Source organism: Peromyscus maniculatus, chromosome 20 (assembly GCF_049852395.1).
Source record: "Peromyscus maniculatus bairdii isolate BWxNUB_F1_BW_parent chromosome 20, HU_Pman_BW_mat_3.1, whole genome shotgun sequence".
Taxonomy (NCBI): Eukaryota; Metazoa; Chordata; class Mammalia; order Rodentia; family Cricetidae; genus Peromyscus; species Peromyscus maniculatus.
The window spans coordinates 48,219,286-48,278,964 of record NC_134871.1 but is presented as its reverse complement, the minus strand read 5'-3'; the positions used below and the strand labels follow the sequence as shown (position 1 = coordinate 48,278,964).

At 53.8% G+C, this 59,679-nt stretch overlaps 3 protein-coding genes across 6 annotated transcripts; all 3 read right to left on the bottom strand.

The window, feature by feature from the left end:
- Window positions 1-6,291: 6,291 nt before the first annotated feature.
- LOC121824460 (TRIO and F-actin-binding protein-like) lies at window positions 6,292-24,780 on the bottom strand. The gene is made up of 8 exons (XM_076555686.1): window positions 24,658-24,780; window positions 24,402-24,545; window positions 23,465-23,727; window positions 21,766-21,961; window positions 20,720-20,876; window positions 12,851-15,113; window positions 8,114-8,225; window positions 6,292-7,500 (listed from the first exon to the last, which is right to left on the bottom strand). Exons 1-8 carry the CDS (start codon window positions 24,778-24,780, stop codon window positions 6,292-6,294), a joined length of 4,467 nt encoding a protein of 1,488 aa, XP_076411801.1.
- A 17,305-nt stretch (window positions 24,781-42,085) lies between these two features.
- On the bottom strand, window positions 42,086-47,865 carry Nol12 (nucleolar protein 12). Of its 4 annotated transcripts, none has more exons than XM_006979124.4 (6): window positions 47,702-47,865; window positions 46,333-46,438; window positions 45,586-45,634; window positions 44,925-45,067; window positions 42,770-42,867; window positions 42,086-42,506 (listed from the first exon to the last, which is right to left on the bottom strand). In XM_006979124.4, exons 1-6 carry the CDS (start codon window positions 47,785-47,787, stop codon window positions 42,338-42,340), a joined length of 651 nt encoding a protein of 216 aa, XP_006979186.2. In that variant the 5' UTR covers window positions 47,788-47,865; the 3' UTR covers window positions 42,086-42,337. The 4 variants fall into 4 exon arrangements, with proteins under 4 accessions (XP_006979186.2, XP_076412382.1, XP_042121414.1 ...); XM_076556267.1 differs by lacking the exon at window positions 47,702-47,865 and adding an exon at window positions 47,334-47,527; XM_042265480.2 differs by lacking the exon at window positions 47,702-47,865 and adding an exon at window positions 46,711-47,336.
- A 6,761-nt stretch (window positions 47,866-54,626) lies between these two features.
- On the bottom strand, window positions 54,627-57,968 carry Lgals1 (galectin 1). Its single transcript, XM_076556265.1, has 4 exons — window positions 57,845-57,968; window positions 56,536-56,615; window positions 55,114-55,285; window positions 54,627-54,831 (listed from the first exon to the last, which is right to left on the bottom strand). The coding sequence occupies exons 1-4, from the start codon at window positions 57,851-57,853 to the stop codon at window positions 54,685-54,687; spliced, it is 408 nt and encodes a 135-aa protein (XP_076412380.1). The 5' UTR covers window positions 57,854-57,968; the 3' UTR covers window positions 54,627-54,684.
- Window positions 57,969-59,679: the final 1,711 nt, after the last annotated feature.

The window sequence follows — 59,679 nt, the reverse complement described above, 5'->3', positions numbered from 1 at the left end:
GGTTCAGGGAAGAAGCCACACAGCCTGGTACGGGCAGAGATAGAATTCTGGCTGGTTTTCTGGCTCTTCGGCAATCCTCAGAGAGGCCCCAGGCGGTTCGGTCTCCGGTACTTACAATTCTAGTCCCCAGATAAAAAGAGCGTTGCCCCAGACTCTGCCAAGCCTCAGCTGCCACACGTCTGGTAGGGAACTAAGGGCTGCCAGAAAGCTCTGGGAGATCAGCAACCCCAGGGTGCGTTTGTAAGTATACAATGCTCAGACCAGCCAGAGCAGGGTTTGCATCTCAGACGCACCCATGTGTGACATGGGACAAGAGACTGTACTTCCTCATTAGCATGTGGAAAACATGAATCTAATCGTCCCTGAGAAGAGGACCAAACACAGTCAGGCGTGTCTTTTGTGGGGCGTGGGGTGGAGAGTACGATAGCTACACTAACTACACTTGCGGTGATGTAGAGGAGACACAGACATGGTAGTCTAGAGTACAAAGGTCTGCCCTGTCCAGAGCACATCTATTATCATACCCCCCACTTCTCTCACCCTCTCTCCGCCAAGGCCTTCCCTGCTACACCTCGCAGCCCTGCGTGTGTTGGTGACCTTTAGTTAGGTTGATAAGGCAAATCCTGCCCGTGGCTCGAAGGACCACAGCACCCAGATAGCCATGTTCGCTTGGCTGCCTTGGGTGCCCCTGCCTGCAGGGAGGGGCAGGGAGGAATCCTTGACACAGATGGAAAGCAGTACTCGGGCAGTCCCCTCCCCCAGCCTCTGGGCATCCCAAGCTTCTGGTACCCTCCCCTCAGCCCTGGACAGCTCCATCAATCACCCCAGCGGACAGACGTGACAGACAGACATGCTATCCAGGGCCCTGACTTCCTCTGGAACTCTCTCACTTGGGACCGAGTTAAAAACCAGCCCTGCGATATCCTGGCTGTCAGCTCATTTCTGTGAGCCTCAGTGCCCACCTCTGTCAAATGGGCATGTGCCTCCGAGGGCCCTGCAGTGTCAGGGCCCAGCACCAACAGGAAAGTACAGGCGTCCCCCAGTGCCTGACACAGTTAACCCCCAAACCAGCCCTTGGTTGCTTCTTGCCTGCTGGGAGGGGACAAGTCATAGCTACCTCCTCTCCCTGCCCTGGAGGAAGCCCCGACCAGAGGCCCCAGTGTTTACAGGCCTCTCTGGGCAGGAGATGGGTTACGTAAGGCCAGATGTTTGTGAAACTGGCCTGGGCCCAGGTCTGAGACACACTCTGTAATCCAGAGCCCCTTGGGGCCCTCCTCCTTCATCCCTCCCACCACCTGGCTCCCTGGCCCAGGCCAGCAGTTGCTGATTGGAGATTACCCAAAAGTCCTTCATCCTAAAAGCTTTCAGGATCCGTGCCCTGCAGGAGAGGCAGAAAAGCCCACCTTCCAGAGCCTGACAGAGGTTTGTAGCATCCTCTCCACCCATGGGGTTCCCCGACTCCTCCCTTTCAGCCCCCACTCTTTCTTGGCTCACCCCAGCCTCCTCCCCACTTCCCTTCTCTATCCACCCTCTCCCCTCCAATCCCTCAGGAGCCAGCCTACCCTTTGCCACCTGAGGACCCCCAGAGACAGCAGGTATGGATTGAACAGCGCGGGCCGGTCCCCGGGCATCCGCCATGATGTCACCAGTCGGCCCTTGAGTGGGCTCCCAGCCTTGCCCTCTGCTGGCCTCTTGTCTGCCTGTCAAACAGGGTCCAGTGTTGGCTGTAGGTCCCTTTGGTGGGATGGGGCATCTCTGGCTACAGCCTCCCCTGACCATTCTGCCACTACAAAGGCCCAGGGCTCCCACCTACCTCCCCCATCAGAGCCACAAAGGAAAAAAAAAAACTGGTTGTCTTGCTCACACTACATAGTGTTTGAGCAACAAGGTCTCTAGGACTCCACACACCATTGGAATCTGTGTCCAAAAGCCTAGGTCAAACTACCAAGCAGAAGGGTACAGGTCACAGATATTTGGCTCACACGGTGCACGTCCATCATCTTGCATCTGGTTCTAACATTAATAACCAAGAAGTTTGGGCCAAGTGTGGTAGTGCACACTTGTAATCCCAGCTCTTCAGAGGTGGAGCCAGGAGGACCAGAGCTCAAGACTAGTTTCAGCAGCATGGCAAGTTTGAGGCCAGCCTGGTCTACAGAGTGAGTTCCAGGACAGCCAGGGCTACACAGAGAAACTGTCTTGAAAAAATGGAAAGCTGTGGAGACTCTAAGTCCATTTTATGCTCAGCAGCAAACCCCTGGGGACATGGGGGGTCACACATATGACCCCCAACTCCTGTTCTTAGCACCTTTGTTACCTGCCTGGATCTTGGGGCATTAACATGAAAGGAATGAGTCACGGACTTAATACAGATGTCTATCACATAGCCCTAGAGCTTCCATTTTGAAGTCATCTTTGTTGGGGCAACTGAGTCACCAGCAAAGCGGAGGGACCGGCCCAAAGCCACACGGCAAGTTGAGGAGTGGGGGGTGGAACTTCCCTGTTCTCTGGCTAGAATCTACAAGTCTCTGGAAGTGGAGTTTGAAGCATCAGAGCACACACAGTACCCGAGAGCATTTAGGAAAGGAGTGCTCCCCATGATCACATCCCATCACAGCCCACAGCCCTGACCACCACACTGGCACCGCTCTGGCTCACCTCAACTCATACCACCACACAGAAGGTGTTCGCTAAGTGTTCTGAGTAGGAATGAGTGAGTGAGTGAATGGATGAGGTATTAACACTTCTGTTCGGTAGAGGTGGCCTGTGGCGGTGGGAGAGAGGCTTTCCATATTGCTAATTTCCTCTTTGCTCACAAAGGCCAGGCCCCAGGAAGCATGAAGAAATCAGCCCCAAAGAGGAAGAGTGAGTTGTCAGTGATGGGAGTCTTCTGTCCCCTCCCCATGTCACAGAAGGGGAGACTGGCCACCCAGCAGATAGAGGCACATAGAGAGGACAGAGCCAGGAAGCAACTTGGACAGAGGCGGGGATGGGGAGCAGAGGGAGCCCTGTTGTGGAATATTAGTTTAGCTGGGCAAAGATGTGTTACATTTGTTCATGCTGCATTTGTTTAATTATGTAAAGATGTGCTACATTTGTTCATGCTGCATTTGTTTAATTATGTAAAGACGTGTTGCATTTGTTTATGCTGCAGAACATTACTTGAACTGTGTGAAGGTGGGTTACTTTTGCTTATGCTGCCTTTGTCTAACGATGTAAGGATGTGTGTGTGTGATTATGTAAAGATGTGTTACATTTGTTTCACCTTGCCTGCCTCAGGCGCCTGATTGGTCTAATAAAGAGCTGAACGGCCGCCAATAGCTAGGGAGGAGAGGGATAGGTGAGGCTGGTGGGCAGAGAGGATAAATAGGAGGAGAAATCTAGGTTTGAGAGAGGGAAGAACAAGAGAAGGAGGAGGAGAGACTGAGGGACACACCCATCCGGGCAAGAAGCCAGCCAGAAGCAGTGAAAGTGAGAGACACAGAAGGAAGACCGGTAATAATCCTGGAGGCAAAGGTAGATAAAGAGAAACGGGTCAGTTTGAAAGAGCTAGGCAGAAACGTGCTAGGCTGAGCATTCAAAACTAATGATAAGTCTCTGTGTCGTGATGTGGGAGCTGGTTGGTGACCCTAAAAGAAAAGGCCTGGTACAGAGCCCCAGCTAGGGGACCAGAGTCCTGGGTTCTCTTTGGGTCCAGCCACACAATGGCTGTTTTCTTGTCTGCACAAATGGGTTGGACAGTATACACCTGTCCCCAGCTATGACCAGTGGCCGGGCCAGACTCAGGTGGCCCGTCACCTCTGGCTTTTCAGGAGGCAGCTCAGGAGACCGTGGGGAAGAGAAAAGCGTAGCCACCGTCTCCTGGCTTGTGCCGCCCGCCTGCTGTCTGCCTCTGCCTCTGCCTCCGCCCTCCAGAGGTTTCTGGCGAGAAAGGTCTGTTTGCAAGTTGCAGAGAGGAGCAGGGCACAGCTATGCGGCAACAGCCGGGCCCCAGGAAGCCCCCCTGGTCCAGCCCTTGCATACAGCTCCAGTCTCCAGGCCCCTGGAGAGCCTCCACGGCCTTCAGGGCTGCCGCTGCACCTCCTTCGACCCACTTTTCTAATCTTGACCCCAGCTCCAGGAAGCATGGCCCAGCCCCACCCAGGAAGCCTGGCCCAGCCCTCTAGACCCAAAAGAACATTGCCCTCAAGATCTATTGGGGCCAAGTTGCCATTTGCTCAGGGAAAGACAGTGTGCCAGTAAGTCCGAAGCAGAACTCTGACCCCAGGACTATCTATCCCCACCGAGGTCCCCATGCCATGGGTGTCTGCTCACCACCTCCTAAGTTTCTCTTCTCAAAGCCCCATAGCAGAGGCAGCCTGGGTCTGGATGGCTCCAGAGCTCTTTGGAAGGAGCTCCTCCCACCTCCAGCCTGATTTCCTTTCCTTTCCCCTCCCCATGTGCCCAAGCCTAGGACCCAACTACCGAGTCAGCCTGCTTCTGGTCATCCAGCGAGTCTTCGACTCTGCTCGGCTCTGCTGCCTCAGGTTCCTCTGGCTGGAACTGAAGATAAGAAAGAATACAGCTTAGCCTAGCTCATCCCGCATGATTCACCCATCCATCCACCTTCTAAATTCTCCGGTTATTTTCTGTACATCCATCATCACTGGATCCATGCTGCCAGCCCAACCAGCCCACATCTACGCTATACTGTCCTCACGTCACCCGCTGCACATCACTACCCATCACCCAGTCTACACCCACCCTTCATTTAGTCATTATCTAGCCATCAATCTACCATCATGTATCCTCCTATGCATCCGCCCATCTCTCTATCCTTCCAGCTGTCACTCACCATCGATGGAACATGTATTCATCCACGTTATATCCATCCATCATCTTCCACTTAATGTTTACCCACCCAACCATATACTCAAACATCACCGAATAACCACCACTACCCACCCCCGCCCCCACCCACCCACCCCCGTCTACCTAACACCCACCATCATTCATTCAGCCATCATTCATTCATTGCCCACCCACCACCCAGCTACTGTCCCATCCAATTGCTCTTGTGTACAATGAAGCATTCGTGGATTCACTGATTTGCCATCCACCCAGTCGAACACCTCCTCTCTATCAGGCCTTGGGCTGAGAGGCAGAGGTACAGAGATAAAGTGATCACAGCCCCTCCCTCCGTGGAGCTCATGTTGGCTTGCTTTATGGTGCTGGTGGTTGAACCCAGGGCTTTGGGCATGCTGTGCAAGGGTTCTACCACTGAGCCACATCCCTAGTCAGTGCCCATGATTCTAAGGGGAAGTGAACATCCGACGTGACTGACGGATGGAAGCAAAACTGTGAGGCCCAGAAGGGGACCGTCAGCAGCCCTGGGGTGGAGTCAGTACTGGAGGACAGAACATTAGACCTCAGACTTAGACAATGGCCAGACGTTTGGTAGGTGACAAGGGGAGATAGCGTCAACCTCAGCAACAGGAACAGTATGTGCAAAAACATACACAGAGTCCTCCATCCAGCTCCGCACAGTGAGAGGAAAGTATGGGGAGGAAGGGAGAGGAAGGGGCCTTGAATGAGGTGGCAAGGATCTTCACTAGAGAAGTACCGGGAGCCCCAGCAGGACCTGTGAGCTCTCTGCTCTGTCATCCATGAGATGTCCTTCATGCTGGATTGACACAGGTGTGACACATGGTGTTTCTACAGAGCTGCAGCCAGAGTGCGGCCACCCCTGTCCCCCATCAATGCTCTGGGTTTGGAGGCATCACCGAGGACAGCCCTGGATCCATCCTGGATACTACGCTTACCCAGTGAGCACTTTTGCAGTCTTCTCCCTGCCTGAGCTACTGAAGTAGCCAGAGGTCCTCCATCCTTCCGGTCATCCCTCCATCCCTCCATCCCCCCTAGTCTCCATGGGATCCTGAGCCTCAAGTAGAGGAACCCCAGTCTTTCTGACTTCCCACCTCCCTTGTGACAAGTCAGACTGTAGCAAGCCAGCGGCCACTGGAGGCCAGCATTGCACCCCAACCCCCACCCCTCTGCTGAGCATCGGGCAATCGCCCTGCCTCCCCATAGCCTGATGGCAACTTAAGGGTAGGGCCACGTCACCTGACCCTGCACCCCTGGTGTCCTGGTGCTGAATTAGATAGTTAACTGAGAACAGCCACAGGGTGGTAGGGGGGAGGGGGGGCTCCACAGGGGCTCAAGGGGAGCAGCACAGGCTCCGGAGCGGGTACTTCAATAGCATCCATCAAAACGCCCACAGGTATGGCCCCTGAGTACGGGTCTTAGTTTCATCATCTATAAACTGGGGACAGCGGCAGCTGTCTCTTCACCGTGAATGGCACATGTGTGGCCTAGCACACTGCCTGTGACCTGGTGACACCACTGCCAGATGCTGTCAGGGGGCGGGGTGCACATAATTTGGAACAGTGGACACCCTTTGCTGGACACCCTTGAGATATGGGACAGACTTACCCCCAGGTCTGGTGGGCTGTGGCTCCCTAGGTGAGCTGTCTGCTCCGGAGCAGCCAGAGTTGACGTTTCTGGTCCACTTGTCACTTGGGCTGTTGGCCACTGGGTGGAGGTACAGACAGGGCTGGGTGGCTGTGCTGGGCTCTCGGACTGCTGCTCAAGGCTGTGTCCATTGGCTTGGGTGGCCTTGGCCCATCCTTCAGGCTGGGTCTGCGGCTCTGTCTTCAGGGTGTCCTCTGTTCCCGGGGAGCCCAGCTCTGGTCCTGAAGCCCTGGCTGGGTCACGCCAGTGCCCAGCCGGGTCCTTTTGGGGCAGCCGAGTCTGCAGGAGCTCCAGCAGGCCTTCCCAGTCCAGCCTTGGGAGCCGGGTCCAGGCCCCATCCTCAGGCGCCCGGAGAAGGCCCAGCAGGTCCCTCCAGTCAAGGTCGGGTGCCTTCTCAGGACTATACTGATGTGAGGATGCTCCCTCAGCCCTCCAGCCCATAGCAGCGGTACCCTCAGGCTGCCGGGCACACACGCATTCTGCTGGGCCTGCCCAGGAGTTGTCTGGGGGGGTTGTAGGCTGGTGAGGCCTGGACAACTCCTGAAGGCCCCTTGGGGGGCCCCCCTGTAGCCCATTACTGGGAGGCTGCTCCCAGGCCTCTGACTGTCCCCACCTTTCCCTGTGCTCCTGGGGAGGGCCCCTCCATATCCCCTCCAGGCTGGGACTCCCAAGTTCTGGCCAGCCCCCCAGTCCTGGACCCTCTTCCTGGCTTCCCCAGCTCTTCTCTGGGTGTCCGCTGGGACTCTGGGGTCCTGACAGCTCCTCCTGACTCTGCCACCCTCCCAGAGGCTGCCTCAGGCCAGTGCAACCACTCTCTAGAGGTCTCTCTATCTGAGCCTTCCTCTCCGGGGGCCGGGCTGATGTCTTGGCAGGTGCTGAGGGCCTCTGGAGACGCCGGTCTCCCTCAGGCCGCTTCTCGGGACTCTTCGGATGTGGGGGTTCTGTTCGGCTCCGCCGGGCTGGCTCTACCTGTTTGGCAGAGGGCTTGGTCACCTGTGGATGAAGTGAAGGGGTGGGTGAGGCTCCGGACTGCACTGGGTAGCGGCTGTCTGCTTTAGCCAAGCCCCAGAAGGAGGGAGGCTGTGAGGTGAGGCTGTGTCTTCCTAGAAGCCTCGGCCAAAGCAGGTGGAAAGCTGCGGCTCCCTCTACGCTGCACCCTCTCTCTTCTCACCCAGTTTTCTCGGTTCCAGAAAGAGATCTGCAGAGAGCTGCTCACTTTCTGGGCTCCCCTCCCTAAGATAGTCTTTCCAACCTGAGCTATCGGGTGCCCGAATTTCCACCATGGCTAACTGTGCCATTGGGGTGTGCCTGGTCCTCTAAGTTTCATTTGAGATCCAATCCCTATGCTGGACGAGGCGGGCCCCGATGCACCTGAGGCTCTCTGAGATCTCAAGATAGCAGATGCCTCCATGGGAACAGCTCAGAGGGGCTGTCTTCAAAGGATCTGTAGGGAGTCCTTCACATCTTGTCAAGGGCCTCTGGCCCTTGGAGAGAGTGCAGTATGGTCCCATGCTGGGGCCCTGCCCTTCTCACAGAGGACCTCCCTGCCCAGGACACCTGCCTCGAACCCAGGGTATGGGGAGGGCTGGTGGCTAGCAGAGCTCACCTGCCTGCTGGGGGCGGGGCTGGACTGTCTTCGAAGTTGGCTCTGACCTTGGCTGGGCCGCTGTGACCGTCCCTCATCCCGAGCCTGGAAGGCCCCCGGTGCTTCCGACTTCCTAAGAGTAGATGTAGCTGTTCCAGAGGGCCTTTGGGACTCCGTTCCAGCACCCAGCATTCCCAGCCCACCCCAGAGAAGAGACTCATTGAAAGCCCAAAGCGAGGATGACCCTCTCAAGGCCTCAGTTTCCCCTTCTGGAAAATGGGGGCAGTGAGCACCATCTTCTAAGGCCATGAAGACACAGGAGAGTGGAAGCAGCAGGGGGTGGGGGGTGGGGGGGAGGGGGGAGGAAGCAGCTCTTGGCCACGGCTCCCTCCCACCTCCTTCAGCACTTCCTATTACCCAGCAGCCACCCCTGACAAGGGTTAGACTGGGCCCTGTGGGAACTCAGATTTATTGAGCATCTATTGTGTACCAGGCACTGAGCAAAAAATAATCACAATGTTTAAGAAAATATTTATTGAGCACTTCCTATGTTCAGGATGCCAAGCGTTCGTGTGTGCCAGGTCCCACTTAACCTTGCACAGCCTACTCCTGGGACAAGAGAGGGGAGCGTTAGGTGCCTCGCTTTCCGCTCTTTCTCCCCTTTCCCCATCCACATGCAAAGTGAGGATTCCTCCAGCCAGCTGCCTTCGGTGTTCCTCTTGGAGCTCACAGAACTCCAGCACTCAGCTTCGAAAACCCTTCCAGCCATTGGTGAAAGAGCGCCTAGCCAGGTGGCCACAAAGAGACATTCTCTCCAACCCAGCAATCCAGAAAGGTCACCAGCAAATGTCGCCATACCCAACAGAGATCACCTTCAGCCTGCGCCAAAATCCCCGGCTTGTGTGGGTTAACAATGAGTGGCCAGGGCCAGGTGGTGGTGACGCACGCCTTTAATCCCAGCACTCTGGAGGCAGAGCCAGGCAGATCTCTGAGTTCGAGGCCAGCCTGGTCTACAGGGTGAGTTCCAGGAAAGGCACCAAAACTACACAGAGAAACCCTGTCTTGAAAAAAACTAAAAACAAAAACAAAAACAAAAACAAAAACAAACGATCGGCCATGCTTACATTCAACATGGTGTTGCCATTATAAAGCTAACAGACTCTGGGGGCAGTCTGTCCTCTCTCCTACTAAGGGGCAAAAGACTCGGCCTCCATGAACAGATACCTCCTGTGGGGTCTGACTATTAGACTTCATCTAAACTGGTCACGGAAAGAGGTATGTGAGAGACCATAGGGTCCATTCCAAGCACAGCAAAAATAAGTAAGATACATGAGTCAGTGGCCATGGCTGGTGGCTGAGCAGAACCAGGAAGGAGAAACCTTTTCAGCCAGCTCAGGGTGAGTCCCCAAAGGATACCGAGGGGGGCTGTGCAGGTGTCTGTGGGGACTGTCTCTAAAGTCCGGCCACAGCTGGAGAACCATGAGGAACATTGCAGAGGTCTGCAGAGGGAACGGACCGTGGTGGTGATGACGCCTGAGCGATCCTAGTGCTCAGGAGGTGGGGCAGGGAGGCCAGGGGATCAAGGGCATCACTGGCTACATGGAGAGCTGGAGACCAGCCTGGGCTACATGAGACCCTGTTTCAAACCAACTGAAAATGTGGCATCAGGCTTTGCTGTTGTCCTGTGGCCTCTGCTGATGTTCTTAGAATTAGATCTGGAAGCTGTTGGAGTCCTTAGCTGTCCTAAGGTCCCTGGATTCTAAGCTTGAGGGCTCCCTGAATGAGGCTGTTTTCCCCCTTGAGACAGGGTTTCTTTGTGCAGTCCTGGCTGTCCTGAAACTTGCTCTGTAGACCAGGCTGGCCTTGAACTCAGAGATCTGCCTACCTCTGCCTCCCAAGTGTTGGGATTAAAGGTGTGCACCACACCCAGGTGAGGCTCCATTTAAAATCAAAATTGAGGCCTTTGGACAAGTTTCCCCCAGAACTGGGGTCTAGGGCTTCAATGAAAGTCCCCAAAATGATGGGGACCTAGCAGGGAAGCACAAATGTTTGGTCTCTTTCAAACATGCACTTTCCATACAAATTCCAGCTTGCTCAATGGCCATTCCTTCCAATACATCTTCCCCTATTGCTCATAAGCTTTGAAAGACAGCACTGAGGAACTCTAGAAGATTCTGAGCCCCATGCCATGGGAACCCAGCTCTTCTGCAATAGGACCCACCCAGAGCCACCTGTCCCCAAGGGTTGATGTGGCTGCACCGTGGATGACCAAGGAAATAAATTTCCTCTGGATACTTGGATGGGTGTAGGGGCCTCCAAATAGTGTCAAAGAACCAACAGAACAGAACAGAACAGAACAGAACAGAACAGAACAGAACAGAACGGCACACACCTTTAATCCCCAGCACTGGGAGACAAAGGCAAGTGGATCTCTCTATGAGTTCCAGGCTAGCCTGGTCTACATAGCAAGTTCCAAGCCAACCAGGGCTATATAGTGAGACCCTGTTTAAAAACAAAACAAAACAAAGACACCATGTTTAGCAGATCCAAGGAAGACTGTTTCAAAATTCAGGCATTTAAGGGGCTGGGGGTGGGGGGATGGCCAAAACACCAGCCAAATGCCTAAGTCTTTGACATGATCCTTCTAGAAAAATGTCCCAGGCTTAGAACAATGCTTGGACAAAGTAGATGCTCAATAAATATATGTCAGAGGAGAATGGGAGGCAATGAAAAGACAACCCTGCACACCCCCATCCCCCAGCCTCATAAATTCTGCCTCTTATGAAAATACATGCTGTCCTCAGAGGGCAGATGGTATTCCACCCGGAAAAGTACTAGATAGTGAAAATACCCAAAAGTTATAAAACTGAGATGGGAAGACAATATTCTAGGACAGAGAACAGAAGTAACTGTGTGAGCCCAGTGTGGTGCGGTATGGCTGTAATCCCCGCACTCAGGAACCTGGGGCAGGATCTAGAGTCCAAGGCCAGCCTGGGCTACATAGCAAAACCCTATTTCAAAAATGAGTAACTACGAGAGAGAATATTTATGTGTAGACTTATTTGTGAATTCTATTGCAGAGCCAGCATGACGTACTCCTGTACACCTAGCACTTGGGAGAGGGAGACAGGAAGATCAGGAGTTCAAGGTCATCCTCGGCTACCCAGTGACTTCAGTTACAACCTGGGCTGCAACGAGACCCTGTCTCAAACCCATTTCTCCCCTAAAAATGGTTTTCCTTTTTGTAAAGACCAAAGAGAGAAATACACTAGTGTGGGGGGGGGGTCAACAAAGGTTCTCTCTTGGATAGTGAACGGATACAGTTTACTGAAATGGTCATTTGAATAAGAAATAAGACTTCTCACTGGGCGGTGGCGGTGGCGCATACCTTTAATCCCAGCACCGAGGCAGAAGCAGGCGGATCTCTGTGATCCAGGCCAGCCTGGTCTACAGAGTGAGTACCAGGACAGCCAAGGGTGTTACGAAGAGAAATCTTGTCTCAAAAAAAACAAAAACAAAAAAAGATTTCTCATCCAAATTCAGATCTTATAGAAATGTTGCACTCAGGGGCAGTGAAGAGAAGAATCTTACAGTGTTGGAGGCAGGCGGTGGTGGTGGCGCACACCCTTGATCCCAGCACTCGGGAGGCAGAGGCAGGCGGATCTGTGAGTTCGAGGCCAGCCTGGTCTACAGAGTGAGTTCCAGACAGTCAAGGCTATACAGAAACTCTGTCTTGAAAAACCAAAAGGAAAAAGGGGGGCAGAGTGCTGGAAATGCTCTAGAATTATGCCGCCATGAGGGCTGCTCTGTTCAGTCGGATCTAAAGCCCATTAGATAATGCACGAAAAGTTTCCAGCCTTCTAGGCACCCCCCTCCCCTCTCTTGTCTATGATTAGTGGAACTGCATCTCTAAAAATTCAGGGGCTGGCTCTGCTGAGGAGAGAAATCCCAGCCAGAGCAGGAGGGGGATGTTTCTCCTCCCATGTGACCTGCTACTGATGCTTTAGGACATTCACAGGCCACTAGGATTGGATACTCTGTGGCCACGTCCCAGGAAAGTAATCCCTAACTTTCGAAAGTCAGCAACTCTGGGAGCTCTTGTGGACCGCTCTGGGATGGGGGCAGAGGATCTCCTTGGCAGGCGCACGTCTTGGGATCCATCCCCAGCACCCAGAGGAATGAAACCCAGGACATTTATCTACTTAATGGCTCAAACCCAGGGCCTGTGCATGCTGCCAAGCACCCCACCACTGAGCTGCACCCCAGCCATTGGCCACACATGTAAAACAAGCATGTCTGTCTTCCTACAAAGCACAGGGAAAGAGTCATGGGTACTTTCTGTTTCCTCCCTCATGCGGGGAAGAAACACTAAACCCACTGCTCTGGAGCAAACCCTTCAAGAGTTTCGCCTCATTGAAATCGATGTGCTTTTAGTTTCCCCATTTGACAGAGGAAGAAACCGAGGCCCAAGCAGATTCAATTGCTCTAAGCAGATATCACAGGATACCGGGTAGCTTTGACCCTAGATTTAAACTAAGCCTGCCAGACACCAGCTGTTTGTTGGTTTGTAACTACTCGGCTACCCACGCTGTTACTTTAACCTCAGGGGAAAAAAAAAATCCTAAGGGACAGACAGAGAGACACAGTGGCTTGCCCAAGACTACCCAGCCAGTGGGCAGCAGGGCTTGAACTCCTGCTTCTGGAACTTTCCAACTGCTCTCCTCCCCAGCCCACCTGGCTGCCCCGGCCCTGGCTCACCTGCGCTCTTGCCCGAAGAGGCGTTCCACCTCCGCCCGGCCAGGGCTCCGGGTCCGGCCCTCGTTGCTGCCCTGTGCCTGGGGCTCTGGCCCCCTCTGGGCCAGCCTCCGGGGTGGGGGCAGGTCGGCCAGCATGGTGTATTCCTCCCTCTCCAAGTTGTGTCTGGTTTCCCCTGGGGGTGCTGAGCCTCGAGAGCCTGAGCTCCCTGGGGGAGGGGAGGGGGCCAGGAGACCTAGATCACCGGGTGGGTGGCGGGGAGGGGAGGAGGCTCTGGGTGCGTCCCGGTGGCCGATGCACACTTGGGGGGGCAGCAGCGGGGAGCCGTGCAGAGAGTCAATGGAAGGGGCAAGGCTCTCCATACTGGCGCCAGGGGGATCCTGGAAAAAGAGGGAAGGCTCGGGCGCCTGGCGTGGTGGGGAGGAGAAGGAGGGCGCATCTCTGTGTCCGATACATACAGGCGTGGGGACGTGGGGAGGCTCATGCAGAGAGTCTGTGGAAGGGACAAGGCTCTCTGTGCTGGCCCTGGGGAGATCCTGGAAGAAGGAGGGCTCTGGGAACTGGCGCGGTGGGGAAGAGGCCCGGGGGGCATCACGGTACCCGATGCACACTGGTGGGGGAAACTGCGGAGGATCATGCTGGGGGGACTCGTTCTCGGCATCCGATGTGTCTGGGAGGAAGGGGAAGGGGTCAAACTGGGTATGGCGAGGTGGTGAAGAAGCCCGGGGGGCATCACGGTGCCCGATACACACTGCAGGTGGCATGTAGGGGGGTTCGTGGTGGGGCGACTCGCTCTCAGACGAGCGGGGGTCTGGAAAGAAGGGGAAAGGGTCGTACTGAAAATAGCGAGGGGGTGAAGAGGCGCGAGGGGCATCCCTGTGCCCAATGCACACAGCACAGGGTGGCTGGGCGGGCTCTGAAGCGATCTGGGGGGCCCCTCGGGGTGCTGGGTGTGGAGGCGATGAAGTCCGAGAGGCGCTGGGATGGCCTGGGTTATGAGAGGAGGAGGTGGCCGCGGATGGCGAATAGTGCTGAGGAGCGTCGTGATGGGCTAGTTTGGTAGGAGCTGAGGCCGGAGGCCTGTCCCCTTGGGTTGGCCGGAGGGAAATGGATGCCCAAGGCACCTGGCTCTGTTTGGTGCGAGATGGCGATGAGGTTCGAGGACCGTCACTCTGGGTGGGTCGAAGGGGGAAGGAGGCCCAGGGGATATCTTTGTTGGTGCGGTGGGGAGAAGGGTTCCGGGAACTACTCCCCTGAGTGGCCCAGCAGGGAGACGATGCTCCTGGGTTGTCCTTTTGGGTGCAGCCTTGAGAGGAAACCCTGGGGTTGTCTCGTGGGAAGGAAGATGATGGTGATGGTCCTGGGTTGTCTCGCTGGGTGCAGGCGCTTCGGAGATGTTCCCATCTGCTGCAGGAGGCTGTAGTCTTGCCTCCTTGGGTAGAAGGGTTCCTGGGGGTGTTCTGTGGTGTGCAAGAAGTCCTGGGGTTGTCCCTCTGGGTGGTTCTGTTGGGAGAAGAGCTTCTGGGGTTGTCCCTCTGGGCACAGGGAGTCCTGGGGTTGTCTCTCTGGGCACAGGAGGTCCTGGGGTTGTCTCTCTGGGCACAGGAGGTCCTGGGATTGTCCCTCTGGGTGGTTCTGTTGGGAGAAGAGCTTCTGGGGTTGTCCCTCTGGGCACAGGGAGTCCTGGGGTTGTCTCTCTGGGCACAGGGAGTCCTGGGGTTGTCCCTCTGGGTGGTTCTGTTTGGAGAGGAGCTCCTAAGATTGTCCCTCTGGGCACAGGGAGTCGTGAGATTTTCCCACTGGGTGGTTCTGTTGAGAGAGGAGGCTTGGGCACAAGGAGACGATGCAACGTGGGGGCCATCTTGTGGTGTGGAGGTCTTGAGGCTCTCTTGAGGGGCTCTGAGAGGAGAGGACAGCGGAGTGCTGCTTCTCTGGGTGGACATGGTTCTAGGAGTGTCCCTCTGGGAACCTCTTGAAGGGGAGGATGTTCTGGGGGTGTTCCGCTGTGTGGCTAAGGTCCTGGGGGCGTCCCTTTGGGTGTTTCTGGGTAGAGAGGAAGCTTGGGAGGGTTCTTGTGCAGAAGATGCATCCTGGAAAACATCTCTTTGAGCAGAAGAAGCCTGGGTGGCGGTCCGAGGTCCACCCGGTGGTGTCCCGGAGGAAGCCTGGGTTTGCCCTGAGCGATGTCGCTCCAAGGAGAAGTAGCCGCTTTCTGCCCGCAGCTTCGCCCAGTGCTGGCCAGCACTTTCTCCACCACTGCCAGAATCTGGAGAGAAATGAGGATGTTTAAGGTGAAGAGAGGGATCCAGGAAGGACAGAAAAACCCAGGGGCAGCCCCCAGCCTGCTTCTAATAGATTTCAGTGTCTAGTTAAAGAGGTGCACCCTTCCCATTCAGGCTGAGACCAGGCTCAGGCACCCATCTGCTGCCAGGCCAGGGATTCACAATGACTCGTGGAATGGTGGCCAGAGCAAGAAGGTCGTGGATATGTCACAGGAGATCAAGGGTGTAGAGAGCAGTGACCCCAGAGAGGCAGAAGCGGACCAGGAGCGGCTGTCTGATGATTTTGACTCCTCACTTCTACTTCCTGGGTGGGATGTCCACAAATCATCCTCCCTTCTAAGAAATCCTTTTCATGGGTGCCAGGGCATAGTGCCCGTGCCTACGCCCGAGGACTCTTCCCACCCCTCCTGCCCCAGAGGCTCATGCCAGGTGCTGGGAATACGCACAGAGAGGGCACCTATGTGGCTGTGAGGGCTGCAGACGCCCAGGGCTAGCACAGAGCAGAACGGGCACCTAACCAGGCTACCGCATGTGACAGTTAACATTGTCAACAGGATATACTCACCCAGGGGACAAACCTCTGGGCGTGTCTGGGAGGGCGTTGCTAGACTGGGCTGAAATATGGGCAGCATTATCCCATGTGCTGGAGTCCCAGGGTGAATTAAAAGGACAAAAGCAAGCAAGGGCCAGCGAGATGGCTCAGCCGGTGAATGTGCTTGCGGCTAAGCCTGATGACGTGAGTTTGATCCCCAGGACCCACAGGGTGGAGAAAACTGACTCCTCCGGGAGGGAGGTTCTCTTCTGATAGTCACACAAGCTCCTCGGCACACGTGCACACGCGCGCGCGCGTGTGTAAACTCACACCCACACACGAATAAATAAATGAACTTTTAAAAAGCGAGGACACGCAGAGGCAAGGGAGCCTGCGCTGGACACCGGTGGGCGTCTAGGTCGGGTGATTCTCAACCTGGGGGTCGAATGACCCTTTCACAGGGGTCGCCTAAGATGATAGGAAAACACAGATATTGACATTACGGTTCGTCACAGTTGCAGAATTACAGTTATGAAGTAGCAATAACAAAAAAATAACAGCAAGATTGGGGATCACTTGCATGAGGAGCTATATTAAAGGGTTTGCAGCCTTAGGAAGGTTAAGAAACAATGGGGGGGGGCGGTGGTGGCGCACGCGGGAGGCAGAGCCAGGTGGATCTCTGTGAGTTCGAGACCAGCCTGGGCTACAGAGCGAGATCCAGGACAGGAACCAAAACTACACAGAGAAACTCTGTCTCGAAAAAAAAAAAAAAAGAAAGAAGAAAAAGGAAGGAAGGAAGGAAGGAAGGAAGCTGTAGGTACTTCCTGACTGCAGATCCATCGTGACCAGCCATCACACTCCCGCCACCCAGCCTCCCCTGCCATGTTGGATTGTATCCTCCGCCTTCCTTCCTGAAATTTCTTTTGTCAGGTATAAAGCAACTAACACTTTAGGCACCTCAAGGGCGTCAGAGGGGTGCTGGTCTTAGAGACGAATGAGCTGCCCTCAACAGGGACCACGTCACGGCTCCTGGCTGCCGTGAACTTGGGGTCAACCTCCACCCTTTTCAATCCCTTAACCATCAGCTGTGTGTGCTCCCGTCCCTCCTCTTGCAGTAGCAAGCCATGGCTGCCTTCATGAGGACGCTTCTTTCACACTTGACCCCTGTCCCCTCCAATCTTGCTACACTGGTAGCTGGTGTCCCTGAAGTCTGAACTCTCAACACTGGAGTGGCCCTGAGGCGCCTCAAGACGTCCTCTAAATCCATCTGCTTCTGTCATCCCCAGCCCCCCTCGCCCCCCTGCAAGGTCACTGTCATTTTTGCTCAATCTCAGTAGTCCTCCCCTACAGCATGGCTGCTCTTTGCCCAGAGTTATCATCGTTCCCCCACAAAGCACCGTGAGTAGGTCTGTCCTGCTCACAACCTTGAGGGGCAGGCAGGTAAGGACTGGCCAGGAAACTGTCACAGGAGGAAGGACCAGAGAAGATCAGCTGACTAAATGCAGTGAGATCCTGCGTCATGTCTTCTCAGGACAGAGAAGGATTTCGGACTGTTGGAGACTGTAACCTTAGCACTAAACCCCGAGAGATGGAGGATGCCGGAGGATTGCCGCAAGGTTGAGGCTGCCCAGGGTTCCAGAGTTTGAAGCCAGCCAGGACTACAGAACAAGATCTTGTAACAGACAAACAAACCCAAAGGGATCGGAGGAGGAGAAGAAGTGGACCTGATTAATCTGTAGTTCACAGCTATTGTGTTCATGTTCCTTTTTGTTTCTGGGGCTGGAGTCAAGGGTCTCACACTGCGGGCAGGTGCTGAGACACATCCCAGCCCCCACCAACGTTACTGATTTATTTGTTTGTTTGTGTAGTTTGGTTTTTCGAGGCAGGGTTTCTCTCTGTAACTGTAGCCCTGACTGTCCTGGAACTCGCTTTGTAGACCAGGCTGGCCTCAGACTCACAGAGTGCTGGGATAATGCTAATCTCTTCACTCCAGCCTCTGCATACTTGAACGTGAAGCTAACTACATTAGGGAGACCTGGGCCAAGGGTCCAGTAGCCACCATAGCTACCATCTTGGAAAATCTAAGATGATTTCAAAATGAAAGAAAATACCCTCTGGGGGCTTCCCGCGGGATTTGGACTAAGACCCAGGCTGTGCAGGGATTGTCTCCCTCCACACCCCACCCCCTTCCCTCGCCCACTTGCCAGGGTCCAGCACCCACTCTTTTTTTTATTTTTTTCTTGGTTTTTTGAGACAGGGTTTCTCTGTGTAGCTTTGCGCCTTTCCTGGAACTCGCTTTGGAGACCAGGCTGGCCTCGAACTCACAGAGATCCGCCTGGCTCTGCCTCCCGAGTGCTGGGATTAAAGGCGTGCGCCACCACCGCCCGGCCCAGCACCCACTCTTGGAGGTCCTCCAGCACAGCACAGGAGCCTCACCACCCAGGGCCATTGCTCTTGTTGCTGCTTCTGTCTGAAGCGGACAGCATCCTTCTAGAACTTAACGTTTCCTGGCCAAGGGCTGCCTTCCACGTACCCTCCTCATGTCTATTTCCTTGACTACCTGCTCTTCCCCTAGCAGCCCTGTGTGATACGGCCTGGTGTTCCCATGGTGCCTCTGGGACTTGCAGAGGTTTTCAGCACCCAGTAGGTGTGCAGTACACACAGTGCTCCCACCTCTGGTTCTGTTTCTGCCTCGTCTGCAGTGACCTTACCCTTTGTGCCATATATTGGCTTGGCTGTCTCCTGCTACCCCACATCAAGATGCCCTAGGAGCCCGGTTCTCACAGGATGAGGCCTCCATGCAAGACCGGTACACAGCTGTGCTTGGGCAACCTGTGTCTTGCATCCCCCTTTCCCCCAGTGAGCGGCCCGACTGGGACGTGCTCAGTCCCTGACTGCAATATTGCAAGTAGCCACTAGGTGGCCAGCGGCCACAGATTCTAAGTAGGTCACAGAGAGGCTACCACCCACTGCCCAGGGACTTTCAAAGCAAGAAAGCAAAGCCTGGGTGTGTGCGGCCTGTCTGTAATCCCAGCACGGAGGAAGCAGAGACCGAAGGATCAGAAATTCCAGACCAGCCTCAGCTACATAGAGTCCAAAGCTCACTTAAGCCAGGATCACAGACATTGCACCCCCACACCCAGCTGGAGCATTTTAGCATCAGGATTTTAAAAGGAAGGGATGAGGTGCTATGTGCTCTTCTGTCCCCAGGCCTCACAGGGAGGGGTATTTTGTCCCACATGGGGACACTAAGTGGCCTCTTTGGCTGCGGCAGCATCTATCTGCAAAGCTCTCCAGCCTCAGGGAGCCCCCCCCCCTTGCAGGTCAAGTGTGGCGGGAAACCTCTACCGTGCGATTCAGCATCAGCCAGTGACAACTCCGGGCTGAACCAGGTGTTGCTAGGTGGCTCACGTGACTTCCCATTCTCCTGCCTCACTGGGCTCCAATGCATTCTGACTTGGCACCCAGCACCATCCCAAGGCCTAGGTTCGATAACATTACTCCTCACCCCCTGCCCAAACCTGGCTTAGAGAAGAGAATCTCAACCCCTTGGCAAGGCCGAGGAGGCCCAGCACAGCCTGCCCCTGGCGCGCACCCCATCCACGTTTAAACTGCAGCTGCTAATGGGCCACATAGTCCTGCCTCCTTGTCCGGCTCTCCTCGGTCCTAACAGCCCTCCTCTCCTGTGCCAGCCCTGTACCCATCTGTGGTGACTTGAATAAAAATGACCCTCCATAGCTGGGCAGTCATGGCGCACGCCTTTAATCCCAGCACTCGGGAGGCAGAGGCAGGCGGATCTCTGAGGCCAGCCTGGGCTACAGAGCGAGTTCCAGGACAGTCTGGGCTACACAGAGAAACCCTGCCTGGAAAAGCAAAAAGGACCCAAAACAAAAGACTCCTTCTCTTCCCCCATGCCGGTGTCTGCTCCTCCTCTCTCCTGGACCACTAGAGCTAGCTTCTGTCTGTCCTTTGCTAGATGCTGAGCTTTCCAGGGCAAGGGTCAATCTAACTCCCCCTGAGATCCCAGAGCATCTTCTCCCAAACTTCACACATGCATATTGATGAGACTCCTTAAGGACCATGGAAGCCAGGACTGCCATCAGGGAAGGTGGTGGATGTTCTGACATTCTAGCCCCAACTCCTGACCCACTGAAGAGAGATACCAGGGCCAGAATTGGGTGCCCACTATACTGAACTCACATCCCAGCAAGATGCTGGCCAACCTCCCCAACCTCCGTGAACTTGGCATAACAGTAGTCCCCTCCCCCATCTCTCTCTGTCTCTGTCTCTCTTTCTCACAACAGCACCCTGGCTTCCTCTGGGGATTCTCCCCTCCTCCTAGCTCAGGCTGTGGGGTTTGCACAGGAGGCCAGACTTGGTGATGGAGATGATCCCCAGTGTTCCCTGGGATAACCCTTCCTGAGACTTAACTGTGGTCATAGGAAAGATGTGCCCTTCTTCCGTGGGACACAAGCTGGCCCCTCTGGTGGTCATCACGTTATTACTGGAGAAATGTTTGACCAGGAATGAAGCCACTTCCGTGGAAGGCAGAATGGAGAGATCTGGGTACCGTCGGAACTCCTGGGTCCAGCCACCCCTGGAGTCCTACCCTTACCATTCTACTTATGGCAGGTGTTCCACTTGGGTTCAGCCAGCTTCCGCCTCTTAGAACTTTGAATTCCCAATCTTTCAACTAAGGAAAGCGTCCTTAAGTTGGGCAGCAGGGCACATGATATAAGAACTTCTATTATTAAGATTCGGGCCCTCGGGGTTGGAAAGACAACTCAGTGGTTAAGAGCACCGACTGCTCTTGCAGAGGACCTGGGTTCAATTCCCAGCACCCACATGGCAGCTCACATCTGTCTGTAACTCCAGTTCCAGGGGATCTGACACCCTCACACAGACATACATGCAGGCAGAACACCAATGCACATAAAATACAAATAAATAAATTTAAAAAGAGAGAGAGATTCTGCCCCTCAAAGGAAGCCGAGGCAGTGAGGTGACTGTTTGCGGGTCACCACTTCATGGTCGTGAGACCACCCTGGAAGTACTCACCCTCCTTTCTCTGGCCCGCTGTGTCTCCTCTGGCCGGGGACCTGGTGACCCTACGAGCACTATCAGCTCTCAGCCCCTCCTGAGGCCTCCTTGGGATCATCACGTTGAGTCTGTCCCCGTTGGGGACCACCCCTGGCCTCTCAACAGTGTCCCAATCCTGCTGGGAGAGGAAAGAGCTGCCGAGGAGGAGAAGAGGGCCCCATGCCTGTATCCCAGCATGAAGGGCAGAAGAAGAGGTTTTTAAGGGCACCTGCCACCTGAGTGGGGCTCTCGGCCGGTGATAACTCAGCGAATCTTCTGTCAACCTTGAGAAAGAGGACCAGCCATTGAAATCAAAATCTGGGCCAAAGTCACACGAATGGAAGAAATGGGTTCAAATCCTAGGCCCTACTGCTTCGCAGCTGGGTGGTCTCAGGTGAGTTACTTCCCTGTTCTGGGCCTCCTCCCCTAAAAGGACCACAGCAGTCTCTAGCATAGAGGGTGATGGAGAGCCATGCAGGAGCTCAGATCCACTGAGACCTCTGCATGGTACCCACCACACGTGTGAACAGGCTGGGTGGGATGTTTATGTGGAGTCCATTCTTCCCTGTCATTTCATGGAGGTTTTGGGGGGGGGGGTCTGAGCCTCTTGGCTCCCCTCTCCCACCAGCTCCTGCCAGTCCCCAAGTCTGTTCCCTTCCCTCTGCCTTTGGAAATCAGCACCAGGACTGGTCACGGTCTCAGTCTCAGCGGCATGTGGCCAGGGCAGAGCTGGGGCCAGCCTCACGCCTGCTTCCCAGCCCTGAGACCTGAACCGACTAGGGAGTCACCCAAAGTCCCTACTGGACTGAAATGCCTCCGTCCACCTGTCTACACTACACCCCACCCGCCCCCGAGGCAGCCCAGCAGAAGCCGCACCCTCCCATCAGCGATGGCAATGGCCAAGCCTGGCCCAGGGTTCTGCTGTGAGAGGCTCAGCCCTCCTCTGGAGGTTTAGCGCTCTTATCTCCAGGGCCGAGGACCCTGGGTGACCTGTTCTTGTTCCCAGATTCTGGCCCTCAGCTCACCACAGAGGAAGAAGTGTTGGTATCATGAGGGGTGCTGCTGTCCTGGCTGGAGCTGGTGTCAGAGTTGGGGTCCTCGTTGTCCCAGCTACTACAGGTCGAGCCCTCCAGATAGGGTACCACCTCAGGGGCCTGGGGCCTGTTCCTTGGGGCAGTTGCAAGGCCCTCTGCAGGGAGAGCTGCTGTTGGAAACCAGACCCTGGGAGAGGAGAGAGACCAATTGTTTTCCCCTAAAAGGCAACAGCGTCAGGGACTGGGTCCTGCCTGCCCCCCAGGGACATGCAGGTGTGCTCATACCATGCCAGGGGCTGCAGCCACAGAACAAGAAGCCAGTGCTGAGGACATTGGGTTGGGCTCTATATGGGCCACCTCCTAGAGCTGTAGCAGCCTCCCAAGGGAGAGAGTCCCACCATATAGATGAAGAAAGCCAGCCCTGAGGGGTCAAGAGCCCGGCCAAGGCCCCATTCCCAGCCCCTTTCAGTGAACAGGTGTGGGGACACTGAGCCAGGCTGGCAGGTGAAGGCTGTTCAGTGTTGTGAGGTAAAGTGTGTTCCAACGGCAAGAGCTGTGGAAACGAGTGCACTGTACAGAAGTGGTCCCTGTGGCCCCCACTCGAGAGGCGTACAGCTCACGGCATTCCCAAAGTGACCCACACACGGGCCTATAAAATAGTAAGGCGTCATGACGCGCTAAGAGATCTATAGAGAAGGAAATACAGAACATTCTACATACACCCCAACCTTCGCGCCTCAACCACGCAATGCAGGTTGGCAAATCATACACGCTGACAGTCCTACAGGACAAATTCCTCGTAATTTGTCCTGGACTTCCTGAAATACACCGACTGTCAGCGCCTCCCTTTTCTCTTTCTCTTAAAATGATGCCCACCCGAGGGGAACACGTGCCTTCAAACAACGAGGAATTGGTCCAGCCACTCTTTTTTAAAACTTATTTCTGCAGTACTGGAAAGCAAACCCAGGATCTTAGGCACACCACCTGTCACCGCGCTACACTCTCAGCCCATCTTGCTTTACAAACAGGAAAAGTGAGGTATAAAAAGACGGAACAGCATGCCAAAGCTCCCACAGTCCATCACAGCAGACGTGAAACTGGGATCCAGCTCTCTGGACCCCCAAGCCACGGCCTCCCAAGGTCTCATGACCCCAGTAAAGAACTTGGGGTCTGTTCCGGCCTAGAGGGGTGACAGCAGGTACCCTGGCTGAGAGGCCCCTTCAATCTTTTAGGGGGTTGGGGGGAAAGAATCTAGCCATGTAACCCAAGCTAGCTTTGAGCTCCAAATCCTCTTGCCTCCACTTCCTGAGTGCCGGTATCACATCCATCTGCCACCTCACCCAGCTCCTTCAATCTTTTAAAACCGCACACAGGAACCAGGAGATGTACATAGCTATCCCCTACCCCATGGAATTATGGGACAGTCCGGGCCATCAGGAAAGACAGCCAGGGTCAGGGTCAGAGACACAGATAAAACAAGAACAGGTCAATGTGAGCTTCCCAGGGGTCCCAAGGACCCCTGAGAAACATTCGCTGTCAGAGTCCTCTGTGCCCAGACTGTGTGGGCTGGCCACGTGACCCATGCCAGCTGTTGTAGATGGACACTGCCATCATGAAGAGTTGCATGTAGGGAAAGTGTGGGTATTCTCCCCCCAAGGAGCCCGTCCATGGAGCCGGGGGCTCTACCCACCTCTGAGACCCCTGCCTGAGGCCAAGGCCTTCCACAGAGTGGCCAGCACAGGTGGTGGTGTCGAGCGGGTCCTGAGGGGCCGGTGGGCAGCAGGGCAGGTCGCAGTAAGGGGCCTCGGCACTGGAAGGGCTGTGAGGCTTCTGGGCCCGCAGTGGAGAGAGGAGACAGCTCAGGCCCACGTGGGACTCCCCTTCTCCCTCCCCCAGACAGCCCCTCCCAGCTGAGACTGGTGGGTGTCTCCAGAAGTCATCTCCTGGGATCTCCTGCTCAAGACCAGCCACTCCATCAGCTGGAGGTGCCCTGGGGACTCTGATTAGAGTCAGCAGGGTACCTCAAGTACATATGCACACATGTGTACATGCATGGGTCCAGGTACATGTGTGTGTGTCTATATGCGGATAAATACCTGTGGTTTGGGGCACCCATGTGTTACATCATTATTGAGGGATATGTGTCCAACTGCATGTATACAAGCCTGTCAGCTACACCAATGCATATATGTGTGCAAGATCATACAAACACAAATGTAAGTGTTCATGCCTGAGAATGGGAAATGCACCAAAGGCCCCAATGCAGCCTTGCATCCAGAAAACGAGAGGGAAGGAGAGAACTGGCCTCGTCTGGAATGGAAGAAGGGGTCTGAAGGAGGAGGGGCCAGCAAGATCTAGAAGAAATGAAGGGTTCTGTTCCATTACAGGAGAGGCAGGGACCCCAGAGTAGAGGGTCACAGCCCCAAGCTGGAGGTGCGCCCTTGGCGCTGCCCACACCACAGCAAGGCCACCCCTGGAAAGGCTGGTATTGGGCTCAGCCAGAAGGAACGGCTGCTCCCCTCAAAGAAGGCCCCCCCATTCCCTCCACCTCCCAGAATGGCGGGGCCCTCCCCTGGTGGTGGGAGACAGGGCCATGGCACCTTGTGCCCCGCCTCCTCTCGGGTTACCTGGGCAGCGGGCTCCGGCAGTGGCAGCTGGCGGCTGTCAGCACCCTCGTTCCCGGGGGGCTCCGGCTCAGGCCCCCACACTGCCGCCCGCCCAGGCCCTGACTCTGGGCCGTGGTGGCTGTGGTGTTCCAGGCAGCAGAAACCCTAGAGGGGCCAGCCTCGGGAGCAGGGCCCTTCATTACTGTTTCATAAGCCGGGGCCCAGCCAAGAACAATGCAGGACACGAAACCAGAGGAACCCGATCCTGGCGGCTCACCTGAGAGCAGGCCCGGTGGGAGTCTCCCTGGGGACCCTGGAGCCCGGCGGCTGGGACAGAGGCTGTAGCCCAGGCAGTGCCCTGGGTGGGCAGAAGTGCTCTAGAATTCAAGAAAGCCACCATGAGCCAGGCCAGGCTGGGATGAGGAAGGGCTCGGGGTCTGCAGCCACATCCAGGCCAAAGAGAGCCGATCAGGATTCAGTTTCACACCTGCCCCATAGCCAGATTCTGATCAGAGCCAGGCAGCTGGAGGTGTCAGATCCACAGCCGGGCCTGGCGCCTTGACTACCCAGGGGACAGCATGGCATGAAGGCCGGGAGGGAGCGGACTCTCAACCCTGCACTTCCAAAGGCCCCACCCAGCATGCACCCTGGGCTGACATGGCACCTGGTTCTTGCTTTCACCCTTAGCCCCATCCCCTCCCCCTGTTCATGTGACTGGGTCCAGTGGTCAGTCCCCAGCTCTGATTTCCTGCCCAGTCAGTGTTCACAGTCTCTGCCTCTAACAGACCTGGGTTCCATCCCAGCTGGGTGACCTCACTCAGTGGCTTCCCTTCTCTGGGCCTTACTGTCAATGAAAGGGAGACAGAGGTGTGATCAAGACCTTGGCTAGGTGACTTGGCCTCAATTGTGTCACCTATAAAACTGTCATGCTAACTCCAGCCACCCCCTAGGGGACAGGAGGAAAATTACACAAGGTGACATTTGTCTATCATAAACACACACACAAAAAAAAAACGATTGAGAACATTAAGAAGAATCTTACAAATGTTAAATTGGTAGGATAATATTAAATACAATTAAGAATAAATAAATTAGGCAGACCTGGTGATGCAATGCCAGAACTAAGATGGGAGGATTATGAGTTCGAGGCCAGCCTGGGCTACATAGAGTCTGTCTGAAAAGGGCAAGTGGGGACGGGGCTGATGATAATAGATTATAAAGGTCCGTATGGCCCTAGCATAAAGCAAGGCCCTCCCACCCAAACAAACTATCCCCCCTCTCACCCAGACTATCCTCCCTCCCTCCAAACCTGGCCATAGCCTGCTCAATACCATGTGACTTCCGGGGCTCAGCTTCCACCAGCCCCTCCCCCGCCTCCAAGCCTGTGGACTCAGGTGTGTCTGGAGTCCGAGGGTTTCAGAAGCTGGAGATGCCAAGAAACTGGGTACGACCAGCAGCTAATCATTTCCAGTAGGTCATAGGGGACACTTTGTGACCACAGCCATTTCTACACATTCTAGAGCAGCTGAAGCCATGAGCAGGGAGGCCTAGGTGGTAGATGTGGTGGGGACGTAGCTAGGGGCCACGTCTCTCAGGCCAGTGATGCTTTTAAATAGAGACCTCTTCTGTGCTCCGTGTGTCTGGATTGAAAGGTAGAAGCAAATGGGGCCAAGATTCCAGAATCCTTCGGGGCAAGGTGGGGCCCTGGCTACATTCGGTTCCTTGGAGACGTGCTATAAGAATGATCTGGAGGGACAGTGGACAGTACAGACAGAGCACGTGCCTTCACAGCAGCACTTAAGGGCAGGCGCCAGTGCCCTGGCAGATGCCGGCTCCAGCCACTGCCTCCCACCTAATGGGGTTCAGGGAAGCAGCCAGAGAGGTTCAGAAGAGGTGACTTGATAAGGGTCAGATAATAACCTGGCTTGTTAGCAGAGTGGCGGCCACAGCACACATTATTATTTTTTTAATTTTATGTACATTGGAGTTCTGCCTGAATGTGTTTCTGTGCGAGGGTGTCAGATCCCCTGGAACTGGAGTTACAGACACTTGTGAGCTGCCATGTGGGTGCTGGGACTTGAACCAGGGTCCTCTGGAGGAGCAGTCAGTGTGCTTAACCTCTGAGCCATCTGTCTAGCCCTGGTGATGCACACCTTTAATCCTAGGACTTGGGGAGGCAGTGGCAGGCAGATCTCTAGGCCAGCCTGGTCTACAGAGTGAGTTCCAGGACAGCCAGGGCTGTTACACAAGGGAAACAAAAAAACAAAAAAAAACAAAAAATAAACAAACAAACAAACAAACAAAAATAAAAAAAATAAATAAAACCCTGACTTGTTTTATGTAATGTCAGAAATGGATGGAAGTCATGGACTTGTTCATGTTAGGCAAATGTCCTACTTTTTTTTTTTTTTTTTTTTTTGGTTTCTCAAGACAGGGTTTCACTGTATAGTTTTGGTGCCTGTCCTGGATCTCATTCTGTAGACCAGGCTGGCCTCGAACTTACAGAGATCCGCCTGCCTCTGCTTCCTGAGTGCCAGGATTAAAGGCGTACACCACCACAGCCTGGCACAAGTGTCCTACTTCTGAGTTGCATTCCTAAACTAGGGTCAGGTGTGCGTGTGCATGTGTGTGTTAGGTGCACATGAACATGTGGAGACTGGAGAGTGACATTGCACTGGTGTCTTCCTCTACCATTTTCCACCTTTTATTTATTTATCTAAGCAAAGTCTCTGTAGCCTTGGCTGACTTGAAACTCACTATGTAGCCCAGGCTGGCCTTAAACTCTTCAAAGAGATCCACTTGCCTCTGCCTCTCAAGTTCTGGGATTTAAAGGTGTGGACCACCACACACAGCTCTACCCTTTTAAAAAATTATTTTATTTTGTGTGTATGATTGCTTGCCTACATGTATGTCTGTGTGCCACATGCATTCAGTGTTCACAGAGGTCAGATTAGGTGTTGGGTCCTCTGAAACTTGAGTTAGAGATGGTTCTGAGCCTCTCTGTGGGTACTGAGAACTGAATCAGGTCCTCTGCAAGAGTCTTACCCACTGAACCATATCTCCAGTTCCTACTATCCTATTCTTTTTTTGTTTGGTTGGTTGGTTTTGGTTTTTCTGTTTTTAAAGACAGGGTGTCTCTGTGTAACATCCCTGGCTGTCCTGGAACTCACTCTGTAGACCAGGTTGGCCTCGAACTCACAGAGATCCTCCTGACTCTGCCTCTGGAGTGCTGGGATCAAAGGTGTGCTTCACCACCGCCTGCACCCCCTGGCTACACCCAGCTTTTTATGTGGGTGCTTGGAGCAGAACTCGGGTCTTCATGCTTGCTACTGGGATAGGATTGATAAGGCTGGGGATGGAGAGGAGAAGCCCGGGGCTAACTCCTAAGGTATGAGTTTGCTCGGGGCTCAGTGAGTGTGAGCACCCACAGGACACAGTGGCAATGATCCAGAGCTGCAGCTCTGGCTAGATTACAGCAGGAGACAGGGGCTTGGGGATCTGGCACCATGACTGAGCCTGCATCCACCAAGCAGTGTGGAGTGAGAAAAGGTCCTAGATGGAGGCTGGAATCAGCTTGCCTTTGGTGCTTCTGGGGATGGATTTCTTTTCTTTTCTTTTCTTTTTTTCAAATTTTCAAGACAGGGTCTCTCTGTGTAGCCCTGAGTATCCTGGAACTTGCTCTGTAAACCAGGCTAACTTCAAACTCATAGAGATCTGCCTGCCTTTGCCTCCTGAGTGCTGGGGTTAAAGGTGTGCGCCACCACTGCCCGGCTTGGGGGTGGATCTTAGAGCATCCTGTTTTAGGCCAAGTGTCCTTCACTGAGCCACCTCTTCGCCACCATTGGTACCGTCCAGCTCCCGGTCAGCCTTTTAAAGTGCTCACAATTTTATATGCATGGTGTGTGCACCTGGGTGTATATATGTTCATTGCCTGTGTGTGCATGTGCCCATGGAGGCCAGAACAGGGCACTGGATTCCCCAGAACGGAGGTCCAGGTGGTTGTAAGCTGCCTGGCATGGGGCTGGGGATCCAAACCAAGCCTGCAAGAGCAGCAAGTGCTCTTAACCACTGACCCATCTCTCCTCACCAGCTTCTTGTTTGTTTGTTTGTTTGTTTGAAGACAGGATGTCTCTGTGTAGCCCTGGCTGTCCTGGAACTTGCTCTGTAGACCGGGCTGGCCTCGAACTCACAGAGATGCCTTTGCCTCCTCAGTGCTTGGATTAAAGGCATGTGCTACCAACGCCTGGCTACCAACTTCTTTATTTAAACACTAATTTGTGTGTGTGTGTGTGTGTGTGTGTGTGTGTGTGTGTGTGTGTGCGCGCGCGCAAGACAACTTGCAAGGGTCAGGTCTCACCTTGTACCACCTGGGTCCCAAGGATTTAACTCAGGTCATCAGACCTGGCACCACCCTTTCTCACTGAGTTACCTTGCCAGCCCCCCAGTCAGTTTTTAATTTCAAGTAACAGGAGGCAGAGGTGGCCCAGAAGATGGAGATGAGCAGCCGAGGGCTGGGGGCACACACCGGCCTGTGGCCCTCCTTCCCAGGAGGTTGGCTGGGGGGGACAGACACTTCACTGCCCGAGAGGTCACTGGAGTCAGATCCCAATTGCTTCCAGGGGTGACCTCAACTTTGCAAGCTCAGAGATAGCTGCTCAGCTCCGAAGGCACAGGAAGGTCCCTGAGAAAGCCCTGGCACCCAAATCCAGAAAGGACACAAGTCTCTGTGCATGGGACATGGTAGTAAAATCTGATTCTGGGGGCTGGACAGTCCTTTGTCCCCATCTCAAGGCTACCGTCACCTCTGGACCAAATGCACACCTGTAGCAGTTCCACCCCAGTTCCACCCCGTCCCCGGTTCCCTCCTCTCCTCCCTGCCTTCCACGCTTTGCCCAGCAATCACAGCAACACTGGAAATGGAGACAGGATCATTTCAGTCACTCCCTTGTTTAAAATCCTTAGTGTCACCTCATGACAACGGACTGCAATCTAAGGTCCTCAGCACGTCCACAAAGCCAAAGCACACCAAGCCAGATGAGAGGCAGGCCCCAACCAGTTCTCCATCCTGCATCTGGGTGACTCTCCCTCTCAATGACCAATCTTTTTTTGGAGGGGCGGGGGCGGTCATTTCGAGACAGGGTTTTTCTGTGTAGTTTTGGAGTCTGTCCTAGAACTTGCTTTGTGGACCAGGCTGGCCTCAAACTCACAGAGATCCGCCTGCCTCTGCCTCATGAGTGCTGGGATTAAAGGTGTGCATCACCATTGCCTGGCTCAATGACCAATCTTTTTTTTTTTTTTTTTTTTAAAGATTTATTTATTTATTATGTATACAGAAGAGGCTGCCAGATCTCATTACAGATGGTTGTGAGCCACCATGTGGGTGCTGGGAATTGAACTCAGGACCTCTGGAAGAACAGTCGGTGCTCTTAACCTCTGAGCCATCTCTCCAGCCCTTTTTTTTTTTTTTTTTTTTTTTTTTTTTTTGAGATTTATTTATTTATTATGTATACAACATTCTGCCTCCATGTATGCCTGCAGGCCAGAAGAGGGCGCCAGATCTCATTACAGATGGTTGTGAGCCACCTTGTGGTTGCTGGGAATTGAACTCAGGACCTCTGGAAGAACAACCAGTGTTCTTAACCTCTGAGCCATCTCTCCAGCCCTCAATGACCAATCTTAAGCCCTCTGATGTCTTTCATCCTTTCTGTCTCAAACCCTTCGTACACACACCATTCCTTTTCCCTTTTCCCTAGTTTCCGTGGCAAGCCTTCATCAAGTCACTAAAGGTCCTTGGAGAACTTTCCCCATGGCCTGACAACCCCTGTTCCCTCATAGCATGGATCGTGGCCATGCTGAAACAGCCATTTCCGTGGTTCCTTTCTTCCTGTCCACGTCTTTGACTAGACCACCAGAAGCCAGGGATGGGCCAGCCTCCTCTAACATCGCTGCTCTCGCATCCCGTGAAACATTGGCTCAGTTCAAGCAACTGTTCGCTCCAAACGACTACACAAGCTGACCCAAAATCTTGCCTGGGAAATGGTGGGACTGAGGCTATACCTCAGATCTGGCTGAGTCCATAACCCTCTGGTCCCTGCTTGCCATCTCCCCTTCAGCTGAGAGAAGGTCATTTGCAAAGGAGGTTGGGCTCTGGCAGGAAGAACTCCCAAAGCTTCCTTTCTGGGCAGGAAGTGGGGGGAGAGGAGGCAAACATCCCGCGAGGACTCCACACATCTCGGGCTAAGCAGCGTCGGGCACCAGAGTAAGGGGACTGCTGAACCCTCTGCTGCGCCGAGAACGTCAGGAGAGCTCATGTGCCCCAGGTCACATGGTAAGGAACTGGCCAGCCTGTTACAGTGCAGGCCTGCCTACTCCAGGCAAATGGAGGCACCCACTGCAATGGGAAGCTGGCTGCCAGGCGAAGAAAAACCTCAGACTCTGCTGGAAATGACAAGCACACAGGAGGTCGAGGCTGAAAGGTCCTCGGAGACCTTTCAGGTTCCACGCTTCTCAGGGTGCATGCCAGGGCACCCGGGCTTATGTGTGACCGCAGCTTGGTGTCTGCCCACATCGACTACAGTGAGCAAATGACTCCTCTTTCACCCCAGCACCTGAGGAAACACGTCTCTGGTGGGCGCCAGCCATCTTTAGTGCCTCTCGTACCTGCCAAGGAAGCTCTTCCTCAAAGGTGGAGATTTAAAGGCGGTGCCTTTGACAGACAACCATCTATTGACTGTTCTCTTTTAATAGTTTTTCATAGTTTTGGTTTGCTTTGTGTTTTGAGACAGGGTCTCACTCTGCAGCCCAGGCTTGCCTGGAATTCACTATGTAGCTCAAGCTGATCAAACTGTGCAAACCCTCCCACATCAGCCTCCAATCACTGGGATTAAAGGCAAGCATCTTCACACCTGGCCTTTCTTCTTTTAGTTTTAACCCTGCCCCCCCCAAAAAGCTTTATTGCATTATAATTGAGAAGTCATAATCATATGGTGGCACTATGCCTTTAATCTCAGCACTTGGGAAGCAGAGGCATGTGACTGTGAGTTTGGGGCTAGCCTGGTCTACACAGTGAGTTTCAGAGCTAACCAGGGCAACATAGGGTAACCTTGTCTCAAAACAAAAGAACAGCAAATCAAAGCATAAATTAGATGAGCCTACAGTTAAAAAATAAAAATCACAGAAGTATGGGGCTGGTAATATGGCTCACTGGGTAACAGCACTTACCTCTTAAATCTCATGGCCTGAGTTCAATCCCAGGGACCCACATGGTAAAAGGAAAGAAATGACTCCCACAAATTGTCCTCTGATCTCTACAAGTGCATCACGGCATGTGTGTAACCTTACACACACATACATGAGTTAATAAATATAATTTAAAAAATTGTTAAAGCCAGGTGATGGTGGCACAGGCCTGTAATCCCAGCACTTAGAGGCAGAGTCAGGCGGATCTCTGTAAATCTGAGACCAGCCTGGTCTACAGAGAGAGTTCCAGGACAGCCCGGGCTACACAAAGAAACCCTGTCTCAAAACAAACAAACAAACAAACAAAAAAACTTTAAATAAGCCATATGCTTTTAATCCCAGTTCTCAGGAATCAGGGATCTCTGAGTTCAAGGACAGCCTGGTCTGGTCTACATAGCAAGTTCCAAGACAACCAGCACTACATAATAATGAGATTTTATCTCAAAAAGGGGGGGGGGGGGCGGGCAGGCAGAGTCAGGCAGATCTGTGAGCTTGAGGCCAGCCTAGTATACATAGTGAGTTCCAGAACAGCCAAGGTTACACAGTAAGATTCTGTCTCAAAAAAATTAATTAGGGGCTGGAGAGATGGCTCAGCAGTTAAGAGTACTGGCTTCTCTTCCAGAGGTTCTGAGTTCAATTCCCAGCACCCACATGATGGCTCACACCATCAATAATGGAATCTGGTGTCTCTTTGGTCATGCAGGCATCCAGGCAAACAAAGTACTCATATACATAAATACATAAATAAACATAGAATCTCTGAAAAGTGGACAAGGTGTAGGAACATTAACACAGCACAAGCACCACACAGCTCAGAGGAAGCATTCTCCTTCAACTGCAAGTTCACAGCCCAGCCCATCACTGACTCCACATTCCACACCACCTACCACCAAAGAACACCAGCCTACCTGGTGTCCTGCTCCATGGAGCTCCCCAGGGTGACAGCAGCTCAGACAGTGGCTCTTGGGAGAGACGATGGCTTCAAAATGGACACCTGGGACATTCATAGCCACGTCCTCCATAGCAGGTGAGTCACACCAGGCACTTCCTGTGACCCAGTGGCTGGCTCTCTAGGTGGGGCCTGGCAAGGATTCGGGAACAAGAATCTGATAACTGGTGGGCCATTATGTAGACCCTAGCCCTGATTTGTCCAAGCCAGACAAAGCTGTCTACCCATTTTTCTGTTCATGTATTCAACAACAGTATCAACAACTGAGTTTCCCAACATATTGGCAAGCATTTATATGTGATTTCTAATCCTTACTATATATTGTTGGTCATTGTTCCAAGGACCCTGAATTACACTCTCTTTGTGCTGCTCATAAAAATGCAAGTTTCTGCCGGGCGATGGGGTGCATGCCTTTAAAACCAGCACTTGGGAGGCAGAGCCAGGCGAATCTCTGTGAGTTCGAGGCCAGCCTGGTCTACAAAGTGAGTTCCAGTACAGCCAGGGCTACACAGAGAAACTCTGTTTGGAAAAACAAACAAACACAAACAAATCAATAATAAAGGTAAGTTTTGGGGCTAGAGAGATGGCTCAGGGGTTAAGAGCACTGACTGTTCTTCCAAAGGTCCTAAGTTCAATTCCCAGCATCCACATGGTGGCTCACAGCCATCTATAATGATGCCCTCTTCTAGCCTGCAGGGACACATGCAGGCAGAACACTGTATACCTATAAATGAATAAGAATAAAATAAATAAATAAATAAATAAATAAATAAAGTCAGGTTTCCAGTCATAGGTGGTGATGTGCACCCCTGATCCCAGCTACTCAGAACAGTGAGTCAGGGGGATCTGTGAGTATCCAACTTTGGGATCAGTGTAGTCAACATATACAGTCTCCATCTCTTGAAAAAAAACAAAAACAATAACAACAGTAAAAAAACAACAACAAAGAGCTGCCAACAAACATGAGGACCTGTGTCTGAATGCCCAGAACCCAAACCCAAGCATGGTGTCATGTGTTAGGGAGGTGTGTGTGGAGGGGGTCCCTGGTGCTCACTGGCCAGCCAGTCTAGCTGAATCATCCAGCTCCAGGCTCAGTGAGACCTTGTCTCCAAAAATAAGGTAGACAGTGACTAAAAGAGAAACCCAGCATTGCCTGTCAAGCGGTGGTGGCGCACGCCATTAATTTCAGCACTCAGGAGGCAGAGGCAGGTAATCCTTCGAATTCGAGGCCATCCTGGTCTATAGATCGAGTTCCAGGGCATCTAGGGCTATACAGAGAAACCCTGCATTGAAAAACCAAAAAAAAAAAAAAAAAAAAAGAAAGAAAGAAAGAAGATATCCTCTTTCCTCCACATGTACCCACACCATATGTACACGCACACAAACATATAGACACATACACACACACACACACACCAAATAAAGAAGCCAGCAACAAAACCCCCGTAATTCTGTTTCCTCTGCTGGAGTACACCATAAAAGAGAGTCCCCTAGCTAGTCCCAAAGTGTCTAGCTTTCTAAACCTACAGCTCCCCTCTTACTCAGCTAAAGTTAACACAATTCCAGAGGAGGCAATCAAGGCTCAGAGAGGTTCCCTGACACACAGTGGCACCGGAGCCAGCTGGAGGCTCTTGGTCTGTCCTACAGCTCAGGGTGGACATGAGGGTGCTGGATCCCGCTGCCAAGCCACCCAGGTCCCTTGGCAAACGGAGTTATGCAAAGGGCTGGCCAGGTATTTTCAGACTTGAGGACAAATCTTAGACAAATGTGAACAGCCACCTAAGGTCACAAAGCTCATATGTGACTGAGCTTAGCCCAAAAGGCACCACTGGTGTCCCCCATCCCACCCCCCATCCCCACCCCAGTTCTGAAGATCAAACCCAAGTCCTAGAAGGTGTTAGACAACCACTCTAAGGCTCAGCTACACCTCCATCCTAGCTAGGGGTCATGAGCCAAGTCCAGTCTCCTCCTTGTTCTGGAGGCTACAATGTCCACACCCTAGAAGGGACTCCGGGTCAGGAGACTGAGGTCCTCTCACTTATCCACAACTTGGAAGGATATTGATAGGGGTGGTATCCAGCATCCCCCAAAGCCCAAGTACCTCAGGGCACCACGGGGTCACCTCATACCGGACCTACTTGGTGACACAGAGCTCCGGGGGAGCAAACCTTTGTTGTCAATCTCAGCTGAGCTGAGGAATTTCGGGGCCTCCCCCTGGGGCTCCAGGTCGTTCCCTTGGAGAGTGGAACCCCCACAGGAGGATCCACGGAGCTTGGGTTCCTCCCTGGGCGACCATCTCCCTTCCCTACTTAGTCCCGGTTCTAATATGGTGGATGGATGAACTTGCCCCACCAACCTGGGCTGCTCTTTCCTGGTCCAGCCACCAAGAGGAGCATCGTCTTGGGTGGAGAACGTGGCTCCTTTTCCAGGGGGCGAGACAAGGACTGTTCATGTGCTCCTGTGACTCCAGTTTCCTCCACGACCCCAACCAACCGGCAGAAATCTTCCCTAAAATACACCTTAGATGGTAAGGATGCAACTACAAAAAGCCTTCGCGCATCTGCACACCCCGCCCCGAGAATGGACCCTTGGTCCCCACTTCCTGCAGCCGGTCCTCCAGTTCCTCGGGGTCCCTCAGCCTCCCCATCCCTGGTCTCCCTTTCTGGCCCAGGCAGTTCCACTAGCCGCGGGGTTCTGACCTAGGCTCAGGTTTCCACTCACCGGGCGATGGAGGTGCTCGTGCCAGGGTCTCAGTCTCTATTTTAACAATGAATCAAAACGCTGCCCGGGAGGTGCGCGTGAGACCACGCCCCTGCCGCGCTCCAATAGGCTCGCCCTCAGAGCTTCATTTGCATAATCAGCTTGCGATTGGACCCAGCGAGGACTAGGGGCGGGGCAGAGGCGGGCGGTGCCCAGGCGCCTTGGAGCGCGGGATGCACAGCAGCACGTTTCGCCTGGGCTACCCGCAGCCTGGTCCAGCCCTGTCCCCAGGGGCCCTGAGTGCTGAAGCTGGCCCAGTGGCCTCTAGTCTCTTTCCCGTTGGTTCGTTCTGGCCAAGGTCTTCAAAAGGCACTAATGCATACGTGGGAAGTACAAAGTGTGTCTAGCCTGGTGTGGGGGCACATGTCACTTGTCATCTAGCGCTTGAAAATTTGAAGCAGGAGAATGGACTGCCCACAATTCGATCGGCCTGGCTGCAAGAGTGAGACACTCCCAGAATGCAAAACCAAAAGGCTGGTGACGTACATCTGTGAGCACAGCAATTGGGAGGTGGGGACAGTAGAAGCAGTGATCTGGAAGTGAAGGCAAGAAGGCCAGGTGGTGGTGGCACACGACTTTAATCCCAGCACTTGGGGAGGCAGAAGCAGGCAGATCTCTGTGAGTTCAAGGCCAGCTGGTCTACAGAGTGAGTTCCAGGACAGGCAGGGCTACACAGAGAAACCCTGTCTAAAAAACAACCAAAAAAAGAAAGAAAGAAACAAAAAGAAAAAGAATAGATAAGGAGGTCAAGGCCAGATTTGGCTACAGAATCAGTTCCAGGCCTGCCTGACATGAGACCCTGTCAAACAAAAGCAAAAAACGGAAACCAACCAACCAAATGAATTGTTCAGGCAGAACAGTTCCAGACAGCTAGTAAATATGAATGGAACCCAGTACCAACATCACATCACTCTGGATAATGTAGTCAGGGTCTCAGGGACCACAGAGCATCCAAGCTCAGGGATCTCCACCTCCATTTGAACATGAACCTGGGCTCACGCACAAAATGTACAGCACCACCCCAACTTTTCAAGTTAAGTTCTATTGTGCACCGGTTACACACCAGCTCCTAAGCCAGGCCTTTACACACAGCAACAAAGATGAGAGATGTCAACTGACTTGTCAGGGTTGCCCAGTTAATAAAGGGCAGAATCAGGACCAATATCTTGGGATGTCTGACTCCACAGGCCACTGTGAAGCATCCCCGTTTGCTAATTCTCTCTTTCACCTGTGTCCAGTGAAGCGCTCAGAAAAGAAAGCATGAATAAAATGTGGCCTCTTCCCATGTGAGGGCAGAAACGAGGCCCCGAACAAGCCATCCTGGCCCAGCATTGATCTGGCTAACAAGCTGGCTTCCTCCATGGCCTGGCTAACTGTGTAAGACAGGGTCTAGGGAGACCTGGGTTCAGAGTCAGCCTCTAGTACTTCTTAGCTGGGTGATCTTGAGACAGTTTCTTGACCTCTCTGAGCCTGGGGTAGAATGGATATTTCATCTGAGTTGGAACTGAGCATGACCCCAGCCTTCTGCCCCTACCAGGCAATTCAACCTAGTGCCGACTGAGGGTGGCCCGCCTGACAACCCAGTTCATGAAATATTTATGGAGTCCTTTGTCAGTCATGTTTGCTGAGAGTTCATCACGGAACAAGAGACCCGTGCGCCGCTTTTGTGTGTTTGTATGGTGGAGGAAAACAGATCCAGGCAAGAGAGAAATAAGCAAAGCATGGCTGAACCGGCCGGTGCTTAGGAGAAAAGGGAGCAGAGCGGAGTGGCATGTGGGGGCTGGGCAGTGTGTTTCCAAGGGGGTCATCAGGGAGGTCTTAGAGACGTGGCTCGTGCATCTAAGCAAAGACCCAGGAGTGAGCCTGTGGGTCTGGACAGGTCACAGGCTGAAGGATGGCCGGACCTGGAGTAGAAAGCAGGAGAGGGGACTAGGTGGGTGCCGTGAGTGAGTACTCACCTTAGCTTTGGAATGTTTGCCCAAGAGGCTGACAGAAGGCAGGGAGCAAAGGGAACTATGGGAAGAGGCCCCTCTTGTGGGGATGGGTGAGGAGGACGGCGGAGCCCAGAGAGTTCTTAGCAGTCCAGGAGATGAAGCCACCCCCTCACCCCCACATGGCCACGTTTGTGCTCTCCCAGGCTGCCTGGGAACCAGGAACCACACAGCCCTCCCGGTCCTCATCTACAGTGGATTTCAGGACAGCCAGGGCTGCAGAGAAACCGTTTTGAGAAAACATAAAATAATGATAATAATTATAATAATAATTTAAAAGATGGCAAGAATTTGTCTCAGAGGATAGTCTTGTGCATCCATTGGTTCTTTCCTTCCACTGGTATGTTGGTTCTGGGGATCAAACTCAGGTTTTCAGACTTAAGTCTGATGTGGTGGTTAGTTTTAATTATCATCTTTGCACACTCTGCAACCATGTGTAAAGTCTCAGTGAAGAGCTGCCTAGGTCAGGAGAGCCTGTGGACATGTCTGTGGGGGGTTGTCTTGATCACTGTTGCCTTGGAAAGACTCACTCACTGTGGGCAGCACCATTCCCTAGACAGAGGATCCTGAACTGCAGAAATGGAGGGAGGGAGCCGAGCACGAATAGCATCAATGGATTTATTCTCTCTGCTCTTGTCTGGGTGTGATGTGATTGGCTGCTTCCAGTCCCTGCCTTGACTTCCCTGCAATGGACTGTAATCTGGAATTGTGTGCTAAAATAAGCCCTTTCTCCTGTAAGTTGCTTTTTGTTTGTTTAATTTTTTTTAAGCCTCTGAAGTGACTGGGCTTCCTGGGTTGAGATGCTAGTATCTTAATCACTTGGGGCATCTTTTTTTAATGATTTATTCTTATTTTATATGCATCGGTGTTTTGCCTGCATGTATGTCTGTGTGAGGGTGTTGGATCCCCTGGAACTGGAGTTACAGGCAGTTATGAGCTGCCATGTGGGTGCTGGGAATCGAACCCAGGTACTCTAGAAGAGCAGCCAGTGCTCTTAACTGCTGAGCCATCTCTGCAGCCCCTAGTCAGGGTGTTTTATCACAGCAACAAATGAAACTAAGACGCATCTACCTATGTTATCACTTCACTGGGCCTCTGCTCCACACCTTTGCTGGGGCCATGGCCCTGACTGAGACACCCCCCACCTTAGAGATCTGGAGAATGCCATGTCTCCTGCTCTAGCCCAGGACCTGTGTCTTCACTTGGCAAGGGCAAGAAGCACCCAGCCCTTTCTCCCACGGGCAATGGAGCGTTCAGAGCCTGGGTGAGCAAGGTGGAGGCCTATCTGGCAGAGCAGAGCAGGATGGATGACCTTTACTGGGGTCATCAAAGCTAGCTGCAGCCAGGGCTGACCTGGGATGACATCACATAGCCAGGCTTGTTTTCACCTGTTTACTTGCCTAGGAAAACACAGAGTTAAAATTAGTAAACATTGGCTTCAGCTCACAGTTCAGGGGGACCCATTCCAAGGCCTGGTGGCAAAATCAGACTGTGGTGGTGGACGGTTGCTTACATCTGGGGAAACGCAGGTGTTGTGTAGTATGAGTTCTAATTGGTCTTAAGAATAAAAACCCGGAGTCAGATATCACTGTAAATGCTGAAAGATCAGAAAGACAAAGGAGCAGCCACAGCCACCTCTTACCTGGCCAACTCCTCAGGCTGAAGTGGGGGGAGCTCCTGTCTCTGCCCACCTTACATTCCTCTTCTAGCCATATCACTTCCTGTTCCTCCTCCCCAGTGCTGGGATTAAAGGTGTGCCACCACGGTCTGGCCTCTATGGTTAACTAGTGGCCAGCTCTGCACTCTGATCTCCAGGCAAGCTTTATTTGTCCAAGCACAAAGTATCACCACAGTCTTGCTATGAAGTCAAGGTGGCTTTCAACACTGTGACTAAAGCCACTCTAAGCTTGAGGCCTCTTCTGTGCCGTCTCTGAAACGGTGAATCACAACAGATCTTTTTTTAAAACAACTTGTTGATCTTTATTTTATGTGCATTGATGTATGTCTGTGTGAGGATAGCAGATCTTAGAGTTACAGACAGTTGTGAGCTGCCATGTGGGTACTGGGAATTGAACCCAGGTCCTCTGGTAGAGCAGTTGTGCTCTTAACCACTGAGCCATCTCTCCAGCCCCGAATCACAGCAGATCTTCACTGACTTGTAATGGCTCAAATCCCATTCCTCCCAGGAAGGCCTCTGCCACCCCAACCTGGAGCAAGAGCTTCTCAGCTGAGATCCTGGAGGTGAGGCCCCAAACCCTGGCCTTTGTCTCTTTGGGTACGGCCAGCCAGCTTGGTGAGCTTGGTCCCTGCCATTGAGGTTAGAGTTGCCATCTCTCCTCGGTTCCCTCCTGGGAGTCCCCACCACATGCTCCTGGCACTTGAGCTGCCTTGCTCACCATTAATCTGCAGTGGCCTGAACCTGCAGGGGAAGCCCTCCAGCCTCTCCGTTTGTCCCGAGTTGGTTTGGCTCTGCCTGCACACACCCTCACCGCCACCAGGGGGCGCCTCTAAAACAAAGCACTGACCCTGACTCCATTCTGCCTGGGCAAGAACTTCCTTCCTCTCCCGACCCGACCCACCATCCCTTACTCTCCAGGGACCTTGAATCACACACCACCCTCTCCTGTCACCCAGCTCAGGAAGAGCCTTGATGTAGTCACATCAAGGAGGTCTCTGATCAGAAGCCTTCTCAAAGCCCTTGTCCTGCTCTGGAGTGCCTGGGCCGGCTGCCTTCCCTGGACGGAGTCACTGCCCATTGCTGTCCCAGCACAGGGCCAGCTGGGAGCCATTGGCTCTGTGCCACTGAGGGCCTCTCTACAGCTCTTCCTGGGGAAAAGCCTGCTAGCTGCATCCCAATCCTCCTTCCCTGTTAGCAGATCAACCGCTAGTTGTCTGGGCGAATGCCTTCCCAGCATGGCCAGGGTTGAAGTTTCTCGGCAGGGAGCACCCTTGGCCTTTTATGGCTAACAGAACACAGCCAGTGTGTAGATTTTTTTAAAGGATGATTATGTCCTTCCTCTTCTCTGCTAGCTGAAAGGCAGGTATGATAGCTCAAGCAGCTATCTTAGGCTGTGTGGCAAAGTTGTCCAAAAAAAATAAATAAATAAAAAAATAAAAAGGCATAAAAGATCTGAAAGCCAGCTGCCACCCCAGCTTCCAGCCTTCCCAGCTCCAGGCTGGTAACCTTCTTGTCAGCCTGAGAGCCCTTACTGCACCACCCAGTTGTGAACTTTTGATGTACGGAGCTGCTGCCCAAGCTGGCCTAGAACGTGGGGTCTCCTACGTAGGGCTCGAGCTGCTGGGACTGCAAACATGTGCACATACGTCCGAGTACCTTTACCACTCCTTTTCTCCTTCTTGAGGCTGGCTCTCTGTAGCCCTGTCTGGACTAGAACTCACAGCAAAGCAATCCTTCTCCTCTGCTTCCCAGTGCTAGGACTAAAGGAGTATGTCACCATCCTCAATTCACCTCACTGCAGTTGACGAAGTCCCTACAGACCAAACTCTGCCCAGGATGGAGACACGGGGAAGGAGTCCAAGCTGAGAGACAGAAAGGAGAGAGAATATGTAGGGGGGGTACCTGTATAAATGGGTATATCCTGAGAGGAGACACATTTTCCAGGTGTGTGTGTGTGTGTGTGTGTGTGTGTGTGTGTGTGTGTGTGTAGGGGGTGTTCTGTGTATGCGGGTATATCCTGAGAGAAGACACAAGTTTTCCAAGGGGTTCTGACTCTATCCCCCAATCTGAGGACTGGCCAAACTTTGGACTCAATTTCCTTGGTCAGCTAGAAAAACCAATGGCACACAGGAAAAGAAATGTATGGCATTTCACTTCTTGTGAATTGCCAATGTACACTGGCAACGACCTCACATCACCAGGGAAAGGGATTGGAGGCAGACGAGATGGGGACATGCTGTGAGCCATGAGGTGACCCTGGAGTACAGAGCATCCTACACTCCTCACACTCCAGCCTCAGGGGGGCCCTGCAGGAGGCTCACACGGTAGGGTATCACTGCTTGAGGCTCACACAGGGACCAAATCCCCGAGTCTCCTGGCTTGCTGTCCTGCTCAGTGGTCCAGAGGGTGAGGCCCAGGCCTACCTGAGACAGGTAAACAGGCAGAGGCACCGCTCCCAAAGCAGAGAGGGCACGGAAGGAGGGAAGGGGCCGAGGCCAGGCCAAGCCAGCCCCAGGGAAGGCCCCGAGCTAAGCTTCCTTTTTTTTTTTTTTTTTTTTTGGTTTTTTTTTTTGGTTTTTCGAGACAGGGTTTCTCTGCGTAGCTTTGCGCCTTTCCTGGAGCTCACTTGGTAGCCCAGGCTGGCCCCGAACTCACAGAGATCTGCCTGGCTCTGCCTCCCGAGTACTGGGATTAAAGGCGTGCGCCACCACCACCTGGCTTTAAGCTTCCCATCCTTGAATGGGACGGACCTTCTGACTCCAGCCCTCAGTCTTCAGATACTACCTGAGAGCCGGTCCAAGATGGCATAAACTCCCTATGGAGCTGAAGATGACAGTGAATTGAGTCTCCTGCCTCAGCCTCCTTGATGCTTCATTAATTACCATATACCACCACAGCTGGCCACAGCTCTGGATTCCATAGGGACATGCCGGTCTCCAGCTATGACTGGGGACCCAGATACATGACTTTATAATACCCTCAGAAAAACCTAGAGGTGGAAGACGGACCCCTGACCATTCCCACCACCCCAGAAGTCAACTGTGGAGCATGGCATCAAAGCCAGGACAAATCACAAGCACACACGTGAGGAGTTTCAAAGACTGTTGAGTCCCGGTGGACGTACACGTGTGAAGAAACCCTGACACTCTCTGCAGGCTCCTGGGGCCAGGGCTCTAGGAAGCCCATTCCTTCCCGGCTCAAAGCCCAGGGTGGTTCCCAAGCAAGGATGGCCCCAGGCTGGAGAAGTCCTGTTTCCAGGCTTAGGCTGCTGTTACCCCTCGGCATGGCCGGGTGACAGCCAGGACTGTGGCTGGGGAGCCACGGGCGGCTTCTCAAGGGCTCACTCCCCGCTGTGCCTGGCTTTTCCGGTCATCCGGCGGCGGCGCTGAGTCTTGCTGGTACGTGTGGCACTGGGTGGTTTCTTGGTGGAGTCCTGGGCCCGCCGAGGGTGTTTCCTCTTCACCTTCTTCCGACTGTGTGCGTGCAGTGTGGCTGTGAGGGAGGAGATGCTACGGGGAAAATGGAGGCAGGTGAGGCCAGGGCCTTGGCTTCCCCTTGAGACTCAGGCAAGGGCGGGAGGCTGGGGAGTGATCACTGGACTCACGGGTGAGAAGCTGGGACAAGGTCCAAACACATTGCAAACTCTGCCTGGTCTGGCTCCACAGAGCCTGACACCCCCCCACCCCCACCCCCAAACCTCCAGGGTAGGGTAGCTCCACATGCCTAGCCACTACTGCCAGACAGGACCCAGCAACTACAAGCCAGAGCTCACCGCTGAGATAGCAGGGGATCTTTGGACTTCCTGGGCAAGGCTTTTGTTGGCTTCTCCATGGATGACACCTCCTCCTGGGAACCATCCAGGTCCCCTTGCTAGAGAAACAAAGGACAGGGACTGTTACAGGGTGTGGATAGTCATGCTGAGCAGTCCTAACCTGACCTGAAAGGCCTGATGAGGGCTCAGAGAAGGCTCTGTGCAGAGTACACTGTGTATGTCTGTCCTGTTCAGCCTTAATTGTCAACTGGACACATTCTAGAGTCATCTGAGAGAAGCCCCATTTGAGAAACTGCCTAGATCAAATTGGTCTATGGGAAAGACCAAGCCCACACTGGGTGGCATCATTCCTTAAGCATGGATTCCTGGGCTGTATAAAAAAGCTAGTTAGCCGGGCGGTGGTGGCGCACGCCTTTAATCCCAGCACTCAGGAGGCAGAGGTAGGCGGATCTCTGTGAGTTCAAGGCCAGCCTGGGCTACCAAGTGAGTTTCAGGAAAGGCGCAAAACTACACAGAGAAACCCTGTCTCAAAAAACCAAAAAAAAAAAAAAGCTAGTTAAGGGGCTGGAGAGATGGCTCAGGGGTTAAGAGCACTGGCTGCTCTTCCAAAGAACCACATGATGACTCACAACCATCTATAGTGAGATCTGGTGCCCTCTTCTGGCATGCAAGCATATGTGCAGGCAGAACACTGTATGCATAATAAATAAACCTTAAAAAAAAAAAAAAAAAGCTAGTTAAGCATGAAGTAGTGAGCGAGTCATTCACCAAGAGCGACATCAGCAAGATAACAAGACACAATGTCAAGCCTTAAGGAAGGACGAGCATAAAGGAGGTAATCGGGAGTTAGTCCGGCCGTGGCTTCCCAGGATGTAGACACTGCAGCACAGAGCGGGAACTTTTCCCCTTTGAGAGAGGGGCCCAGGCTGGGCTTGAACTAATGACTCTCCTGCCTTCACGCCCTCGTGTGCTCCCGTGCCTGGAAATGTGTAGGACTGTGTTCTGCTGTTTTTGTGATGTTGGGGATTGGACCTAAGGTCTCACATTCTGAGCAGGCTGCATCCTCAGCCCAGAAATGCACTTTATACTCTAACTCTCTGGGCAGTTGGAGTCGACCAGCTGCAGAATGAAAAGAAAACATCTGGAAGGAAACATGGTGTCTGTGCTGAGTATAGATTTGTCTTTTTTGTTTGTTTTCGATTTTTACATCTATTTGATGTGTATGAACACAAAGCTTGCATGTATATCTATACACCGCGTGCATGCCTGGTGCTTGCAGAGGTCAGAAGTGTCAGATGCCCTGGAACTGGAATTATAGACGGTTGTGAGCCACCATGTGGGTGCTGGGAATTGAACCTGGGTCTTCTCTAAGAGCAGAAAGTGTTCTTAACCGCTGAGCCATCTTTCCAGGACCCAGACTCACGTTACTCTTTGAACACTGCCCTGTAACAACAACTCAGACAGGACTTCCAGGGAATTCAGATTTTGTTTTTGTATTATTTAGTGTACATGTGTTGGGGTGTGTGTGTGTGTGATGTGTACAGGAGGTCAGAGGATAAGCTGTAGGAGCCAGCTGTGGAACTCAGGACGTGGAAGCACCTTCACCCCCAAGCTCTCTCACTGGCCTGGCATTCAGCTTTCTAAGTAACTGGGGAATGATTTAAAGGACAGGGGAGGACCTGCCCAGGTTCCATGTAAATGTCACAGCGTTTTATTCAAAAGACTTGAGCACTGCAGACCTGAAGGGAGCCTGTTCTAGATTTTCCTACACAAGCCTCAGGCACAGCTTTAAGTGGAGCAGGAGCTTTGGTCCCTTACCGGGCTGCTGCTGTTCTCAATTAGTGAACAAGTGACTGAGGATGCACAGCCCACACTGCAACCTCATTGTCCCTGCACACACACACACGCCATAGTACGCTGCTTGTCACACAGGCTGGGGTCCATCTAGGTGGTCTGCTGAGCACTTACTAAGTAAGGTTGAGCTCAGTACCAAGGGCCTCACCCCTGCATCCTCAGTTACTGGCCCCTGTATCCAGGCAACACTCAACTGACTGATGGGCTGAGCCATTCAAGAGAGCTGCCAGGGACACACTTCCAGGAGCAGCCCCCACAGACCAATCTACCGCTTCTTCCTCAGGGCTGTCCTGGGACCTACCTCAGGCAGGGGCAGACCTAGCAGCCGGGCCCCTGAGAGGTCCAGGTCACTGATGGTGGTCACGGTAACTGTGTGATTGGGGTGGTCGTACTGCACGGACTCGGTCTTTGCTGTCACCAGCCGCTCCAGCTCATCCGCCTCCTCTGCAAGGTGAGCCCAGACCAGCCTTCAGCCCTGGCTCCGCCACCAGGCCGCAGCTCCCTCCCAGCCCTGCAGGGACGGGGACTGGCACGCCGAGTGCTTTTCTAGAGCCCGCCATATTCTTTCCTTACATCCCACCCACCCCCCTCCCGCCCCACTGTTTCTGCATCTACAGAGTGGTCCCGCGTCCCACCCACAGGTAAGTGCTGGAAATGACTTATCCTCTCGTCCCTTATGCTCCCAGCTCGTCCCTGCTTTGGAGAAACTGAGGGACGGCAAGAGCTGTCCCATGCCCAGGCTCTCTGCTCAGCCTCAGTGTACCGCATGGTTTGGGTCCCCTGGACCCTGGTCCACTTGCACTTCGACCATGCTTGGCCCCTACATCACCACCAAGATCTCTACGGCTAACAAAAATCACCCCGCATCCAGCTTTCTCCCCAGTCTCCCTTATCGCCACCAGGGGACACAGAAGCCCAGGCTCATGGGACGCTCTCCACACAAGACCTCGGTGGGGACTCACCTAGCGCCTCCTCTCTTTCTGCCAGCATCTTCAGGTATTCCTGGTGGCGCTGAAGTCGAAAGGAAGATGGTGATGGTGTTCATTGTTAACCTGACAGAATCTGGGATGGCCTGGGAGATGGGCCTCTGAGCACACCTATGGGATGTTATCTTGAGGTGGGAAGACCCGCCCACTCTGGGCGGTGCCATTCCCTGGCTGGGATCCTGGGCTATATTAGTTAGAGAAAGAGAGCTGAACGGCCTTCATCACTCTGCTTCCTGATCCCGGATGTGATGGGACCAGCTGATTCAAGCTCCCGCCGCCTTGATCCGCCTGCCACAAGGGACTGTGCCCTTGAGCTGAAGGCCAGAATAAACCCTTATTCCCCTGAGCTGCCTTTGTCAAGAGTTGTTTTTCCTTTTATCATGGTCAGAGAAAAAGACACCAAAACGGGAAGGCACACAGTGAGAACGGCTGTTCAGTTCAACAGGCAACAGCCCCGTTCGCTTCCATGGTGTGGGACCATGGTTCCTAGAGCAAACTCAAGAGGAGACTCATCCTTCTCACACACACACACACACACACACACACACACACACACATACACACACACCCCGGTGTCTACCTGTGCAGACAGCACCAGCCATCTCACACACCCTCTGCTCTGCCCCGTAGCTGCCTCCATCAGACCTATTCAACGCTGGCTGCCCCTCCCCTGGGAGTTGGGCCCCCCACCCCTCCAAACCCCGCCCCCCCTCCGCACCTCACCTCTTCCCGGAGCTTCTTCTGCTCCTGCTTCAGTCGGTGCTTTATCTCCTCGATGGCCGCCTTCTTCCGCTCCACCTTCCGTTTGTGGAAGCCTGTCAGGTACTCCCTGCAGGAAGGAAGCCGGGGAGAGTCAGGAGGAGCCATGAGGAGAGAAGAGCCAGGCTCCTATCCCACCCACTAACCCATTCTATGCTCTCCACTGCTTGTCCTCATTTGACAGATAAGGACACTGCGGGAAACCAGGGTGCTCACCCAAGGTCACAGAGAACACGGTTAGGAGGCATTCAATGACAAGGGGACCTTACAAGAAACGTGTTGCTAGTCCTGGCTAGACCATCACAGTGTGCTTACATATAATCCCTAGGTGGTATAACCTACCACACACCGACGCTGTAAGGGACCAGCCTCATTACACGCTCCATCATTGACCACAACATCGCCATACAATGTGCGACGGAAGGCTGCTTTTTCCCAGGCTTCTTTCTGCAGGGCACCTACTCCACCTGTGTTTCTTCCCCCTTGGTGGGGACACATGAGGTGGCAGAGCCGGAGCGAGTGGGGGCTGCTTCCAAAATGGTAGGTGTCACTCCAGTAGTGCTTTCCAAGAACGCCTTCACCCAGATCCCCAAAACTCTTTCATTGAACCAACCAACACCCAGTCCTCAATGACATCTGACCCCTAAGCCCACCGGTGGGGTGGGACCTTGGGGTGGCCCCCCCACCTTCCCGACTCTTCTTCCTCCTCCTATCTGATCCCCGCTCTGTAGCCGGTTTTGCTGTTGTACTGGAGGGTTAAACCTAAACTAACTAGTTTACATTGCTTTGGAGACAGGGACTCTATAAATCGCCCAGGCTTGGGTCTTGAACTCTCTCTGTAGCCCTTGACTTTGCAATCCCCCTGCCTCAGCATCCCGAGTGGCTAAGACCACAGGTCTACACCGCCAGGCCTGGCCATTGCAGTTCCCCTTTGGTGCGCTGCATGAGAGCTTTCGCAGACTCACTACAGCGTGCCATTTGTCCACGGTGACACCCCAGCGCCGAGGCTCAGCCTCCGGGTCCCAAGCTTGGTTGGGACCCAGTAGGATGAGTTAATGAATGAACATAAACCGCTCTCATCCCATTCGCTCGTCGTTCGTCGTCAACGACGACCGGGAACCGGCGGTGTGGAGGGGCCATGGACCGGGCTGCACAGCCCTGCGCACCCCAGAACCTGCGAGGGGAGAGCGGGCGACTCCACCCCACCAGGCGGGGAAAGCGGGAGGTCCAGGGGCGGGGCCGGAAGGACTCTCTGCGTGAACGTGCGCGCCCTGGGCCTGGCCAGGCCTCTCCCGGCAGCCCGACGGGAATCCGGTTCGACCCTGCCACTCACCGCCGCTTCTCTTCATCGAAGTTGAGGACGAGCCGGGGCCGCCGGTCATCTCCATCTCGCTTCTTCTTCTTCTTGTTGCGGCCCATAACTGGGAAGCTAGCTTCCGGTAGCGTGGCTGCCGCTAGCCTAAAACACTTCCGAGTGTAACAGTTTCAGGTTTCCGGAAGAGCGCGCTTAGTGGCCTGGTTCCACGGTTCCGCCGACTTGTCTCCGCCTTTTAAAGGAGCCTCCCATCCTGTCTCGCGCAGCTTTGCGTCAGGTCTTCTGACCGAGTCTCCCAGAATGGCTTCAGTGAGAACTCGGCTCCCCGATTCCATCACCTAGCCTGGCCCTAACAGGCGCACATTATGGAGTTTTTCATGAATGACTGAAAACTACTGGTCCTAGACGGGCGGTAGTGGCGCACGCCTTTAATCCCAGTAGAGGCAGGAGGATCTCTGTGAGTTCGAGGCCAGCCTGATCTACAGAGAAACCCTGTCTCGAAAAAACCAAAACCAAACAAAACAAAACTGATCCTAATTGAGTTCTGATATCAACTCTTTGGTGATTTCCATGAGCGAGGGAAACTACTTGAATTCAAATACTGGTACTCATCTACCGGCTGCGTGGCCGTGGAGCGACTGCCTTTTTTTGCTTTTTTAAGATTAAAACAACAAGGCGGTGGTGACACACACCTTTAACCCCAGCAATTGGCAGGCAGATGTCTATGAGTTCGAGGCAGGCCTGGTCTACATTATAAGTTCCAGGTCAGCCCGAGCAGAAATGCATAAAAGAAAGACCCTGTCTCAAAAAAAAAATTTTTTTTTAAAAAGAACAAACAACCACCTGAGTGAATTTATGTGTACCACATGAGTGATGTACTTGCAAGTCCAGAAGAGGGTATCAGATCCCCTGCACGTAGAGTTACAGATGGTTGTGAGTTACCGCGTGAGTGCTGGGAATCAAACCCAGGTCCTCTGCAAGATAAGTCAGAGCTTTAGCTATTGAGCCATCTCAACATTGCTGCTCCACCCCCCACTGCCTTTTTCTTTGTGCCTCACTTACCTATCTATAAAGTACAGATGATTGTAGGGACTTTGCAGGGTTATTGCAAAGCAGTGGTCCTAGAACTTTGGTGTGCACTAGACGTCCTAGCAGGCTTGCTGAAATCCAGATCCAGGGCTTGTGGTTCAGCACATTTGGACAGAATATCCATTTCCAGCACATTCTCGGATGGCCCCGAATACTGCTCCTGCAGGCAACACACTTTGAGACCCATGACCGTGGTGGGATGAGTGAGTGGTGTCAGGAGTGTGTCACACAGTGCTTGGCCACACTCAGGTGTGGTGCACAAGCCACATCCAGCTATGTGCCTCAGTTTCCCCAAGTATGGAAAGGGAGTTTAACAACACGCCTTCTGCTAACCACCACAAGGGTTTGAATTTGAAGCATTGGGTAAGTAACACCGGACAGGGGTCTTAGCGACTCCGTTATCCAGTAGACTTCCCCCATTCTCAAGGCTATGTGCGTTGGGTCCTGTCAAGCCCTGTGCTGGGTGCTGAAGACGTGGCTGATGCTCTTGGCTGTACGGACTGACCCTGTGGTCAAGTCTGTGATCACCATAGTGCAGGGGATGAAGCCTCTGCCGGAAGGAGAAGCTCGGGACGTTGCAGGAGGCCAGGATTGTCTCCAGCAATGTGGAGGGCGGGGAGGGGCCCAGAGCAGGTGATGAAACACAGGGTAACAGACAAAAACCAGGCTCTTAGGATCCAGTCCTCATCCAGACAGAAGCCCAGAGAGCCAGTAGTGAATGCCTACCGTGGGCCAGGCACACAGAGAGGCAAGCTGTCACTTAAGAAAGGACTGTGCTCGCTGGGTGTGGTGGCACACACCTTTAATTCCAGTACTCAGGAGGCAGAGCCAGGCGGATCTCTGTGAGTTCGAGGCCAGCCTGGTCTTCCGGGTGAGTTCTAGAACAGCCAGCTACACAGAGAAACCCTGTCTCAAAAAGCAAAAACAAAAACAAAACAAAACAAGAGGGAGGAAGAGGACTGAGCTCAAACATGAGCCTGATGCTCTGTCTTTGTTGTCCCTTCCCAGCTCCCTGGCCACTCCCCCAGGAGCTAAGGTGTCTGCTTTAGAAAGGCAGGATGCAGACTGTAAGGATGATTTTTGGAAGGAGCCTCACTTACAGTAGGCATGACACCCCATAGATGTCGGATTCCTCCCATAAGGGTCCCCCACTTGGGGACTCCATGTTGGATGCTGAGAAGAAGTTGTCTTCAAAGTGGGGAGTCCCCAAACTGGGCATGGTGACACATTCTGTAATCCTAGTATGTGGAGACAGGAGGATTGGGAGATCAAGGTCATCCTCCAATACATACAAAGCTAGAGTCCAGCCTGGGCTACCTGAGATCATGCCTAGAGAAAAAGGCTTCAGGGTACTAGACAGATGTGCTTCTGAGTGGTCACTTCTGCTCCCTTAGGGCCAACCCCTCCCGTCACCCATGGCATCTCCCATCTGGGTAGAGGCCACATTGTGCCTCCTGAAGAAGCAGAGAGCTACCTTCTGCTGAGGGGCTACCACTGGCTGCTCCCTCCTCCCCTGTGGCTGTGGACTAAACACAAGCTCTGTGGCCTGACTTGGTAAGTCAGAGCTGCTTCTCTGGCCAGCGGTTTCTCAGACTCCACCACCCCACCCCACCCCCCACCCCCGTCTGTAGATCATTCACTTCTGGGCGGAGGCTGGGGCCTGTGCTCCTTTTTTTTTTTTTTTTTTTTTTTCCAGACAGAGTCTCTCTACATAGCCCTGGCTGTCCTGGAACTCACTATATAAACCAGACTGGCCGGGCGGTGGTGGCACATGCCTTTAATCCCAGCACTCGGGAGGCAGAGGCAGGCGGATCTCTGTGAGTTCCAGGCCAGCCTGGGCTACCAAGTGAGTTCCAGGAAAGGCACAAAGCTACACAGAGAAACCCTGTCTCGGAAAAAAAAAACATAAATAAATAAATAAATAAATAAATAAACAAACAAACAAACCAGACTGGCCTCAAACTCAAACTCACAGAGCTCTGGCTACCGAGTGAGGGATTAAAGGTGTGCACCAGCTAGCTGCCAGTCTGTGCAATTTTTTAATTACTATTATTTGTAATTTATTTTACTTATATGGGGTTTTGCCTGAAGAGGTCAGAAGAGAGTGTTAGATGTTGTAGAATATTAGTTGATGTGTTAGATTTGTTTATGCTGTGGAACATGTGTTTAATGATGCAAAGATGTGTTGCATTCTTTTATGTTGCATTTGTTTCACTCTGTGAAGCTGTGTTACTTTGCCTGTCTAAAACACTTCATGATCTAATAAAGAGCAAGGCAGGAGAAGGGATAGGTGGGGCTGGCAGACAGAGAGAATAAATAGGAGGAGAAATCTGGGAGGACCAAGATCAAGGAACGAGGAGAGGAGGAAGCAAGGGGCCAGCCATGGAGTAAGAAGTAAAGAAAAGTATACAGAAGAGAGAAACACAAAAGCCCAGAGACAAAAGATAGATGGGATAATTTAAGAAAAGCTGGCTAGCTGGGTGGTAGTGGTGCACACCTTTAATCCCTGCACTTGGGAGGCAGAGGCAGGTGGATCTCTGTGAGTTCAAGGCCAGCCTGGTCTACAGAGTGAGTTCTAGGACAGCCAAGGCTACACAGAGAAACCCTGTTTCAAAACAAAAACAAAAAAAAAAGAAAAGAAAAGCTGGATAGAAACAAGCCAAGCTAAGGCCAGGCATTCATAAGAAAGAATAAAACTCCATGTGATTTGGGTGGTAGGCCCCCAAAAGAGCCAAAAAGAGTACAGAGTAAAAAACAAAAAACAAACAAACAAAAAAACAAACAATTAACAGTTGGATACTTGGATCCTCTGGAACTGGAGTTACAGACAGTTGCAGATGGTTATGAACTGCCGTGTAGGTGCTGGGAACTCACCCCAGGTCCTCTGGGAGAGCAGTAAGTGCTCTTAATCACTAAACCATCTCTCCAGCCTCACCCCTTGGTGATCCTTACAGCCTTCCATGTCAGGTCAGTACAGTTTTGATCCCTGCTATACAGATGAGGAGGCTTAAAGAGGGACCGTGACTGGACCAGAGCCACTGCCCTGCACACAGTGCGGTCCTACCCACCCTTCCAGGCTTCTTGGGTGTTCCAGAGACAGGGATGAGATGGCTGCTGGCTGGGGGGCTCAGGAGAGAGCTCTGCAGGACTGCCCCTCCCTCAATCCAGCTATGGGCCTGGGGGGCCATGATACCTCCGTGACAGCTAGCTCCCCAGGGAGAGTGAAATACGCCACCCTTTGTCAGCGGCTGTCCCACACTCCACTGGAATTGGCTAGATTTCTGCTTGCAATTATTTACTGTGTATCGACTGAGCGCCAGAGGCAGCAGGGGAGGCCGCATGGGAAGCAGGGAGAAGACAAAGGCAGCGGCTGTTTCTTCAGCTATTTTTACTCTCTGTGTGGAGGGCTGACTCCCATTTCACGGGAAGACAGTTAGCTACAGCCTGCTACACAGTCCAGCGCTGATCCATCATCAGTCGGGAGGCAAAGGCAAGAGGCTCAGACCTTCAAGATCATCCTTGGCTCCCTCCACAGGGAGCCTGAGGCCTGCTGGGCAGAGGGGTGGGTGTGTGCTGAGGTTGGCACCAGTGGCCTAAAGTGTCTTTTTAACTTCTCTAGATTGGTTTGCTAGGCTCCCGGGAAATCCTGAGCCTTAAAGGGGGTGAAGGGGACCGGCATTTTCAAAGGTGCCAGGCACCACACATCTCTATTCACCACTCCAGTGAATCTCAGCAACCAGAGTATACACCACTGTTAACTCAGTGCGACAGAAGGGGATCCTGAGCCACAGCGATTCGGTGTAGTGGGTTCAAGAACACACAGCAGGGGAATTGGTATTCGAATTAGGGTCTCTCTGATTCCATGCCCAGTGGTCTCTCTCCTTCTCTACCTCAGGGCTCTCTCCTCTGCCCTGCCGTCATCCCTTGCCAGAGGCTAGCTAGTACGTAACTCCTGTGGGGAGACCCTATGGTGGTGAATTGTGAAGACAGGAAGACAGTCTAAGGGACATTTTCTTTGAAGCCCAGCAGAGGGCGCCTCCTCCACAGCCACACTTCCAAAGCTTTCTCTCTAGAGGCCGCTGGGGAGCCTCAGAGAAGGGACGTGTCTCATGGGAGCCCAAAGCACGTGCATTGTGCATTCCGTTATCTTTGGCCTTCTTCCAAGGGTGCCCCCCTTGCTGAATCCCAGGGGACCCACCAACATGAGAACTCTTCCATCCTGCTATGGATGGGGAAACTGAGGCTAGGGGATGCAAGAGACTCAGCCAGATGTCCTGGAGATTGCAGCTCTCACGTGTGCCTGCCCCCAGCTTCAGGATATTATACCCCGGATTTCAGAGAGCCTAATAAGGTTCATATTTGAAGCCTTCCAGAACCTTGGCTCAGTTCCTTCAGCTGTTTCCTGGGAAGAATGTGTGTGTGTGTGTGTGTGTGTGTGTGTGTGTGTGTGTGTGTGTGTTGGGGGTGGACAATGGTGGCCCCTGGATCTATTGCAGTTACTTGTGCTGAGTGGGACAAGGCTCAGCTAAGAACAGCAATCCCAAGGGAGGTGAACCTGGGCGGAGTGTTGGGAAGACACCTGCCTGTGGAAGCCAAGAGTGAGCACACAGTGGCAGGCATACCTGTCTCTGCCAGCCTAGCAAGCTGCCTGCCTCCCAACCCCATTCTTTGCCCCATGTCCATGAAGGGCCCCACTGAGAGCCCTCAACCACATTAAAGGGCTGCGACCCTAGCCTAGGTTCCCATTGTTTGGGAGGGGACCTGTCCAGGGCCACAGTGTCACCAGCTTCTAGCCTAGGCTTCTAGCTGCCCTTGGACTCCAGGAGAGTAGCCATGTGGCTGAGGATCATGAAGCTAGGAAACTCTGCTTCCCCACGTGCTCAGCTACTGAGGAGTCATTTTGTCCCTTCACATTGGTAAGCATAAAAAGGCAGTAAGAGCCAGGTGGTGGTGGTGGTGGTGGTGGTGGTGGTGGCGGCGGCGGCGCCGCCACCACCACCGCCGCACGCCTTTAATCCCAGTACTTGGGAAGCAGAGGCAGGTGGATCTCTGCGAGTTCAAGGCCAACCTGGTCTACAGAGTGAGATCCAGGACAGCCAGAGCTACACAGAGAAACCCTGTCTCAAAAATAAATAAATAAATAAACAAACAAACAAACAAACAAACAAACAAAAGTAGTATAAGAGACCAGAAACTACAGGGCATTGACCATGACGTGCCCAAGCAGGACTTGGCCTCCTCCTTAAGATCTCATTTAACTACACAACAGCCCTCATGTGAATTGTGTATCATCCCCTGTGGAGAAATGATAAACCAAGACTCAGATCAGCTAATAAGCACAGGCTGTAGCAACAGCCTCTAGTCTCTTGCCTTACTGCCCTGTTCTACACGAGGTCTTGCTATGTTGCCCAAGCTAGTCCGAAGTGATCATCTTGCCTCAGTCTCCCAAGTACTTAGTAGCGTGGGACTGCACACGAGTCCCAGCTGACTCCACCATGTAGCCCGGGCTGGCCTGATCTCAATAACTAGTCCAGACTGGTCTCGAACACTTGGTGATCTGCCCGCCCTAGCCTCCTAGGTGTCAAGTATGTGCCCGGTGGCTTTCTGGCCCTCGGGAAGGTAAGTGAGGTCCTGTTCATCCCTCCTCTACCTCCCCCTGTTCTGTCCCTGTCACCGTGAGACTGGTTCACACTCTGTGCTCACTAAGCCCTCTATGTGCTGGGCTCTGCTGGGCCTGGAGAATGGGGGCAGAGGAGAGGCCACTGGGACCAAAAGGGGCTCATGAGGAGTGAACGGAAGTGAAAATGGAGCAGGCCCGTTCACACAGACACACACAAACACTGTCACATGAAGGTCTGGGTTGTGGGAGGCCGAGGCAGCTGCCTTTATTGAGGCCTACGGGCCGGCCGGCTTCACTCAAAGGACACACACTTGATCTTGAAGTCGCCATCTGCCGCCATGTAGTTGATGGCCTCCATGTTGAGGCGGTTGGGGAACTTGAACTCATGTCCATCGGGCAGCTTGATGGTCAGGTCGGCCTGGTCAAAGGTGACGCACACCTGGTGGGCGGAGAAGGGCAGTGAGCGACACCCTGGAGCGGCTCAGAGCCTGGACGGCAGCAGCAGCTCCTACACGGGTGAGTCCCATCAGGTTCAGGGCGCCAGGACGCTGGTAATCGCACAGCCAGGATGGGGCAAGCCTGCCTCTGCACACTGAAGCCACCACGGCCCCGCCCACCCGGGGCCCGGGCCCGCCCACCCGGCCCCGGGCCCCGCCCACCCGGCCCCGGGCCCCGCCCACCCGGCCCCGGGCCCCGCCCACCCGGCCCCGGTCCTGCCCACCTCTACGGTGCTCCCAGGCTGGAAGGGGAAGGCAGGCTCTCGGTGCTCAGTCCCCCAGGCTCCACCATCTTTGCTGTTGCACACGATGGTGTTCGAGTCCCCGTGGGCGTTGAAGCGGGGGTTGAAGTGCAGGCACAGGTTGTCTTTGTCTTTCCCCAGGTTCAGCACGAAGCTAGGGAGTGACAGGCAGGCTTGAGGCCAGGCTGGCTAGCTCTAGACCCAGAGCTCACGGAGGAGAAAATGCAACATCAGCCGCTGGCCATTCATGCACCTTGTTCAAACCCGGTCAACGGGAAGACCATTGGTCAACAGGAAGACCAGGAACCTGGATTCTCGTTCTGGCCTCTCTGTGTGAGCTGAGTTAGACCCCGCCACTCCTCTCTGAGCCGCGGTTTCTTTCCCGTCTGTACCATGGAGGGCTGCCCTGAAGGGATCTCTCTCCCAGATATTAACTGGGGTCAGCCCCTTCAGTCAAGGGTGGGGGGGGAGACCCTCCAGATGCTGTCCTGTCTCGTGTACCCGAGTCCCTGGTGCCCGGCACAGACCAGGACACGCCGCAGATGCTCCATCATTTGGAGTAAAAATGCAAATAATAACCTGGGATTGGATTTGTTGCCTGGAGCCTGGTTAGCAGTACTTGCCACCGAGGTCTGGTAGGAAGAAAGAGAAAAGAGAAAAGAGGACCCAGACGCTCAGCCAGCTGCCTTGATAAATCTGGCCCCTGGCTTTCTCCACACCACAACTTTCCCTCTGGCTTTATTAGGAAACCCAGGCTCTTCCGGGTGGGGCGGGTGGAGGTGCACACTTTCAATCCCCGCACTCGGGAGGCAGAGACATGTGGGACTCCGTGGAGGCTAACCTGGTAGTCAATGGTAAATTCCGTGCTAGCCAGGGCTACGGAGTGAAACCCTGAGACCCTGCCTTCCCAGAAGAAAAGAAAAAAAAAACGTCTTTGGTAGACTTCCCGAGCTTGGGTGGCTGGTCTGAGGTCACATGGCTGCTGAGAAAATAGGCGACGGCACTGAGAGGGAAGCATTGAAAGAAAAGACTGAGCCCCGTAGGGCCCCCGCAGGCAGCTGGCACGTGGGTGACCCCTCCCTCACTGCACCCCCCCCCATACACCCCAGGCGGAAGGGGGGGGGGACAAGCCGGGGTAGCTCTTGCGGCAGCAGCTGGTTTTAGTTTAAGAAACTCCATCCCGGAGAGAGGGGGCGGGAGGGGAGGGGAGACCACGGTGAGGTGGACCAGACCCAGCGAGGAAGTGAGTCACCCAGAAAACGCAGCATCTGCAGCTGGCCATTAACCCCCGACGGGCTGGGGAGAAGCGGCTATGGCCGGCCACGCCCATCCCCAGCCTCAGGACCCACGGCCTGCGAACCCCGCCTCTGCCACCGCCATCCCCCCCCCACACTCCATTCTCACCTCTTGGCTTCGGGGGCCACCTCGCCCCGAACTCTGAGACACTCCCCAGGTTTGAGATTCAGGTTGCTTGCGACCAGACCCTGCGTAGACAAGACCACCTAGCTGCAGTTAGGGCCGAGTTAGGACATGGGCCTCAGCTCCCTGCAGTGGCCTGGGGTGTGGGCATGGGGTCATTCCCACCCTGGGTATCCTGACCAGCCCTAGGGGAAGCCTAGAGGGTGGGGTGGGGCGGGCGGGACAAGGTGTAAGTTCTAGTCTGGGTTGTCCCTGTGGTTAGGGACAGTCTCCATTCCCAGCAGGGTCTGCTAATTTGAAACTTAGGGCTGTCCTACAGGACAGAGCCTAGAAGATTCACCCATGGTCAGCTTGGAGAATTTTTTTTACTTGGAGTGGAGGGGATGATGGAGTGTGACCTCCAAAGTCCTCATCCAGCTGGATAGAAATGTCGGTGGCTCCTCCGGGAGAGAGAAAGCAGCCTGGGGCCTCTCTAATTCCCCTCAGGGCTCTCTTCTCTGCCCAGAGGGCACACACAGACTGGGGTGGAGAAGCCGAGGGGCAGGGCCCGCTACGCAGGAGTGCAGCATCGTGGATTTAGCAAGCTAGGGGAGAGCCCAGCAGATATCTGGGCATTGGGTGGGTAGACAGGGGTTCATTTGTGCGAGGGGTTTCTTTGACATTTGAACCCTGTCCCTAAAGGTTTGTAGACGACTCGAGCCTCAGCCTGGGTGTCTATTTGTGCAAAGGCACGCAGTTCTCTCGGCCTCCCCCTAACCAGTAACCACGAGGAGCCCCAGCCTGGCCTGCGGCTTATCTAGGGCCCAGGAGGTTTTTTTAAGTTTTTCTGGAGCAGAGGGTGAGCTACTGGGCCCTGGTTCTGTGACTGGGGACAGCTGCAGGGGGGGAGGGGCCAGGAGCCTCGAGAGGAGAGGAGAGGGAAGCAATAAGCGAGGGGCCTTGGCCAAAATGTCCCCCTGCCTCCCCCTTGCCCCTCCCCAGGTGGCCACACCCTTCCCACTCCCACTTCTCAGAAAACTACAAAGTGGCAGAATATCGGGCCTTGCAAGACATAAAAGTATGCTGCGGGAACTCGAAGAAATCCAGAACACTCTTAAGCCAGAGAGGCGCAAGGCTTTAGGGGGACTACGACACCCACCCCCATTTTACAGATGTGGCTACTGAGGATCAGAGAAGGCACCTGCCCCAGGCCGCACAGCTGGGACTAGAAACAGCTCCCAAACCGGCCACTTTCCTATGCCCATCTGCTTCTGCTCGATCCCCTCGACCTTGGAGTAGAGGGTCTCGCACTCACACAGGCCATGACTGAAGCGAAGCGAGGGTTCCTGCGACGCGCTGCACCAGCTGTCTGAAGACTCCACCCGAGTGACCCGGGCCCCAAGCCCTCCACGACCCTTTTAGCTGGCCCGGACCCGGTGAGTCCCGCCCCTCCGGCGGGCTAAGCCAATTGCATGGCAGGACAGCGGTGGGGGGCGGTGCCAGAGGCGGAGGTAGTGGATTATAAAGCCAGTTTTAGAGCCGGAGGTGACCAATCCGCGAGCACCTCTTCTTGGCCCCGCCCTCGGGGGGTCCAAGCGCCGCCCCTTATTCTTCCCCATCCCTCCCCTCCCACTAAAAAAAGATTTGTGCTGTGGCAGAGATTGGGGGAGCCAGTGGAAAATAGTTTGGGGATGAGTTAGGCTCAGGAGTTGGCGGGAAGGGGCCGGGGGCCAGCAGGCAGAGAGTCCCCGGGGCCCAGCGCAGCTGGTGGCGGTGTGTGTGTTGAGGAGAGGCCTGCACGGAATTAGAGCAGGGCTCCTCCGAGAGGCTGCTGCAGCCTGGCAGACCAGGGTGTGGCTCCGGCTGGGCCTCTGGCTGTGGGCCTCGGTGGAAGGCTGAGAAGGACCACAAAGCCCAGGCCCCACCCGGGATTTCCCCGGAAGCCGCCGACTGTGGCTACAGCTCAGCGCCGCTGCTCACTAGGGCTAAAGAAAGACTGGGCCGGGCGCCAGGTCTGACGCTGGTGTCCTTGGCTCATACCTTGGACTTCGCTGCAGGGCCTGCGGCGGAGAGTTCTGAGTGCCCTGGCTCTGACATCCCTGGGCCGAAGAGGCAGCCTAGGGTGTGCCGGCTCTGCATCCTTGGCCTCGTTCTCCCTTTTGGAGACCAGACACGGCCATCCATTTAGCAGACGTTTGCCTGAGCACCTACTATGTGTCTAGCCCTGGGCCGGCCTCGGAGGATTCAAAGTTGAGTCCCTCCCACCCTCCCAGTCCCTGCTCTCAGAATCCACGGTTAGGATGGAATCTGACCGGGAGTCTAATTAAATAACGCTGTGCTGGCTCTGGGGAGGGCGCAGACACCCACTGGGGTGGGATGGAGACTGGGATGCGAAGCGGGGTCTTGAAGGACCCAGCAAAGGCTTTGAGTTGAAAAGCACAGGTCTGGGGAACAAGCCCCTTGAGTGCGAGCAGACCGTGGGAGGCAAGGATCATGAAGGGCCTTGTGGGCCGGATAAAGGGTTTCATTGTCGCTTCTTCGCCTGAGGGTCCTGGGGAGCTACGGACAGTTACGGAGTGAGATGTGACTTCGGGAGGAGGCTCACTGAGCCCAGCAGAGGGTTAAGTGGTAAAACGGGCACTTCGGAGCTGCTCTTGCCGAAAAGCCTGGACCCCTCCCTTGGGCCCAGGCTGCTGAAAGGATGAGTCCGCCCTCTCTTGCGTTGTCTCGAATCTGTCACCTTTGGCTCACATTCCTGCTTGACTCAGCCTTCCTGACCTACCTCATCCTCCTTCTAAGCCAAAGGCACAGGGACAAGTAACGGTCCCCAGTCTGCCGTCCCCTTGGATTCTGGAAAAATAGCAAAGCCCCACAGGACAGCCCCTCCCCGACGTGAGGGCAACTGTTCCTGCGGTGAGTCTGCACCCCCGGGAGCGGAAGTGACCCTCTCCCGAGAACCTGCCTGTCCCCTGACGCAACGGGACTTCTTTTGGACCATCCTGCAGGGCCAGTCTGCTCAAGTATGCTTACCTCTCGCTATCTGCCCCAATTCTTCCACTATTTAAGCTTACAATGCATGGTGGCTCATGCCTGTAATACCAGTCCTTGGGAGGCTGAGGCAGGAGGATTAGGAATTCAAGGCCACTGTTG

Excerpts from the sequence above, each read along its gene's own strand:
- Lgals1 (XM_076556265.1), bottom strand. Across the intron at positions 55,286-56,535 it reads GTGGCCCCCGAAGCCAAGAG|CTTCGTGCTGAACCTGGGGA; the intron begins GTGAGAATGGAG and ends GTCACTCCCTAG. Across the intron at positions 54,832-55,113 it reads AGCCTGGGAGCACCGTAGAG|GTGTGCGTCACCTTTGACCA; the intron begins GTGGGCAGGACC and ends TCCGCCCACCAG.
- Nol12 (XM_006979124.4), bottom strand. The coding sequence starts at position 47,787 with ATGGGCCGCAACAAGAAGAAGAAGAAGCGAGATGGAGATGACCGGCGG. Across the intron at positions 46,439-47,701 it reads TTCGATGAAGAGAAGCGGCG|GGAGTACCTGACAGGCTTCC; the intron begins GTGAGTGGCAGG and ends TCCTTCCTGCAG. Across the intron at positions 45,068-45,585 it reads AGAAAGAGAGGAGGCGCTAG|AGGAGGCGGATGAGCTGGAG; the intron begins GTGAGTCCCCAC and ends CTCACCTTGCAG.
- LOC121824460 (XM_076555686.1), bottom strand. The coding sequence starts at position 24,780 with ATGGTGGCTTTCTTGAATTCTAGAGCACTTCTGCCCACCCAGGGCACT. Across the intron at positions 23,728-24,401 it reads TGCCGGAGCCCGCTGCCCAG|GAGATCCCAGGAGATGACTT; the intron begins GTAACCCGAGAG and ends GGTCTTGAGCAG. Across the intron at positions 15,114-20,719 it reads AGCGGGCCAGAGAAAGGAGG|ATTCTGGCAGTGGTGGAGAA; the intron begins GTGAGTACTTCC and ends ATTTCTCTCCAG.